The sequence below is a fragment of the Zingiber officinale genome, chromosome 5B (genome assembly GCF_018446385.1).
Source record: "Zingiber officinale cultivar Zhangliang chromosome 5B, Zo_v1.1, whole genome shotgun sequence".
Taxonomy (NCBI): domain Eukaryota; kingdom Viridiplantae; phylum Streptophyta; class Magnoliopsida; order Zingiberales; family Zingiberaceae; genus Zingiber; species Zingiber officinale.
In genome coordinates, this window is record NC_055995.1 from 89,712,653 (window position 1) to 89,781,513 (window position 68,861).

General features: G+C 41.0%; 8 protein-coding genes across 14 annotated transcripts; 5 read left to right on the forward strand and 3 right to left on the reverse strand.

Annotated features, from left to right (window-relative positions):
- Positions 1–1,501: 1,501 nt before the first annotated feature.
- LOC121984910 (probable RNA-dependent RNA polymerase SHL2) lies at positions 1,502–6,242 on the reverse strand. The gene is made up of 2 exons (XM_042538084.1): positions 3,291–6,242; positions 1,502–2,617 (listed from the first exon to the last, which is right to left on the reverse strand). The coding sequence occupies exons 1-2, from the start codon at positions 6,009–6,011 to the stop codon at positions 1,742–1,744; spliced, it is 3,597 nt and encodes a 1,198-aa protein (XP_042394018.1). The 5' UTR covers positions 6,012–6,242; the 3' UTR covers positions 1,502–1,741.
- A 3,557-nt stretch (positions 6,243–9,799) lies between these two features.
- Positions 9,800–12,538, forward strand: LOC121984913 (L-aminoadipate-semialdehyde dehydrogenase-phosphopantetheinyl transferase-like). Of its 2 annotated transcripts, XM_042538090.1 has the most exons (6): positions 9,800–9,914; positions 10,021–10,169; positions 10,812–10,944; positions 11,112–11,353; positions 11,835–12,006; positions 12,280–12,538. In XM_042538090.1, exons 2-6 carry the CDS (start codon positions 10,054–10,056, stop codon positions 12,421–12,423), a joined length of 807 nt encoding a protein of 268 aa, XP_042394024.1. In that variant the 5' UTR covers positions 9,800–9,914; positions 10,021–10,053; the 3' UTR covers positions 12,424–12,538. The 2 variants fall into 2 exon arrangements, with proteins under 2 accessions (XP_042394024.1, XP_042394023.1); XM_042538089.1 differs by having other exon boundaries at positions 9,835–10,555.
- Positions 12,531–19,190, forward strand: LOC121984911 (UV radiation resistance-associated gene protein-like). 3 transcript variants are annotated; one of them, XR_006113023.1, is made up of 8 exons: positions 12,688–13,140; positions 13,637–13,843; positions 15,009–15,189; positions 16,701–16,861; positions 17,019–17,249; positions 17,682–17,816; positions 18,407–18,531; positions 19,149–19,190. XR_006113023.1 is itself a non-coding variant. In XM_042538086.1 (6 exons), exons 1-6 carry the CDS (start codon positions 12,916–12,918, stop codon positions 17,796–17,798), a joined length of 1,122 nt encoding a protein of 373 aa, XP_042394020.1. In that variant the 5' UTR covers positions 12,531–12,915; the 3' UTR covers positions 17,799–17,916. The 3 variants fall into 3 exon arrangements, 2 of the variants coding, with proteins under 2 accessions (XP_042394020.1, XP_042394021.1); XM_042538086.1 differs by lacking the exons at positions 18,407–18,531; positions 19,149–19,190 and having other exon boundaries at positions 12,531–13,140; positions 17,682–17,916; XM_042538087.1 differs by lacking the exons at positions 18,407–18,531; positions 19,149–19,190 and having other exon boundaries at positions 15,009–15,177; positions 17,682–17,916.
- A 766-nt stretch (positions 19,191–19,956) lies between these two features.
- LOC121984912 (probable sugar phosphate/phosphate translocator At4g32390) lies at positions 19,957–21,469 on the forward strand. The gene has a single exon (XM_042538088.1). The coding sequence runs from the start codon at positions 20,117–20,119 to the stop codon at positions 21,197–21,199; it is 1,083 nt and encodes a 360-aa protein (XP_042394022.1). The 5' UTR covers positions 19,957–20,116; the 3' UTR covers positions 21,200–21,469.
- Positions 21,470–34,278: 12,809 nt separating this feature from the next.
- LOC121984914 lies at positions 34,279–36,970 on the reverse strand. 2 transcript variants are annotated; one of them, XM_042538091.1, is made up of 3 exons: positions 36,848–36,970; positions 36,572–36,772; positions 34,279–36,475 (listed from the first exon to the last, which is right to left on the reverse strand). In XM_042538091.1, the coding sequence occupies exon 3, from the start codon at positions 36,472–36,474 to the stop codon at positions 34,426–34,428; it is 2,049 nt and encodes a 682-aa protein (XP_042394025.1). In that variant the 5' UTR covers position 36,475; positions 36,572–36,772; positions 36,848–36,970; the 3' UTR covers positions 34,279–34,425. The 2 variants fall into 2 exon arrangements, with proteins under 2 accessions (XP_042394025.1, XP_042394026.1); XM_042538092.1 differs by lacking the exon at positions 36,848–36,970 and having other exon boundaries at positions 36,572–36,784.
- LOC121984915 (DNA-(apurinic or apyrimidinic site) endonuclease, chloroplastic-like) lies at positions 36,970–43,819 on the reverse strand. 3 transcript variants are annotated; one of them, XM_042538095.1, is made up of 12 exons: positions 43,675–43,819; positions 43,094–43,298; positions 42,919–43,016; positions 42,755–42,834; positions 42,506–42,667; positions 42,135–42,418; positions 41,829–41,939; positions 40,524–40,661; positions 40,382–40,429; positions 38,908–38,988; positions 37,953–38,112; positions 36,970–37,339 (listed from the first exon to the last, which is right to left on the reverse strand). In XM_042538095.1, the coding sequence occupies exons 1-12, from the start codon at positions 43,707–43,709 to the stop codon at positions 37,218–37,220; spliced, it is 1,524 nt and encodes a 507-aa protein (XP_042394029.1). In that variant the 5' UTR covers positions 43,710–43,819; the 3' UTR covers positions 36,970–37,217. The 3 variants fall into 3 exon arrangements, with proteins under 3 accessions (XP_042394029.1, XP_042394028.1, XP_042394030.1); XM_042538094.1 differs by having other exon boundaries at positions 42,506–42,682; XM_042538096.1 differs by having other exon boundaries at positions 42,506–42,682; positions 43,094–43,184; positions 43,675–43,816.
- A 51-nt stretch (positions 43,820–43,870) lies between these two features.
- LOC121984917 (peroxiredoxin-2F, mitochondrial-like) lies at positions 43,871–45,833 on the forward strand. Its single transcript, XM_042538098.1, has 5 exons — positions 43,871–44,153; positions 44,262–44,291; positions 44,615–44,773; positions 45,192–45,286; positions 45,595–45,833. The coding sequence occupies exons 1-5, from the start codon at positions 43,938–43,940 to the stop codon at positions 45,698–45,700; spliced, it is 606 nt and encodes a 201-aa protein (XP_042394032.1). The 5' UTR covers positions 43,871–43,937; the 3' UTR covers positions 45,701–45,833.
- Positions 45,834–45,940: 107 nt separating this feature from the next.
- On the forward strand, positions 45,941–47,765 carry LOC121984916 (microtubule-binding protein TANGLED1-like). Its single transcript, XM_042538097.1, has 3 exons — positions 45,941–46,357; positions 46,446–46,650; positions 46,730–47,765. The coding sequence occupies exons 1-3, from the start codon at positions 46,262–46,264 to the stop codon at positions 47,581–47,583; spliced, it is 1,155 nt and encodes a 384-aa protein (XP_042394031.1). The 5' UTR covers positions 45,941–46,261; the 3' UTR covers positions 47,584–47,765.
- Positions 47,766–68,861: the final 21,096 nt, after the last annotated feature.

Sequence of the window (68,861 nt, forward strand, 5' to 3'; positions counted from 1 at the left end):
TGTTGGGTAGTAAGCTTTATATTCTATCATGTTAGTTAGCTAACTTAAGACAATCTATTGTAGTAAAAAGGTGGAATCCATCATCCCAGCGACCCCATACGGTCGGCCCCATGATCATCTGTGAGGAGGTAAATCGGGAAGTTGTAGTTGGCTAGTGCGAAGAGGACTTTTTTTTCGACTTTACCGAGATTCGAACCCTTGCCCTATTATAATAACTCTACCAGCACTAGCTAACTTAACCTTGCCCTAGGAGCAACTTAAGACAATCTAAAAATGATTAACCAGGCTGGGTAACGTCGAGCCTGGGGTGATCGGCCCGGCCCCACGGAAATTTCCCACAGGCCACCAGGATAAATCGAGAAACGCTTGCAACGTGCAACCCAGAAGTCCAGTATCCTTTAGTTGCGTACCTTATTTGGACGAAAAATTCTTATAAATTCACTATAATTAAGTTTGAATAATATCTAGATGACAACCTAGATATCTGCCGTTGCACAATCTAGAGTTTATGGCAAGATGCCTGTGAACTTCTACATTTACAATCTAGAGTTTATGGCAAGATGTCTGTGAACTTCTACATTTACATTATTTAAATAACTTTATCATCTCTCCTACTTCCATGCTGATCAAGGCTGAGTTTCTGAATATATATTACATTTGTTCTAATTATATTTTGTTTCTGAATATTTCCTTGCACTGGTAGATGCTAGGCCAGATGTAGAAGTTTTAGAGGTTTTCATGTATTAGAAAGCAAGTTTTTTATTTGATGTTTTTTTAAAAAAAAAAAAAATCTATTTTCAACTTAGAAGAAGCTACTCTACAGATCTTATGATTTTTTTTTATCAATTTTGTGACATTGTAAATATACTATAGTGAATATTTATCATTCCAAATTTTTTATTTTGTACAAATTATTTAAAAAAACTAAATGTTGCATAGTTCTTGTTAAAGGTTGTTTAACAAAATAAATCTAGTTGAAGGATTATGTATAACATAGTTTCACCAAGAAACTTCAAGGGGAAGGTCCATAGTAATGTAGACGAAGATGAGAGCCGTACGACGGCGGTGGCCACTGGACGAGGGTGCCAAGAACCGCTGGTGCCGCTCTGCCACCGCAACAAAATATCATCAGGAGGCCGAGGTGGCAGGTCACAGCATCTGCGGCGCCACTGGCTGGGAGCTGGAACCTACGCCCAGAAGAAAGAAATACCACTGGTGGCGCCGGTGGTGCACGGCTGCTGCCGTGCCACACTGCCAACCAAAGGACTGGCATCCAGCCACCTGCGCTCGGCGCTGTAGGATTAAACCGGAAGGCTCCGGCCTATTTTTCAGCCAGCCGGTTCACACGATAACCCAAGAATTGACTCTCCTTGCACAAAAAACTGTTGTAAAACCTTAATATTTGGAACTCAACTCTAATTTTCCAGAAGGATTTAGAATAAAAGAGAAAAGAGTTCAGCCAACTTTGGAACAAAAAAAAAATATCAACGATTAAAAACCATTGAAACACAGTATAGAGGTCTGGTTCCCAATTCAAGTAGACAGAATCTTAAGAAGTAGCTAATCGCATCGTTTCTGATCAAGTTTCTTGTTCTTCATGCAACTCTACACAAACATTAATCGAAGAGATCGAGGTAACATATAGGACCTCAAGAAAGAATATAATACCATCAAAAGTTGTTTTCACCAGCAGCACGACCAAGGCATTGCCCAAAAGCACCTGATAAATCGATGGAACAAATCAATCTATTCTTTCAGAAAGATAGCTCGCAAGGGAATCGATCGGCCTTTGACTATTTAGTTTTCTCCTCTCATCGCCACATCTTATCTTGATCCTGACAAGGTAGTCCGCTGCTATCCATGCAAAACTAAGTCGTGCGGGCACCAAATCCAAATCAGGCTCATTTAGTTCGAGCGACTTCTTAACCAACTGAGGATGATAAGTCACTTGGTACCATGCTGAAGCCTTCCGTTCGTAAAGCACTCCTTTTTCTGCGTCTGTTAGTTGAAGAAAATCAGGGGCCATGGTGTCGAAAGCATGTCGGTGCTCCTTGTGAAGAGAAGAATATGCATTCTTCAGGCGCTCCTTCAACTCACCCTGCTTCCTGCTATTGAATTTAGGCAATGACCATATGTGACCTGTAACAACCTCCCCTTCTGAGCTAACTCTATACTGAGCCAACAATGCATTCAGACGACGCTCGTATACATCCTTGTTCTGCATTGCATCAGCAAGATAATCTGAAGATCCAACAACCTCAAGATCCACATCATAGGGTAAGTCCTCGACCATGCAAGCAGTTTCAGATGAGTCAATATCATCTGTGACATCTTTAATCTTGCGATATAACTTTCCTAATACCTTTTCTGACTTGTAGGATATGTAACCATCCTTGCCCATGAAGTCAGGATAGCACTTAGGTTTAAGGGTAGGAGGCAGAGTAACCATTTTTCCTGTCTTCGGGAAATCTACGGCTATAGCAGCGAGCTCAGCCAGCTTAAGGCAATTCTCATCGAATGCTCCATATTCACTACGGTCAGCATGTACCACATGAGCATTGCAAATAACACCGAGATTCTCATTTATCATATTCTTCAAGTAAAAGTCAATAATGTCCTGTAGGAAAAATGTTTGAAAGAACATTGGTCAAATTCTACATAAAACTACTATTGGAATATCAACAATTTGCAATAGGAAATAATTCAAATTATATATATATATTAGAGAACTTTTCCTCAAGTAGTGAAATTGTAGAGATTTAGCTATCTTTTCCTCTTATGTTCACTGATATATATATATATATATATATATTATATAAAACTTCTTATCTCATGCTAAGCACATTAGATGGGACAGATATTTTCGATGCTCTACTTGTTATAGAAAACCAGAAAGGCACAGGACGAAGATGACAAAGACACAATAATAGTGTAGCAATTTAATAGCTTGACAATGTGATGTTTGGGTTAATTTTCGATATAGTTTACTGAACTAAAATTAATGACAATAAGAGACATATTAAAAGATATAATTGGTAATGATCTTCTAGTGAGACTACCTATAAAAGACAAAGTTGGTGACAAACTACAAAGGATTTGTATAATCTTGTATTCTCATCCATCTTAATTACTCTCCCAATTCTTTTCTTATTATTAAAACTGTATTACAACAACAAATTAAAGATGAAAAAACTTCACTCTGAGTTTCAGAAAGCAGCAGCTTTGAATATTTAAAGTGCATAGTATATTCAACGTACATTGAGGTTAAAATCATATAGCTTAATACTTACTTGAGGAAAGATTTGTCGTGGTAAATTTCTGACTTCAGCAGGGGTGTAATCCATAGCAATCGAGCTCTTTTTGCTTGGGGGTATAAGATCTTGATCCCATGTAACAAAATAGAGATCGCCATCCAAGTCACTTCCAGATGCTTCATTGGTGTGAGGCCTGTCCCCTTTTTGAGGGAATACTAAACAATCAGAAAGATGATGCAATGAAGGCACATCAACAGCCTCAAGGATCCTAATATCTCCAGGATGAAGACATGGATTCTTGGCCATGGCCACGGTACCCACAATGACTTGCCTATTCTTCTGTGGAGCTGAAAATCTTGAACCATGCTTTGAAAAACAATTTTCAAGTGAAAGGCTTGAGGTCTGAATAAAGCATTGCCCTTGTTCAAGGACCCCAAGTTCATCAAGGCAGCCCATCAACCACCTGGCTTTCGAGACAAAGATTCTTGTTTTTGCTAAAAGATCACCTAGCTGAGATGATCTAACGCATGAGATCATAGCCTTTAAGTGAGGTTCAGTTTGAGGTCTAAAACCAGCGCTCAACATCATTGCTGCAGTGCTACTTTGCTCGGTGCATGATGTTGTAAGAACCTCATATGCAACATCAGCATCCACAAGCATCTGGTTCAGTTTATGAATCATAGTTTCTTGCATTCTTTCAAAAACACTGTCCGGCACCTGTTGAGATGAAAGCAACGTGATAATCTGCCGGTTAAGAAAACCTGGCTGGATCTTAGTCCACGATACAACCTCCAACATTGTATGGTTAGACTCGAACTTATTCATGCTTGGTCTCAGTGACAGCCTGATCCCATCACCATTTCCTAGCCAAACAGCCACAACCCCTTTGCAGCCAGCATACCTAATCTGATAGGCAGAAGGTGGGTTATCAGTCAGTTGCAGTTTTTCAGCTACTTCAAGTGCGAGATCTGGTGTAATCTTCCCAATTCCATCCGAAAAGACATATTCATTCCGCACAATATCTTCAAGGTCAGGGTTTACTTCATTGGGAGGAACATTGATTGTCGCATATGTAGACGAAAAACATTGCCCCATTCTAGCAGTGCACTTAGCAACATTTCTATTAGAAAATTTTCCCATCCAATTCCTAATATTTGACACAGTTATGGTGTTGACAACCTCTGCAAAGAACCATGCTGATCGATCCCTTAGCTGGTTTGATGAAAATGCTAAAAAGGAATATTTTCGACCACATAGTTGAAACCCATTAGTTAGAATCTGATTTACCCTCCTGAACGCAGTAGTCTTCTGAGGAAATGAGCTAAAAGTTATGTCTCTGACAATAGGTGCCACATTGTAGTTTAAAACATTATTATTCAACTGTTGCATTCCTTCATCCATAAAAGTCACCCTCAAGAATCTATCGGCAACCTCTTTATACTTCCTAAGAACCCTATTTGAGAGTTCTACCTCAGCAGGAAGACAGTATGCCTTTGTAGGAGTAATAGCAAGCCTCCTCACTTCAACAGTTTCATTAGAAGGCTGCCTGAGAAGTTTACGGTCCTTCAACAGGCAGTCCTGAACGACCTTCAGCCTTCTTGGCGCATCAAAAATGGAGCGTTTGTATGACCAGATATCCAGTAGAGCAGATTCATTTATTATGTCACTCTGTTGCCTAAGTAAGGAAAAGAACTCCTCAGTAAGTTGATGCTGATTAACAATGCCTTTGTGCACAAGTGCATTCACTAAAAACATAGTCGAAAATTTGATTCCTTCCTTGTATTGAATACAGAAGAAAGGATCGACCGGGAGCACTCCATAATTGGGCTCATCCCTTATGATTTGTCGGTGCTTCGGTCGGACATCATCTATCCTCCTGTCTCTCAGATAGGCCAGGGATCTCTGCATCTTAACCCCAAAGCGAGGGGAGAACAAAATTCTGTATGAGTTACACCGACCAACAGCATTGCTAGGAGTAAAATCTGTTGTCCTGATCCATGGATCCTCGTCGTCTAGCAGATTATATGGAACAGACTCGTAGATGTCATCATCAGCGGTGCGGTAATACACTGACGGTGCTGAGATGAGTTGGAACTGCATTACAAAGGGGGCATTATCTTGATAGACTCTCACCTCATTGATGTCTCTCACCAAGAACTCCAGCTTGAAATTGCATTTGATCAAAGCCAAGTCCCGTGTCCCCTTGAATGAGAAAGCTGTATCCTTTGAGAAAAGGATCTTGCAGCGTCCATCAAAGGGATCAATCAAAAAATCGACTACTGCATCCGGTCCCTTCCAAGCCACCAAAAAGTCGTCCCTGCTGACTTGATTCCCAATCTCGACGCGCACATTGGAGAACTTGAAGGGATCACTGGTTCTCCTCCTGTTGACGAGCAATGAACTCTCGGTTCCCATGTTCACCCTAAGAACACGACCATTCAACACAAGCGCGTTCCTTCCGGCCGCATCCATAGCTTTCTTACCGGTTTCCGGCCGCGCAAAGTGAACGAACGCGTGCGGCACCACGCGTTCGTAATCCTCCTTCCACGAGGCTCCCCCGCCTACGGGAACATGGTAGACGGGGAACGAGTCCGGCGGCGTCCAGGAGCTCTTCACCCTGCACCGCCATATGATCCCGACCTCGTCCTCCAGGAAATCCGCGAGCTGCTTCGCCGTGACATTCGCGTCGAACCCACCGAAACCGACCTGGCTAACCGTCAGATTATCCTGCTCCTTGTGCGTCGGCGGAAGATCCATAGCGTCCAAAATGCCTCCTTCTGCCCCTAAAATGAGACGACACAATCACAGAATCTGAAACGACGCACAATGGTTTCTGGCCTGAGCAAACCGATGCTATGCCGCTTTGCCAACTCCAGCGGCGATCAATCGATTGGCGGACGGATCTCCGGCGAGGCGAGGCGAGGCGACGGCTGAAGGGTTCTAAGTAGACGAGATCGGCGTGCGGCATCTGATCTAACCACACGCAACTCTATCGAATTTACTTTTCCAGAGTGGAACTGTGTACGGAATTAAGTCAGTGGATCCACTTTTTTTTAAATATTAATAATAAATCGAATATATGAATTTCAACGACTGTCAAACCACTAACGCTTCAGATATTAATTGATAATTCCATTCTTTAATTTCAAATTCTGATTTTTTTTTATTTAAATAAAAAATAATTTAAACGTACTTGATTTGTTGAATTTTCCTAATTATAATTTTCAGTATTACCATCTCTTTTCTGCTTAAATTTTCACTCTGTCCATTTAAAAGTTTAATATTTTTTAATTAAAAGAGTATTATAAATTGATTGGTATCATTATTTTATAATAAATTTATGAAAATTTTTTATAAATTTAAAAATTCATTACTCATAATTCGGTAATTTACAAAAAAGCATACACTATTTTGGCATTTATCAAAGAACGCACATTTTTAAGTGCATTTCTTATTTTATTCTTCTGATAATTCTGATTTTTTTCTTTTCACTGTCGTTTCTCACTCTCTCTTCTATTTACTTTCTCCTATGCATGCAACCAATCTAATTTTTCCTCTCTACTCTTCTCTTTCCTCTCTTTTTTTTTCCATGCGTACATGCATAACATAGGCCTAATATATAAATCATATCAGACCCACAATGTTTAGAATTTAGTTGATTTTTTGATAACATTAGAATACATTTGGAGAAGTCGAAATAATCAATAGATGACATATTTGAATTCTTTGCAGCCCTGTAAATTAACAGAGACCGATCCATTATTTATTTCAACTTCTACGGATGTGTAAAATTGTAATAATGATAAATTGACAAAAATCCTTAGGCCTGATATGAATCATATCAAGCCCAACGTATGTGGATTATTTTACTGTTTATTTTTTATTATATTTTAACATCTTTTAGAAGTTGAAATAAATAATAGATAGTATATTTGAACTCCTTGCAACATCAAAAATTTACAAGAATTGAAATTAGTGCAATCGGAGCTCTCTAGATTCATAAGTGGGTTTTGACCGAAATCCACTAAGACCTCATATTACAGTCATTTCAGGTCCTGTGGATTTCTAAAATTATAAAAAGTCCAAATATGCTCTCCATTGTTATTTTTGACAATCCTAGTGGTGGACTAGAGGTTTTGAAAAACTTAAATCTTTCTTTTTTTTCTGTTGTTAGGCCTGATATGGGGAGATATCATGCCCACATTGGGTCTGATATGAAGAGGTATCAGGGTCACGTTGGCCCTGATATCTCTTCATATCAGGCCAATAAAAAATAAAAAAAAAAAGGAAAATAAAGAAAGAAAGAGAGATTTAGGTTTTAAAACCTTTGGTTCGTCACTAGGAATGTCGAAAATAACAATGGAGAGCATATTTGGACTCCTTGCAATTTTAGAAATCTACATGGCCTGAAATAACTGCAATCTGAGATCTCTAGGTCTATTAGTGGGTTTCGGTCAAAATCTACTGATGGACCTAGAGAGTTCCGATTGTACTCATTTTAGTTCATGTGGATTTCTGATGCTGCAAGGAGTTCAAATATGCCCTCCATTGTTATTTTTGGCATTCCTAGTAGTGGATCAAAGGTTTTGAAAAATCTAAAACGTTTGGGGATTGTTTTATTGATTCTTTGTTATTATATTTTAACATCTTTTAGAAGTTGAAATAAATAATAAATAGCATATTTAAACTCCTTGCAACATCAAAAATCTACAGAAACTGAAATTGGCACAATCAGAACTCTCTAAATCCATCAGTGGATTTTGACCGAAACCTACTAATCAACCTAGAGACCTCAGAGTACAATCATTTCAGGTTCTGTGGATTTTTAAAATTGCAAGGGGCTTAAATATGCTCTTCATTGTTATTTTTCGCATTCCTAGTGGTAGACCAAAAGTTTTAAAAAACTTAAATCTCTCTCTTTTTTTTCTGTTGTTAGGCCTTAGGCCTGATATGGGGAGATATCAAGCCTCATAACAAAAAAAAAATTAGATTTTTCAAAACCTCTAGTCCACCATTAGAAATGTCAAAAATAACAATGGAGAGCATATTTGAACTCCTTGCAATTTTAGAAATCTACAGGACCTGAAATGGCTGCAATCTGAGGTCTCTAGGTCAATCAGTGGATTTTGATCAAAACCCACTGATGGACCTAGAGATCTCAGATTGCATTCATTTCAGTTCGTGTGGATTTCTAAAATTGCAAGGAGTCTAAATATGCTCTCCATTGTTATTTTCGACATTCTTAGTGGTGGACTAAAGGTTTTGAAAAACCTAAATCTCTCTTTTTTTTTTTTTTTTTTTTTTTTTTTTTCCTGTTGTTAGACTTGATATCTCCTCATATTAGGCCCACATGGGGCCTGATATTGAGAGATATCAGGCCAAACGCGGATCTGATCTCCTATAACAGGTTTGAGAAAAAAATTGAAAAAAAAAGAAGATAAGAAAGAGGATGAGAAAGAGAAGATACGTTGTATGCATAGAAAAAGAAGAGAGGGAAATGACAAAGAAAAGAAAAAGAAAATCAGTTAAATTTGTCAGAAGTATAGAATAGGAAGACCACTGTAAATAGGCGTGCCTTTTGGTAAATACTAAAATAGTATGCACCTTTTGGTAAATTCAAAAACCTAAGTATGCATTTTGATAAATTGTCGCTCATAATTTACATTTTGAATTCATATACGAGGGTATGTATATATTGAGAAGGTTTATACAAATATAATAATTTTGATTTAAAATAAAAATAGGAGCCGAATTCGAGAGAATTGAACTATAAATACCTAAGAGACACCCCCTTATCGATGCATCATATAACCACGAGTAGGGGTGTAAATGAACTAAGTCGTTCATGAGTTATTCGAAACTCGATCCGATAAAAGCTCGTTTGAGCTCGTTTAATGAGGTTTGTTAAGATAAACAACCAAACTCAAGCTTCACAATATTCGGCTCGTTAGCTCGTGAACATATTCGTTAACTTCATGAATCAACTTTTAAATAAAAAATATAATAATTTTGATATTGAATTTATAGATTTTACACTCTACTTATAAAACATATAGACAAATATATTAAATTTATTTATTTTAATAAAAATATAAATTTTAATAAAAATATTATATATTTTTTTAAATATATAATTTAGTTTTTAATGAATATTTAAATTTATAATTTATATTTATTAATCTCGTTTTGGTTCGATAAAAGTTTGAATAAGTTCGTGAATCATGAATATATTCATTAAATAAAGTTCGAGTTCGACTCAATTAAAAACGAGCCAAACTCAAATATTAAAAAATTCGACTCGATTCAATTATACTTCTAATCATGAGAGTCGATCATGTGAGACTGCTGGAATGTTAAATTCCATCTTATTTTTACTATAATATAACCACAAGGGCGGCTCAAATTTTTAAATGAATAGAGAAGGATTATAATAGAAATATAATACATGCTTTTAAAATTATGAAAATTGAATATTAAAACATCCTAATTTTTATTTTTTAAATATAAAAAAATATTTGTTTAGTGTTTCTTTTCTCATGACAAAAATCGAATTTGTGAACCGGCCGGTATAAACGCGGCCCGGGTCTCATCGGACCACGTTTACTGCCGGCCATATATTCCTAGCTGCCCAAAACTGGCGCCGGCGATCTCATCGCCCTCGTAATCCAGCGAAGGACTACTTTTTCTTCTGTCTTCCCTTTCAGCAAATCCCTAGATTTCCTCAAAGCCCTAGATTTCGATTCTGATCGTGTGCCCCTTTCCGCAGCCAATCGGGTGACCGCGATCAGGGGGTTTCGAAATGGAAAGTGGAGTGAGGCGATGGCTGGTCAACGTCTCCCTTTGGAACCCTTCCGTGGACCAGTTTGCTTCGGTTGTTTCTCTTCTTCCGGAAGATGAGCAGAGAACCATCACCAAGTCACTATTGTTTCAGACTTCGTTATTGCTACTTTTTCTTCAGTTCTAGTTATTCTTTAGGGCACAATTTTCTTCCAAGTAGATTACTTTTTCTTACTATGGATCAAGAAAACTCCAAAACCTGTTCTTTTCTTTTAATCTATTCTTTCAGTGGATTAATCCTGTGATAGTTTTTGCCTGTTAGCCTTTGTGTTTTTATACAACAACAGCAGCAACAAGAAGAAGCTGCAAATATTATGCTGCACAGTTGACCACATATAGCTTTAACTGATGACAAAGTATTGCATTTTCATCATGATTATGTACTACTTTGATACTCGATATCGGTTCCAACCTTTCAAACTTGTTAAAGCTTCATGCCTTCTCATGGAGGTCCTAACAGAAAGGTGTAAATTATGTTTTGGAGGAATTTTTTCCCCTACTCATGTGGCCTTTTCAATAGTCATTGATTTGTTTATGTATCTCTGATGATGACATTGAGCATTTGCATCAACTTAGATTTTTTGTGCTTCTATTGTATAGTTCTTCATTCATAAATAAAGAATTTGGTCAAACATGAATTGCATATGTTCTAATGGAATCAGCATGCTCAATTGTGTAGGACATTGAGTGAAGCATCTTACAAGTTTTGCTGTTTGATAGGTACATGAAGTTTGATGATAGAAAACGAGCTCTTGTAAGTCGACTACTTCAATACTCAATTGTGCATGAAGTTTTAGGTATACCTTATGACAAGATAATTATACATCGGACACTTGAGGGCAAACCGTATCTGGTATGATTGTCATTCTCTTTGCTGAGTTTTTCTTCTATTTTTCTAGGTCACTTTCTGCATGATGAAGAAAATGTTGGCTCAATAACGTGCAGAAGATATCATTCTGTCCGCATTTTGATTTTGGCTTGCAATGTTGTCTAATTTGTATTTCCATATAACCATTGCAGATTAATGGCATAGGTTCTCCATTTTCAAATTTCAACTTCAATGTGTCACATCATGGAGATTACGTGGGCATAGCATCTGATCCTCTCTGTCTTGTTGGTCTGGATATCGTTTCCATTATGATACCAGAACAAACAACAGAACATGAGTTCATGAGTAATTTTTCATCATATTTAACTGCATTAGAGTGGAAGAACATTGCAAAGACTGGTACTTCAGAAGTAAAGTTGCGTGAGTTCTACAGGTATGTGAATCTGAACATTGTTATGCTTCTGTCAAAATTACTCAACAAGAAAGGAATTTGTACACTAACAAGCCACTTTTAATAGACACTTTCATATGGTTTCAAGGCTGTGGCTGCACGGGACCTTCCATCTAGTGTTCTATTCACCTATGAAATTTACTTTGAGAAAGTTCAAATGCGTATTATTACCCTGATATTATGTTTCGTTGATTAGTTATGATCAATTTCATTAATTCATATTTCATATACAGTATCCTTGATGTAAATGATCACTTATGTTCCTCTGTTTGTGATCATTGTGACTTTTTGCATTATGGAGAAAGAGTTCACCGACTATTATCTGCTGTTATGCATACTGAAATTCTCACTCCAAGTTTAGCTGACTCTTTTGTTCTTAACAAGCCCGCATGCAGACGCCAGTTTCTCACTAATCCATTATGCTTCATCTCTATAGGCTGAACTGTCTTCGATTGTTTTGTAGATACTGGTGTCTAAAGGAGGCATTCGTCAAAGCTACTGGTGCTGGCTTGGGCTTTGGTTTTCACAGGCTGGAATTTCACCACAAAAACTGGACTGATATATCAGTTTATATTGATGGAATTGAATCAAGGGAATGGAAGTTTTCACTTTACAAGATTGACGAACGGCACTGGGTTTGTTTATATGCTCATTCATCTTTTTTACTTATCAATGAAATCTTTCGCTTTCATTGTCTTTGGCATTGTAAAATGAAGTCGCTAATAAACATAGATATACACTTTTGTATTAGCTTCCCTATCCCTCTTCAATGCAAGTAAACCTCGCCTAAATTTTCATCTGGTCGATCGTATTGCACCTTTAGATCACAATGCATACACTTTCTTGAGTTCTTCCCTGCAATGTTCCTCTCGTTGCTTGGGCTTTGACTTGTGAGTTTGATTCTGCAGGCATCCATTGCCAGAGGACTTGCTAACGGAGCCGACGAACAATTTGATGCTAGTTTACCTGTCACGGAGGTTGGGTTCATTCAAAGAACAGTCGACCAACTCATTCAGAGTCGTAGCCATGGAGCTCAACAAAATAGTTGCTAAATGACGTAACGGTAAAATTATTGTAACCTTGTGATCACAAATTTGAGTCATGCAAATAACCTCTTGTAATATATAATAACACTATATATAACAGAGCAACCCTTCAAACTCTTCATTGGGAGCTTCTTGCAACTTTTTGTTTTTATGTAAAGTGAAAAAAAAATGAGGATTAATTATTTAATTGTATTTGTTTAACTGAAACAAAATAGTTTGTTTAATTTAAATTTATTTATTTTCCCCAAAATGAAAACAAAATAGGGTTTGTTTAATTGCTTCAGACAAATTGTTTTGAATGGTTGGTTTGAAAACAAAATAGAATATATTCGTTTGAAATGAGATCCCATCATTTTCCTCTCTTTTTTTTCTACCGAAATATCTTTTTCCCCAATACGCGCGCCGCAACTCCTCCCTTTTCTCGTTCGCCATGATCCGCGGATGAGCTCCACCGCCGCCGTTGCTGGAGAACGATGAAGATCGCCGCGATCGCTGCCGATGGAATCCGATCGTCCAAGGGAGCCTGATCTCGCTACGGGGACCGAATTGTCGGAGTGGGCTGTCTGTGACGCGCAGGAGATCGAAGGCGGAGACGACCCCAAGATTGTCGATTGGGAGGACCTGCAGCAGGAGCTCGCTCGACTCTGGAGCCTCTCTTCGGCGCTCAAGAAGGCTAAGGAGAGGAAGGAGTCGCTTTCCCAACGTCTGGAATCGTTCATCGAGGTAGGCCTTTTTCTCGTTTGTTTGGCCAGCGTTTGTCTAGGGGACCTTGCTCTCTATCTATCTCGATTCTAATAGAGAAGTCAGGCTGGGTGTTCGATTGTTTGACTATCTGAGTTTGCGCTTAATATCATAGGTTCCCCTTGCCTCACTTTGTTTTCCCAACTATAAAGTAGTTGCTGTAACACCTGCAAGTCTTATATCAATAGCTTGAATCAGTTCTTTGCCATGTTTTGAAGAGTTTTAATTGGAGCAACGTTATATCAATAGCTGAAATGTAACTTAATTGGTCGACACGATTCACACATCAACAGCTTAGTTACGACATCCCTGTTTGTAGATTCCTTGAATTATATCTTTGTTTTGCTTTTTTATTAGTTATTAGTTGATACTTGATTTGCTTTCCCTTATTGTTTTTGGGGAAGAGCTATCTCATAGCTGGTAGTTCATTAAGTAACCTTAGCTAACTTTGGCTGATCACTTTTCTGCATGTGAACAGGCAAGGAAAGGATCATTACGGCAAACAAATGAGTTAGAGGAGATGAAGGATAAACTGGAATCTAAGAGACTTGCCTTGGAAAACTTGTCCATGCACATTAAGCAGACTTCAGAGAATTCACAAAAAGAAAGAGATAAACTTTGCCACAGTACCAGAGTGTTGTTGGTAGCTGGAAAGAGATTAACTGCGTCCCACCAGCAGTTGCAGGTAGTGAGATTGATGCATCAGGCGTGCTTGCAGAAAGCATTTATCTTTAATTGTTTGCAAAGATTTGAGTGGTCTCTTGTTTCTTTTTCCAAAATTTAATTATCCGATTAAAATTCTCAAACCTAGAAAGTGAATGACGTGAACTGCATATAAGAGAAAAGGATAAAAAGAATGGACTCCTTTCAGTGTATGATCACCAAATCCAATGCTTTTTTGGTGGAATTTCAGTAAAGAGATGTGTAATTATCTGGTCTTAAAATGTAGACATGAAGCAACTACAATAATCTTAAACATTTTATTGGAATGGAATTTTTTGTGTACCCAAATGAAAAGGTTTGGTGTTCCCTGAAAAATTTAAGAGAGCTAACTGGGCCAGTTTAAAAAGGTCAGGAGGCAAAAATCCTTCTACTTCTAACTATGGTTATATTGAGATCTGTAGAACACTATTTTATTTTCTTAAATTTGATTCTTGTGTGACATATGAAACAAGCTCCCAGGTGAAAAGCAATTGAACGCATAAGATACCAAGTTGGAGCCAATAATGAAACTATAGTTGCAAAAACTGAGAATTGTACTAAACAGCTGTCTCGAACTTCTTTTCCAATTGTGATGCTAGAGAGGAGGTAAAAATAGAGAGAGAGAAAAAAAATGGAAAAGTTTGGCTCAAGGAACATTAGTAATGAAAATGATAGTCCTTAATGAGCCATTATAAGATAATGGTTGGTGATTGTTTCCTAATACTTATCCTCTGCCAGCCATTGCCTGTTGGATCCCTCACAGAGCTTCAACTTTGATTCTGAATTTCTGAGACAAGTTGGAATAGCAAGAATTATGCAACACCAGGCTAGTGTCCAAGAGATTGATGAGCTGGGGCGTATTGACTAGGAAATGTTTGAAGCAGCATACACAGAGACAAGGAAAGCATAGGAGGGCTTGCCCTAGTCTGATGAGCACAGGCAGTTTGGGACTGTTCAATATAACAGTGTAGGAGTTGACAAATGAATTATGAAAAATAATCATCTCGCACACTAAAAGAAACTGGCATTCCTTATCGCAGCTTGCCATTATTGGTTAATTGCTATGGCTTTATACATTATTGAACTTCAGAAATGCTGTATTGATTTTCATCTCTGGTTACCTGATCTACCCACTTGTTTTGTGCTAGGAAGCTAGTAAATTGCTATCTGGAGAAAGGGGATATGATAATCTGAAAAAGCTGCAAAAGTTGCTTAGGCTGAGGCAAGGTGATATGGTAACTCAAATATCAACACTTTACTCAATCAAGAGTGCAAGTGAACAACCATTTACGGAGGCCACTGATCCGCATACTATTGGTACGAGTTCAAGTATGATTTCCTTTCTCTTCCTATTGATGGAGGGTGACTTTTTGTGAATATATCATATAGATTTTAATGATATCATGCATGCTTATGGACCTGTTAGTTATGCAAATACAATATCATGCGTTTAGTATATGTCTGGATAGTTTGGAAGCTCAAGTACACTTGCTTCAATTTCAATATTTGATTTTATAATTTTTGGAATAAATTGGCTAGAGAATTTAGGTTGCACTTTTATATCATCATCCATATTAAAATTTTGCAGCATGGAAGAATAAACCCTTCTATAATTTTGGGTGTTTAATTGTGTTATGTGAATTAATGTACTATTTTCCAGAAGTTAATTCTCAATGTTTGTCATTATTTGTTCCTGAAAGTAAATATGGTGACCACTTGTTATATGGGCATATATGTTTTGGGTCATATGGCAGGTTGATTGCCACGTGAGGTCTTGGGGTCGAATCTCGGGGCTAGCGGGGCGTAAATCCCTACAACCTGTGTAAACTTACCCCACTTGCCACTTGCCTTCTCAGTCGCCGCAATTTACCTCCTCCGTGTTGGTTCTGGTGCGGGCTGGCGGGGGTGTTGGGGGCGAGCGTCTTCGCCTTTGCCACTTGCCACATATATGTTATGGGTCATGAAGTCCCAAACTTCATATTGTCTCTCCTTTACCTTTCTTTGACAGTCTCTATTATCCAATGTCTTAGAAGCACTATTATCCTCAGCTTGGGTTCTACTTGCACAAACAGTGTTAAGATTCCAATGAACCTTAAACTTCTGGGGAACCTTGAAAAACAAATGTGTTTTTGTTGGTTTTCTTGTGGAGACTGGAATTTCTATCTCCATATCAGTCATAGTGTGGATTTGGTACCTAAGAGGTAAAACAAGTAGGTATAGAATAAATCTTGGCCAAAACATGGAAAGTACAGTGGCCATATTCTAAAAATGGTACCTATGTAAAAGAAGTGGTTTCGTTAGATGATGTTGCAGTTGGTTGGAATTCTGACCAATTACTTCTGGGTATCGTCTTCGTTGAGTCATTCTAAAATTTGATTCATTATTGGATTGATCATCATGATGATTATGACTACAACTGTTTTAAATTTTTGGGATTGCTTCGCTATAACACTAGAATAAAAGTGATGTGATTATACTACTCCTTTATGAAATTTCTGCCAAATTATTGCACTCAGGTGGTGATCAAGATTCAGGTTCTTTTAAGGCATACTTTTTTTTGTAGCCTAATCTGAATATATCAGCATTTTTAATGAATAAGCATATCTAATGTCCTCGTGGAGCCACATAGATCTAGTTTTGAAAACTCTTAATTATCCTCTGTGAATAGCAAGGTTATTAGCATTACAGGACTATAGGTGATAGGTCTCTGTATTGAATCTGTCAACTGATATGGATTAATGAACGGGTATAATTGGTTAATGTTGCAGATTTATTTGTTCTTGTGAAATAATTTGTTGGCATGATTTTTTACTTTATTGACATTATTGAGTTCTTCTCAGGAGGTTCTACTAGTCCATCCTCACCTTCTAAACCCCTGCACTTGTCATCTTTGACAATATTAGGTCTTCAACTAACTATGCTTCCTATAAAAACGATGGGCTACTTTAGTGACAAGAAGGAGGTTCAGATGTTTGCAAGTGCCTTGGGTTATGTTGCACATGTAAGATGTCATTTTGCTGGCAAGATAATAATTTTTTAATTATACTATTTGTTTTGAAAATATTTAAGTGCATCTAAGTTGCTTTCTTGAATGTCTTGTCATATGCCATGGATGGTTGACTGTGTGTTCATACTTATTTGTTAATTTGTCTTTTCAGGCAGTCTCACTTATTTCATCATACCTATATGTGCCTCTCCGCTATCCTTTGCACTTCAAAGGCTCGCGCTCATATATTTATGATCATACATCTACAGTTGATAATGCTGCATCTGATTTGATGGGAAACTCGGCATCATTAAGCACAAGCTCTAAGCCGATTGACTTTCCACTTTTTCTAGATGGTCAAGATACTACAAGAGCAGCCTATGCAATATTCTTATTGAATAAGGTTTGTCTGTGCTTCCATTTCTGCTCTGATGCATCTTAGTTTAGACCTCATATTGACTGATCTCCTATCTTATTTGATGACCTAGATTCATAAAAAAAAAAAAATCAATGAAGGGAATAGGATAAAAAACTGGTAATAGTGATGTCAGTTTAAAAATTTTTGCTTCTGTTTCGTACCCATCCACTCAGAATAGGTTTTTTCCTGCACATTGTTACTTCCCCATGTCACGATATTTAATGAAGGGATTATTTTCCCTTCAAAGTAGTTTTATTTAAATTCCTGCACATTGTTATTGCTCCATATCAAAGACTTTGCGTGAGGTCAATATAATCTCCGCATAAAGTATAATAAACCTCCATCAATCTTTTCAGTATACATAATTCCTGGATTTGCTTTGAATTTTTATATATGGTTCTCACTTTTTGCTTGCAGAATTTGGAGCAACTTCTGAATTACATCGGCGCAGAAAGTTTGGGCCCACGCCATATATTACCTAATTTAAAGGAGCTCATGCAGATTATCCTGTCAAAAGAATACCTTAACATGTGATTTCATTTACTCCATAAGGTTTTGAAGACACGTAAATCTTACCAATTCCTTGGCAGCCAATTTGTATATTCCTTCCACCTTGGTGGATGTTTTATTTAAAGCGCCATTGGCCACGATAGATTCTTCTGTGGTTGTCAATCACACTTTTTTTTATGCTTTAAAATGTTATTTTGCACGACAGAAGACAGTATCATTCACATCTCCTGCTGCGGATGCATGCATTCGTTTATCCAACCTTTTTATTTGGATATGTCATATGTGCCAATATACCGTAAGCCCTAAATCCAATTCTTTTTTACCTCATCAGTGTCGACAGTAGATTTTGTATTGTATCTATCAATATTATATAATATCCAGAATTAGGCGAAGAGTTGGTAATCTCTTTCAGTGACTTTGATCTATTTAGCCCGTATCAATAACCTGGACAGCATTAGATTGAATCTTTCTTTGGCTTCTCATTTTAAAGACAATCCTTTTTTTCTGAGTTCGGCTCTATATCACTGGAATTTTTCCAATTGTTTTGCTTATTCGGCACACGAAATTTATTATTTCCCTTCAACAAAGTCAACTGATTTGGTTGATTGCACAGCGTGACCTTCGTGCTGCAGGTTGCCTAATTTCATCGCCAAGTGATGTTGATTGCAGACCATACTGACGTCTACCTGGTGACTGCATAACTTTGACTTGAGCAGCATTCAAGACCAATCGACTCCAGCAGCATGAACGGAATTTGGTATTTTTCCTCTACTTAAAACCTCACCATTGATCATATTTTTATCTCATTGATAAACAATGGAACAAGATGACATTGTTAAAGCAACACATTTAAGAAAAACACAATAAGAATTGTGATTTCTGCAATAACAATGCCATCTTACATTTTATATGCTAAATATCATTTCTAGATGACTTGTGCAAAACATAGGACATACAACAAGAATAGAAAAATGATTAGGGTTTGAACTAGTGTGTTTAGTAGCTACGAACTGCTCCTACCTACATCCTTTTTCAGTCAGATTGGGTAGGTTGGTTAAGAAATCAGACTATCTTCCTATCTGCATCTATCAGTGTTCAGATTGAACCCAGTAATATGTAGCGAACTAGAGTGATCGGAAATGCAATTATCATTACAAAAAAAAAAAAAACACTTGAAGAATCAAACTCACATTTTTAAGCAAAACACACATGAGGCAAAAGGAGAGAAGGAACTGGTGCACATATGGCTGCCACCTATTTAGCACATTCCTTTAGGCTGATGCTACTTGTGGATTAACAATAATCTTGTAGTAATATTTCTTATCATCTATCGGTAATTTTCCTGATTATTATTTTTCGTTTGTGATTTGCTAGACTTGCATGATTGTGATATGCAAGAGAACTCAGCAGGGCCTGTAACAAACCTGACAGACATTAACAAACCAGTAAACAAGAACAAAGGTCTATTCACTCTTACAAACATTTTTCGTAAAGACACTTGATGCAACTTGTACTCACCAAGACTGAACATGACCATCAAAAGTCCTGCATCAGACAGCAATGACATTGACCTTCTTGCAGTCATTTCGGTTTTGAAGTTCAACTATCTGAAGAAGACAAGCGACAGATGATACCGATGAGACTCAAATACGTGTTCCAGTTTCTGATCAGGGCCGGGTTAGCAGGCGTGATCAATATGAGCCTGCTTTGCGAGGCTCTGCCTGTCTGTGCCTGTTCGGCTGTTCCTCAAGCTGAAGTCGTCGTTACATACACATCGTAAGGCATCATAGTTGACAAAGTTCACAAAATTTAAACTACAAGTGAACAAGGAAGACTTGCTTGCAGCCACACAAACTAAGGTGTTGAGATATGAAGCTAAGCTTTGTCCCTTTAGATTCTTTCCAAAAGTCAAAAAAAGAGGCCAACAAAAGTTGGATTCTCTCCCTGTCAAAAGTCGACATTCTTATGCCTCCATGCCTTAGAAAATTAAATCCAAATAATTATTTAATATTATTATAATATCTAAAAAAGCATGATTGAATGTGTATTAAATTGCCGCGTCTGTCTAAAATCGTGAATTTATTTTTTTAATTCTAAAATTGGAAAGGGTGCAGTAGCAATTTTGATAAACTTCAGGGGGGGGAGCAACTGGAATTTTCTCTCAATTAAATATTTCCGCGCACCCAGATCTACACCGTCGCCCACTTCCATTTCTTCTTCTCGAAGACCAGGTCTCGTTCCTTCTCTCTCGCCTCAGATCCGGTCATCCTCCCACCTTCTCTTCCCTTTCGCGATCGCCTTCGCCATTTCCGCCGGGTAAGAGCGGAGGAGCAGCAGCAGGCATGGGAGTCAAAGAGGGCAACGGCGGTGCCGGCGGCGGGGTAGGGATCATGGCGGCGGAGGGGGTGGTGCGCAAGGTGCTCCTCGCCTACGCCTACGTCGCGATCTGGATCTTCCTCAGCTTCACCGTGATCGTGTACAATAAGTACATCTTGGATCCTAAGATGTACAACTGGCCCTTTCCGATCAGCCTCACCATGATCCATATGGCCTTCTGCTCCTCCATCGCCTTCCTCCTCATCCGCGTCCTCCGCCTCGTGGAGCCGCCGTCTTCGCCGTCGATGACCCGCGACCTGTATGTCGCGTCCGTCGTCCCCATCGGCGCCCTCTACTCCCTCTCCCTCTGGTTTTCCAACTCCGCCTACATCTACCTCTCCGTCTCCTTCATCCAGATGCTCAAAGCCCTAATGCCGGTCGCCGTCTACTCCATCGGCGTCCTCCTCAACAAGGAGTCCTACAAGAGCTCCTCCATGCTCAACATGCTCTCCATCTCCTTCGGCGTCGCCATCGCCGCCTATGGCGAGGCCCGATTCGACGCCTGGGGCGTCACACTCCAGCTCGGCGCCGTCGCGTTCGAGGCCACTCGCCTCGTTCTCATCCAGATCTTGCTCACCTCCAAAGGGATCTCCCTCAACCCGATCACCTCCCTCTACTACGTCGCCCCTTGCTGTTTTGTCTTCCTCCTCCTTCCCTGGTCCTTCATCGAGTTGCCCCTCCTCCGCGGTCAGGCCGCCTTCCGCCCCGATCTTCTCGTCTTCGGCACCAACTCCCTCTGCGCCTTCGCCCTCAACCTCGCCGTCTTCCTGCTTGTCGGGAAGACCTCTGCGCTCACCATGAACGTCGCCGGCGTCGTCAAGGACTGGCTCCTCATTGCCTTCTCCTGGTCCGTCATCCGCGACAGAGTTACCCCCATCAACCTCTTCGGCTACGGCGTCGCCTTCCTCGGCGTTGCCTACTACAACCACGCCAAGCTGCAGGCTCTCAAGGCCAAGGAGACGCAGAAGAAAGCTCAACAGGCCGATGAGGAAGCCGGGAAACTCCTCGGGGAGATGAAAGGTGATCGTAACAGCAACTCTGGGTCTTGATCGATGCCATGTGATCGCCTATCTATCTACTTTTTATTAGCTTTCTTTGCCGTATGCTTCTCATTTCAGATTGATAAGCTCTTATTTAGATACGCAGACGCAGGCCAATACTTCATGCATTAATAATGCAATTCTACTCTTTTTTTTAGTCACTTTTTTAAAAAAAAAATTAATTATGGTTGCAAATTTAGGACACATCCTTAAGTTTAATCGACTCTTGTACTAGATCCAACTACTTTCAAGTAATGGTGATAAAAGTTTATTTCTTCACTTGTTTGAGCCATGACAACTTGTTAACTTCTGTTAATCCATCAGTTTTCTTATGATCATATCTTATTTTGAGTATATGCATGAGTTCTGTGATTCATTTGTTTAATTATTCCATGTGTGGCCATGATTGGAAACAAAGAAAAGGCAAGAGTATGAAACATGTCCTAATATTTGTTGATGAATGAGGAGTCGAGTATGAAAATCCATGTTAATTCTATCATCCTTTTGCTCAAATTAGAGTAGAGTGTTGAGTCTTTGCACAATTTTTTGGTAAGCAATACGTTGTACAAAGTTAGATTCAAGGTCGGATTTGAGTTGCATTGATTCTGATGATAATTTTGAATCTTAACCAATTAATCCTTTCCAAATTCAAGTTCTTCAGATCCACTCGGATTTTATTTTCATTCATATAAAATTAAATTTTCTTTTTCCATTCATTCATGGTAGTGTTATTGTCTCGACAGATTAATTTACTGTCTAATGTACATTTTCAATTTTTATTTTTGCCCTATATGTATTAGTATGACATCGTATTATATATGAAATATAATATACCTTATAAATTCTTTTTTAGATTTAAAGTCTTAAGTAAGATATTGATGCACTACATTACATCCTAATTAATCAACTAGAGAAGACTCTTTCTCGCTCGAAAATTGGAGTCAACTAGCAAGCCCCATAAAAGGTCATTTGCTTTCAAAATTATCAAACAAAAAAAAAACAAAAATTATTCTTGCCTTACTAAATTTAAAGAGGCATTCATCATCGTCGACTGAAACGTGGCGCTAAGATGGAACTATTAATAAATAAATAAATCATATTGTTTTTATATGATCCTCTCCAAAAACTAAGTCAGATGAACAATAAAATAAAATAATTGAAATATTAATCGAATTATGATATTCCATAGGAGGATATATTGAGATGACTTTTATGTTAATCAAGTCATCAGAAGTCATTTGATCAACGTTGTCTGCAGTCAGCGACTGAATTGTCCCGGTATCTGGTACCCCGATACTCCAGGCAGATCCAACGAATATATAAGAAACAGGTTAAGGTGTATAATAATGAAATGCGTATAGAATAAGAATGGGGAACGTACCCTGGCCTAAGGAGGCGCCCTCCGGTGGATCGATGAGCTGGTCGAGATGCTGCTCGTGTTGCCCTGACTTGGAAGGATAGATGACTCTGAACAGGCTGGAGAGCTGGATCTGACGACGCGGAGCCGAACTCAATGGCACGAAACCGGATGCGACATTGATACGCAGATCGGGATAAGACATACAAACTGGATCGGGTTGGAACACAATACACATGCCTGATCGGCGTGGAGGCCGGAACACCACGGAAGCGGAAAGATCGGCGACCTACGACAATCGTGAGTACTAAGGGCGACGACCGCCTCCGGAGATGGCATGTGAAGATGGCTACTATAGCAAGGCTGTGCCGACGATGGCCAACTGTGAACGAAGGGGCTGGCATGGTAGCTTACTGCGATAGCGGCAGCCGACGAAGGCAACGAGAGGGAAACAACTACGGTGTACGTCGCGAAGCGATGGGGACTGCGTCGCCCTCATGAAGCTACTGCTTGCGCGAGGTGAGGCGACATCTGATCTATCCTGTAATGATGGTTGCATAAAGAGGAGGAGAAGAAGAAGAGGAGACGACCAGAATGCCCCCTCATCTCTACTTGCCACATCACAAGCCTCCCCTTCAAATCTAATCGAATGATGCGCAAGTCCGACTGACTAGACCAAGTCGTATAACGTAAAGTGCAATCCCTCCTGAATGTAGAGTCATATCGCTAGTCTTGTCGTATAATGTTGAACGAGTAGTTATGGCGATGTCGAGTTGAACAGGGAATAGAAAGCCGAGCAGGCGACTGAGCAAATGTTGAAGGGACGATTGATCGAATAAAGGTGTGCTAAGCTGAGCGACGTAAAGAATGTCGAGCTGAGCGACGTAAGAAATAATGTCAAGTGTATGCCAAGTAAGCGATCGGTCGAATGCCAAGGGAGACCGAGTGATATCGAGAAGACTGTCGAACGATGCTGAGCAGAGCGATCAGATGATTATACAAATGCCAAGTAAGAAGTAAAAAATAGGTGTCATCCGAGCAACGAATGCGGAGCAAAGCTATAAGTGAGGCATGAGCGGTGAGTGTCGGGCAAAGCGACAAGTGAGACATGAGCGGTGAGTGTCGGGCAAAGCGACAAGCGAGACATGAACGGTGAGTGTCAGGCAGAGCAGTACGTGAAACACGCACGGTGAGTGTAAGATAGAACAACTGTTAAGATAGGTACCTATCATGGGATTTATCCCAATCGGGGAAACAATGGGTCGTATGAGCAATGCATGCTTATAACTCGCTTTTAGGCGGGAGTCTGGGAACCCGACCAAGAGAGTACCGAATGGGCGGTCGAATGGAATCGAGCAGCTGCAAAGAGGATGGGAGCAAAGCCTAGCGAACGACCAAGAAAATACTGGTCGAGCAATAGGGAGAATGTCGAGCGGGTGGAAAGTCAATGAACAAGCGGTGCCGAGCGCGACACTGAGAAAATGATGATCGGGCAATCAGGAGAGCACCGAGTGGGTGGAAAGACGATGAACTGGCACGCGACTGAGAAAATGTCGACCGGGCAATCGGGAGAACACCGAGCGGTTGGAAAGATGATGAACAAGCGATATCGAGCGCATGACTAAGAAAATGTCGACCAGGCAATCGGGAGAATATCGAGCAGGTGGAAAGACGATGGGCGAGCAAAGTCGAGCGCGCGACTGATAAAATATCGATCGAGCAATCAGGAGAATACCGAGTAGGTGGAAAGACGATGGGCGAGCAGTGCTAAGTGCGCAACTGAGAAAATACCGACTGAGCAATCAGGAGAACACCAAGCAGGTGAAAAGATGATAGGTGAGCGGTGTCGAGCGTGCAATCGAGAGAATACCGACCGGACAATCGGGAGAATGTCAAGCGGATGGAAAGACGATGGGCGAGCAGCGTCGAGCGTGCGACCGAGAAAATGTCAACCGAGCAATCGGGAGAACACCGAGCAGGTGGAAAGATGATGGGCGAGCAGTGCCGAGCACGCGACCGAAAAAATGCCGATCGAACAATTGGTAGAACACCGAGCAAGTGGAAAGATGATGGGTGAGATGTGTCTAGCGTGTGACCGAGAGAATACTGACCGGGCAATCGGGAGAATACCAAGCAGATGGAAAGATGATGGGCGAGCGGTGTCGAGCGTGCAACCGAGAAAATGTCGACCGAACAATCGAGAGAACACTGAGTAGGTGGAAAGACGATGGGCGAGCAGTGTCAAGCGTGCGATCAAGAGAATATCGACCGGACAATCGGGAGAATGTTGAGCAAATGGAAAGACGATGGGCGAACAGTGTCAAGTGAGCGACCGAGAAAATGTCGATGGAGCGACAATAAATTACGATCGAGTGATCGAAAAATGACGACTGGACGACCATAAAATGCGACCAAATGACCACAAGGATGTCGAGTAGGCGCAAAGCCTGTGTGCTCGGCGAGCTGAGTCAAGAGCAGATCCCGAGGGATCAAAAGGCACAACGTCGCTACACCAAATGGGCGTGAAGTCCATGAGATCGAAGACGAATGCAAGAGGGGGCAAAGCCGAGGAGCCGAGTGGGCGCAAACTCCGTGAGCCTAGCGGCGAGTGGGGCGAGTGCTAACTGAGCGACAAGTGTCAAGCAGAGGAGCGAGTGAAACATGAACGGTGAGTGCCAGGTAAAGGAGCAAAACTTGACCAACTAGTCGTTGCGCCCGACCGAAAGGTCGTTGGTCGCAAGAGCATGCTCGCTTATAACTAGAGCTAGGGCGAGAGTCTAGAAAGTCAACCGAGATGTCGTTGGTCGCGAGAGCATGCTCGCTTATAACTCGCACTGGGGTGAGAGTCTGGAAAGTTGACCGAGAGGTTGTTGGTCGCGAGAGCATGCTTGCTTATAAATCGCATTAGGACGAGAGTTTGGAAAGCCAACCGGGAGGTCGTTGGCGATACTTCGGTTCGAGACCTGTGGGGATACTCTGGTTCGAGACCAGTGGCGATAGCTCGACCCCAAATGGGGAAGATTGAGCCCTGAAGAGGACGTATCGATAGAGGTACTCCGATCAAAGATCGATGGCAATACACTGGTGCGAGATATGTGGCGATAGCTCGACCTCTAACGAGGGAGGGTAAGCCTTGAAGTCTATAGAAGCGGAGCCTGTAGCAAGTGATGTCGATCGACTGAGGATCTGACTTAATCCCACGACTCTCAAATGCCCGTGAAGTCAGGGAGAGAAATAGTGTCGATCCCCTGACTCCCAAATGCCCGCGAAGTCAGGGAGAGAATAATCTGAGTCCTGACCGTCAAAAAGAGTGAAGCCCATAACAATATAAGGGAGTAGAGCCCGTAACAATAGAAGGAAGCAAAGTGCTGTGGATGGAGGGTGCAGAGCCTGTAGACGTAATAGGATGCAAAACCTCATAGGTGGAGGATGTAGAGAATATAGTAGTAATAGAGTGCAGAGCCCCATGGATGGAGAGTGCAGAGTCTGTAGCAGTAAGAGGATGCAGAGCCCCATGGTGAAGGGAGCATAACCTATAACACGCCTAATCGGGGAGCTGGGCCCCTAGTCCTTGATAGGGGAGTAAGGCCCCTAGCCTATAATCAATGAGCGAGGGCCCTCGATCCTAATCAGGAAGCTGTACTGTGAGTTTTGATCGAGGAGTTGTGTCCCTATTATCTGATCGAGGAGTTGTGCCCCTAATGTTTGATCGGGGAGCTGTACCTCTAGTGTTCGATCAAAGATCTAGGGCCCTAATTTTTTATCAAGGGACTAGGATCTTATTCTCTTATCAGACTGTAAAAAGGGAGCAAAGCCCGTAACGTACCTGATCGATGAGTCGTACCAACCAGCTGAGGATATGTCTCAGTCCCTCGACTTTTGAATATTCATGGAGTCGGGGAAAATTATAATGGAAAAACTAACTTGTCGGCCAGCTGAAGCTCCAAGTCAATTCCCCAACTCCCTAATACCCTTGGAGTGAGGGGATAAGATAATATGTGTTGGAGCAATCTGGGTACCCCAAGTTTTGATATTTGGGCAAAGGTTTAAGTTAGGTTTATTGTTGTATTTGATATGCATTGTGAGTGTGCAGGATATAGGTACAATAAGGAAAGTCCAAGTGTGATCTTGACAAAGGAGAAAAGTCCAAGGATGAGTCTTGGCGGTGTAAGTCCAAGCATGTAGTCTTGGCAACGTAAGTCCAAGTGTGACTTGGCAATGGATGAAGTCCCGGAGGCGCAACCTCTTGGCAAAGGAAGACCCGATAGCAATGACAAGGCCGATGGAAGCTCTAGAAGGCAAGACGTGAAGGATGGGGAGACATCCGAGGGACGTAAGGTTGATGGAGGAGGCTAGAAGGCTAGGTCTAGGTTGGTCGGGTGAGGACGAGTGCTGAGTGAATGTACTCGGGGGCTAAATCCTAGGATTAGGGTTTACTGTAGCAGCACTATAGCATTACTGTAGCAGTACTGTTGCGTTACTATAGCAGTCGACTGATGGTTTCATCAATCGATTGGTGCAGTCGACTGGGAGCGAATAGAGGGCTGGTATCGAGCCGTTGGACTGCAACGGTTGAATTTCCACAGAGGGTAGTCGGCTGATGGTTTTGGCAATCGATTGGTAGGCTAGATTTTCCAACCCGTCGCTTATATAACCAAGACTTGGGAGCTTGGTTGAGGTTGACGAAATAGATGTGGTTAACCCCAATTAGTAGTCTACCTGTGCCCTAGCGTCTCAAGTGTTCTTGTGAGAGTTGTGGTGAGGTTTCTCCACCCACAAGGAGCTACATGAGCTAGTCAGAGTTTGTCGGGGAATCATCCACCGACGGATCGGGATCACCCACCTTACGGACAGCCGTGGAGTAGGAGCCCTAATCTCCAAACCACTTTACATAAACGTGTTAGAGGTTTGATTGTCTTGGATATTGCCTCTAGGTTTAGCTTTCTATTTGTTAGATTTGTTTTGTATTTTCGCTGTGCACTAACAAGCGTAGGAAGCGACGATTTGGGTGAGACGCTATTCACCCCCTCTAGCGGACGTCAAGATCCCAACAAGTGATATCAGAGCGAGGTTAGCTCTTGTTGGACTAATCGCCAAGAGAGCGGCTAGAGGAAGAAGATGGAGTCGGAGGGACCTCTCGGATGGGACATCCGAATCCCACCTCCATACGAGCAAGAGGACTTCGACTATTGGAGAAAACGCATGGAGATGTGGTTCCAAATGAATTGGAACCAATGGATTGCATTGGAGGAACTGTTTAAAGTTCTAACAGACAAGAAGGAAAAGCGTCTCTGACGTCGATATTGGACCGAGAAACAAAGGGAGCAATCGGAGACGGACAAGGAGGTAACTAGAATTTTGATTAATTTATTATCTCCTAATGCGATATTGAATGTAGGTGAATACGAGAACGCAAGTGACCTTTGGAAAAAGATAATTGCGCTTCATGAGAGTCCTACACAAATCCAAGAAGAGGAGGAGCACAAGGAGAATGGCTCATTGGTCCAAGAGGAGAAGAACCAATCGGATGTTAACATGTGTTCAACATCCGAGGAGGAGAAGGAAGATGAGGAGATATCATCCACATCTTCAAGCGAGGAAGAAGTGGAACCGTCCACATCTTCAAGTGAAGAGGAAGAAGAGCAATCCAAGGAAGAGGAGATCTTGGAAGCTCAACCCTCCACCTCAACTACCAAGAAGAGCACAAAGGACCACATCAAATGCTTTGAGTGTGGTAAGATGGGACACTACAAGAGTAGGTGTCCAATGCTCCAAAAGGTAAGGAAGGTAAAGCCAAAACTCAACAAGGTTGATTTAACTAATGTGAGTTGTAGAAAGGAGAAGAAGCACATTAGGTGTTTCACGTGTGGTAAGTGGGGACATTATCATACAAAGTGCCCGAGGAGAGCTCAAGAAATTGGCGTACTTGAAGAAGTGGGAGAAAAAGAGAGCTTCAAGGGTAAGGGAGGTAAACCCTAATTTGAATTCATGTTCAAATTTAAATTCTTCCATGCATTATAGAAATAATTTTTATTATTTACCCAAGCATAATCATGGATTTATATATAATGATAGGAATATGGTTAATGTAGGAGATAACCCTAGGAGACCTATTCATGCTAAATCTAGTAAGAGTAGACCTAATAAGACCCAAACCACTTTGCCAAAGGGAAGGAAAGTAGGTGAAAACCTAAGCATTAATCCCAAGAAAGGAAGACATATGCCTAGGAAGGTAGGTAGGTCTAGGGATGTCCAAGGTGGACATGTTGACTTTAGGGTTAGAACCCTAGAATTGGAAAATCAAGCCTTGAAGGCAAAGCTTGAGGATATGAAGAAAGTCCTAGAGAGGTTCATTATTGGACCTAAAGGACTTGACATGTATTTGGGTGGTCAAAGATCCAAAAATGTCAAATTGGATCCTTCCAAGACCAAAAGAAGGTCAAGTGCTAAGATGACACATGACATGGTAAGGGAGGAGTGACCAAAGATAAGGGAAAGTCATCCAAGGCCAATAAGAAGGAATATGCTAGGGTGACATATAATTATGGCAAAGATGAGGTGTCCAAGGTGAAGGACAAGAAGAAACCAACCGAAGACAAGGTGTCTAAGGTTAAGAAGGTGAGTTTTGTAGGCCAAGTGTCACCCGATGTGCACCGAAGTGGCCTAGCCATAGTAAATGAGTCACCTAGGGAGGTGGCTAAGATTAAGAGTTCAAGGGGGAGCTCAAAGAGTCTTTGGGACATATGGTAAATGATCTCAAGTGAACCAAGATGTGCCAAAGGGATTAGAGATGGATTTGAGTCTCTATTGTAGTTGGTTGGCACAATTGGATTAAGTTTCATGCATGAAAATATGACATTGGGGTCATATTATATGAAAATTAGTTTTTGATGTATAGATGTCATATAAACCAATGTTAGGGATGCATTATGGTTTAGTATGGGCAGATACATCAAGAAGAAGCCAAAACTTGGACTTTAGGTCAAAGTTCAATTGAACCATTTAGCTAGTTTTGAATTTTGTGTCAATCTTGGGATCTATGATAAATATATTTTTATGTATATTTTTCCCAAGTATACATGGATAAAATAGACCTCTCCACAAAATTTGAGATTTTTTGGAGATCTGTGAAATTTTTGGTGCATTCCTGAAGTTAGATTAAAAAGGTTGATTTTTGCTAACATAATGTACCAGTCGACTGGTAACAATGGTTTTGAGTACAAAAGGTTTCTGTAAGCTCATTTTGACGAGACCAGTCGACTGATGGTTTTACCAGTCGACTGGTAGCACTGTTCATGAGCACAGAATGTCTCTGTAAACTCGTTTTGATGATGTCAATTGACTGGTACTTATGACAGTCGATTGATACAATCTAAGAATGTTTTATAGCATTAGAAAATGACCAAAAGAGTAGTAAAATATGTATGTAATCTTATGGGGGATTAATACCTGATGTTTATGGTCATTAGAGGTCAAAGAGTCCAATAATTGGGATATTGTTGGAGCTCTTTTTGATGTACGGCAAGGAGGAGAAGTTTAGGTTTAAGTGGGAAACCTACACACCTTTGAAAGAAATCCTAGCTCAAGGGGGACCTTAGGTGAAGGGGGAGCGATTGCTCACTTATTAGCAAAGGCGGAGAAGTTTACCTTTGCAAGAAATCCTAGCTCAAGAAGTTTACCTTAGCAAAGGGGGAGAAGTTTACCTTTGCAAGAAGTTTACCTTGGCGGCTAGGAGGTGTTAGTGTTGGTGCAGGCGGGTAGGCGACGAGGCAGCTAAGGCCTACCTGATGTGGTGGTGGCGCTCGAAACCAACCCCTCCTCCTCTATGCGTGAGGAGTCGAAGGAGGCATCGGCGGGCGTGGCTACAGTGGTCGCTGGGGTAAAGGAAGAAAGAGAGTAGAGGAGTAGGGGAGTGGTAAATCATCGGCGACAAGGGAGAAGGCGACACCATCAGTGGCGTCATCTGTCTTGGATCGCGGTGGCCTGGAGCAGTGAAGAGATGACGGCTTGGAGGCGATCACCACAGGCGGGCGTCGCTTGTCGGTGGCGGCGAGAGACGAAGAAGAAGCCCTCTCCCTCCCCTCTTTGTGGTGGTGGCGGCGTGAAAACGCAGAAGAAGAGAACGTCACACCCCTCTTCACCCGGACCTGATGAAAATAATTGGATCGCTTCTTATAGATTCACTGAGAATGATTCTAATCTAGTTCATGGCCTATTAGAACTAGAAGGCGCTCTATTAGGATCCCCACGGACAGAAAAAGATTACAGTCAGTTTGATAATAATCGAGTGATATTACTTTTTTGGTCCGAACCAAGGAATCAGTTAGATATGATTCAAAACTATGAAAAATACGAATCGAAGTTTGAAGAAGAGGAAGAGGACATCGATCCACAATAGGTGGAGGAGAATTTATTCGATCACATAGTTTGGGCTCCTAGAATATGATGCCCTTGGATCAATCTATTTGATTGTATTGAAAGATCCACTGAATTGGGATTTCCTTATCGGGCCGGATCATTTCAGGGAAAGCGGAGCATTTATCATGAAGAGGAGGAGTTCTTGCAGAGGAGAACCATGCAGTGTCAGACACTAGATAGATTTTGCAAAGAATAAGACTTTTTTCGAATAAGCCAGTTCATTTGAGACTTAGAGCGAAGCACCCGTGCAAGTAGGTGTGGACGAAGCGGAAGCGAGAATGTCGGCTTGAGTAATGCCAACATTGGTGAGAATCCAATGCCCCGAAAACCTAAGGGTTCCTCCGCAAGGTTTGTCCACGGAGGGTGAATTAGAGCCTAAGATCAAGCCGAAAGACGTAGTCGATAGATAACAGGTGAATATTCCTGTACTACCCCTTGCTGGTCCCGAGGGATGGAGGAGGCTAAGTTAGCCGAAGGATGGTTATCGGTTCAAGGATGCAAGATGACTTTGCTTTTTCAGGGTAAGAAGGGGTAGAGGAAATGCCTCGAGCCAATGTCCGAGTACGAGGCACTACGACATGGAAGTAACCCATGCCATACTCCCAGGAAAAGTTCGAACGATCTTCAACAAAAGGGTACCTATACCCGAAATCGACACTGGTGGGTAGATAGAGAATACCTAAGGGCGTGAGACAACTCTCTCTAAGGAACTCGGTAAAATAACCCCATATCTTCGGAAGAAAGGGTGTCTCTTTACATAAACAATGTCCTAATAAAATGAACTCGCGTCAAACAACTAGAATACCCCCTCATCTCTACTTGCCACATCACTATACATATAAAAATATATAAAATAATATGAATTTATAATATTTTCAAAAAAATAAATAATTTTAGACAATTTAAAATTCTAAAACTAAATTAAACAATATAAAATTAAAAAAAATAAATCAGATTAAGTTGAATTTAGGATTAAATATTCTATAAGAGTGATTGACACGAATAAATTATTTTTTTCAAACTAATCCATCTATTTTTTTTTAATAAAAATGAAATAAATAAAATATCAATTAATTCAGTTAAAAATTAAATTAATTAAATTTTTTAAATAAGGATAGAATCCAAAAAATTAATCAAATCAAAATTGAATTTTTTTGTTTTGTTTTTTTTACTAACAAGATTTATCAATTCAATTTTTATATTTCAATTTAAATAAATAAGAATTTTTAAAATTAAAGTAACTGATTAAATTAATTTTATTTGAAAAAATAAAATACCAAAACAACCTAACTAAATTTTTAAATACAATAAATTTAATCAAATTTTTGTTCACCCTTTTGGTAGATTTTCACCATGCATATATTTGTAGCAGTAAAAGACAAGATATATTTTTCACACAACTCAGAGTTCAATTTTCACACGATGCATATCGTTATAGAACTACAAATAAAACTAAAATGCCATACAGTACTTCATGAAATTACTTGATGGATGAAAATAGGATCAGATCTAAATACCTAATATTAAAAAAAAAACAAAAAAAAAGTTCCACATGCTCGTCGATGAATGAAACAATATTAACACTAAAATCATCACCTACAACGCTAACAACCTGGCAAGAAAAATCATCACGTTCAGATTAGCACAAGTAAACAACCTTGAATGGGTAGCTGAACAACTACCTTAGCAGCCACAGGCACACAGTTATTGCAAATAGGTACACACCTGTTCACTCATTTACAACTTGATTCATTCATAAGGCAAGATCAAAGTCTTGGAGAAGAAAAATAAATAAACAAAACATTTACCAACTGCAACAAGGATAGCATCCAAATCTAGATACAACTTCATTCATTCTCTCACAAAGATTCTATATTCTAAACTATAGGACAAGAAAAATTACTACTAAATTTTACATCAAAGATTATTATCCTATGTCATGTTTGGCTCGAAAGGCGAGAAGAGTAATATGCATGCTTGCTGCTGCATTAGCTCATGCCAGGCTGAATGAACTCACAAGTGAATGGAAAAGATCTAGAGCCACCAAAACAATTTCATTTTAGAACAAGCAATATCATTTTGGCATTGGCTACCAGAAGATCTCCATCCCTTTTATCTGTCAATGAAATCTCAATCCATATATATAATAAGAGGATATGGTATCACAGCGAAACAATTGCCTCGCTTTCAGACCTTTCATCGGTGAAGAATACATTTGTTAGTAAGATTTCAGAAGATAAAAAGGAAATTGATTGAAAGGAAACTTTCAACTTTGAAGAATGGCCTCAATGTGTCAGGCTCCCTCTAGTTCAGTGGTTTTTTGAGAATCCAATTGGAAAAGGTTTTGATTCATAGAATATATTTAAGCCTAAAATTTACATCAACTAATATATGAGTTTTGGTTAAACTTCCATAATAAACTGCAGTGGCTGTGGTACCATGACAAATAAACTTCCATGATAGACTGAATTCTAGTGCCGACTATTTCTTTATTGAAAATATTCAGTTTAGGCGAAATATTGTCACTAACCAGCTATAGACAGAACTAGAACAATCATAAAGAAGGTACTAATATTAAATATAAATGAATAAACTGTGGCGAGTTATTTCCTATAGAGGCAACCATCAAGAACAAACTAAGTTTTTATATGTTCTTCAGTATTATATCTGCTTCATTTTAGCCGAAGCTTATTCATTTGGCACTGGATCCAACACGAACTTACTTTGAATTTAAGCAGGCATAAACAACTTGCATATTAATCATGCAGCTTGCATAGAATTCGACAATAAATAACAGAGTCAACAATTCAAGGTGGCTGTAAGGATTGTATCCATTCACAGACCGCTATAAGTTCCCAACAAACATCCAGACTAAGCAGCCCACATATGCAGGATCATAACTGAGGTGGTAAAAACACAGATGTAGTAAAAGAGAGGAAAAAGATATGAAATAATTCAAAGAAATAGATTGCCTAACTATAATGGAAATTATGGCACACAAAGGGATCAATCGTGAGATAAGATAGATTTCCTTCTGTTGTAGCACCGAGAACCATGTCACATGTGAACTAGTTGATAGGCATGAAGTCTATGAATCTAGGAGAGACCATTCAAGCGGGTAACAGGCGTTAGCACAAGTTTCTTTCCAGCCATAAACTCAGTGTATCAATAGCATATCAAACCTATTCCAGTTTATTGCAAATTGCTATGGCAACAATCATTAATGGCCATCACTTGGCAACATTATCATAGAATATTTTCCAGGAAAACAAATCTAAAAGCTTCTAAGTTCCATGTATGATTAGTCTCAAAATTTGGTGGTAGGAGAACTATAACGTTCATGATGAAAAGAACTAACAAGTATTCACGATGAAAATATTCTGATGACAATATTGGTATATACAAAAAGGATTCCAAGTGAAGTATGGACAAAAAAGTTGCGAATAGAGCATGAAATTGGTTACAAGTGCACCTCAGCTACTGGTTCTAATTCCATTGCTCTGGCCTCTATCACAGCAATTTCTTCCTTGAGCAGTTTAATCTGCATTTCAAGAGCAGATTCTTCAGCTTTCATCATGATACGCTTTTCTAGTTCTTGTTCCAGTTTCATCTTTGCTTCGTCCGAAACAGAATTCATTCCAGGTTGCAATGGGACTAGGTATTCGAAAACTGACCCAAAACTATTTCTTTGATTAAAATCTCCCATCATTGGCTTGTCCTCATTGATCGGTGCATCGACTACAGTAGCTTCAGATGTTCCAGATTTTACAGATTGAGAAATCTCAGAATTATGTCTAATTTTGTCAACACAATCGCTTGAAGGGTTGAGGCACACATGCTCCTTTTCTTTTGTCATAGACAAATGAAAGTTTTCAGATTCAGTAGCACTCGATTGAAGGTTCTCTGATTCTACACTATCATTCTCACCAGAAACTGAATTATTCCCATAAGCAAGACAATCAGAAAGCATGGCATCGTAGAACTCTTGCAATTTTCTCTTCTTTGTACTTGGAAAAGTTTGGAGTTTCTTCATCTTCTTTTCTGGAACAACTACTATTTGACTATCCTTCATATCCTCCATGCATGGTTGCAGTTGAATGTCGGTTTCGACTAACTTACTTCCTGAAGGAATGCATTGTTTCCACCAAATTGAGTACTGTAGTGTGATGCTAGACTTGCAAAATTGTGCAGGGATATAAAAAGCAACATTTCTGGAAGTGATATCGTAAGTCCCCCAAGCAATTTCCCATGTCGAATTATAACGAGGAAAGTGGCAAGGTAAATCCTGATCCAATCCAAACTGCATCGCCACGCGATGAGGCAGATACTGCTCGACACAGTCTACCCCAACAAGCTCAGCAACCTTTAAACACTGTGCAAATGTTCGAACCTCTTCGTTCTTTGCTTCTTCACCTCGAACCCACACACCATCATCTCTGTAGAAAGACGGCCTGGTCCAATTCTCCAGGCTAATGGTATATGGGCGCCAGAGAAAATTCGATGACTCCAAAACTTGAACAACAAGAGAGAAATCTGATTTCTTACCCACATCATGCCACCTTGCTATCCTAGGTTCGCCATTATCGATCAGGTTCTGCTTATCTGGCCTCAAAGCCAAGAAATGCTCCCACAACCAGACCTGGAGGTAATCTAAAGGCGCCCACAAAACCAAAGGGTCGGCCTTTTGGCTGGTTTGAAAGACAAGGTACTCATTGGCAAGCCTCAAGTCCCGGTAGAAGCTAGCTAGAACAGAAGGGCCTAGGGCAATCCTTATTCCCCGTGCCAAACGAACAGCAATGGGAAGCATGTGCTGCTTCACGGTTTTGATCGGAGGACCAGGAAACACGAACCGGGACAGCCACAGCGCCAAGAACGCGACGTGCTCCAGGTCACCGCCGTCCCCTTCGATGAAATGCCTCATCCACGCGCTTTGATCGGCTTTCTTGCTGGTGCTTCGATTGAACGTCCGGTGCTCCCTTATCATCCTCTGCTCTATCTCCGCGAGCTCCCCGGACAAGGATCCCCTGACGGGCTCTCCGAGCACGGGGAGCCCGCCGAGAACCATCATGTCTTCCAAGGTCACAGTGGCCTCCCCCCAGGGGAACACGAATGTGCTGGTCTCCCCGCACCAATAGGCGGCCACCCCCAAAATCGCCGCGTAGTCTCGCTTGATCTTGTAAGTAGAGACCACAACGGCATTCAGGATGCCGGCTCTCTCCCACAGATCGCCGTAACGGGGACGGAGCTTATCGACCCAGTCGCCCCACTTGCGCAAGGGGCTGCCCCAGCCCCGGAACAGCACCTTGGACTCGCGGAGATGATCCAAGGAGACATTTTTACACACGGAAGGAGCGAATGGGGGAGCGCTGACCTTTTCGCCGGGGTTGTGGCCGAGGAAGAAGGCGACCCTCTTGTCGATCGGATCGTCGGTGTGGTGGGGCGATTCTGGCACCATCTCCGCCTCGCGCTCCGCCACCAGCAGGATCTCATCGTCCCGCGGATCGTCCATCCTGCGATCGAATCCAAAAGGGAGAGGGGGAAAGGAAGGCGAAAGGGAGGGATTAGAAGGGTTTTCGGTGGATGCGTCGTCTGGGACCTGGCCTTACCAACTGGGGACGTGGGGGGAGAGCGCGGTGGTGCTGAAGCAGGTCGCCACTTGCCCTGCAGGGCAGTTTCGATCTCGACCGTGGCACAAATGGCGTGATAAGGGGCGATGCGTTGAACGCTTTTTCCCACTTCCCGAGATTGGCTCCCAATTTGCTTTAAATGGATGGGACGGTCCGACGGTGGCGTCAATAAATGATGCCCTAAACGGAAGCTTTTATTTCCAAATTTGCTAATCAAAAATATCATTAAGCTTTTAAATACCAAAATTCAATTACCATGAGCCTGAAGCCTTCTTCTTCCCCTCTCAACTTGCAAAATCTCAACTTATTTAGATAGGTTAGGGTTTAAAATTTAGGGTTCAATCTACGACAAAACTTTTACCCGAGCACACACAATAGAGCCATAATAGTTAAGTTTAATCCACAAAATAGTTTGATCCATAGACAAGCTACATGGGGGGGATACTTTTTAAACTAAACCCGTAGCTCAGTGGTCATAATCTTCTACCTTGTACACAAAATGACAATCAATTGAGGCTCGCTTCAAAAGGCATCATCGCGACCTCGAGTAGATGTCGTCAAACTGTAGTTTCAAAACTGTAGAGGCAGTGAAGTAAAACAGGATATTGTTCAGTGCGATTCGAACCTAGAGCTTCAATATCAAGCCTATAGGGCAATGGTCACTCCCTGGAACATCCGGGCATATGTACGAGTCGTAAGCCATGTCAGAAATGCTTTCTGAGACGAGGAAATAATCGAGCCGCCACCCTGGTATTCATAGCAGCCAAGACATGAAATGGAAAACTTAAGGGAACAGCGAAGAATAGACACAAAAGAAAGTAGCTTCCACACTATTAAATACCATATGAGCGAAAACCAGTAAACTGCACGATGCATGTGGCAAATGCACTTAATCAAATGAACAAATGTTTAAAGATCTCAAGTTGAGTCCATACGCAACCATTCTTTAGATGCATGGATAGATTTGAAATTCTACTGTAGAAGTTCTTTTGCAATTTTCTCTGAAACTATGCATAAGCTTAAGCGTAACGAACAAGAATGTACAGATCTAAAAGCTCGCACTCTATCAGTCTATCAAACAGACCAGTCTTAAGAAGTTGGTTTTCACAGCCTTAGCATTTATGGATCTAGGAGTAAAAAAGTAGAAAGTAAGAGGAACGAGAATGAGCATCTCGTCTCCGGCTTGCAATTCACATCCAAATGGAGAATAAAATCACAAAGAAAGTGTGTTTCTGCACACCATACACTACACCGGAGCTCCCAATTAGATGGCGGATACATTGCTTGGATGCTTGAATTTTGACCAAAAAATGAAAACGATAGATGGTCAAACTATCGGAAAAAAAATAAGTTGACATACCTTTGTTAGTCTTTCGTCCACCATGTCTATAGCCCCAATAAGTGTAGCCGACTGCATTTGGATGCTGTTTTCTAAAGGTATCGACAAATCCTCTAGATAAAAAGTTCATTTCAAATGAGTCTCTTTCCTCCTTTGTGAAACCAGCGCTTCTGCGATTACCCTGACATTAACATATGAATATACTACAATTCATCTCTAACGCAGACCATCAGAATTATTTTTGAAAGAAAAAAATTCCTCATTTGCAGGTTCTGATGTAGCAAGAGAGCATTTTCTAACTGTGCAATTGAATTATTTGTTTTTATTTGCAGAATAGAGAACTAATTAGTATTCCTATAATTATGTATTGACCACTACAAAAATCACCATCACTTAAATATCCCTATGCATATTCTAATAGTTCGAATACTACTTTGTTAAAATCCATCCAACAAATTGTCTAATTATTCTTAATGATTTTAATTAACAGTTTAAAATATTAAGTCAAAGAATTTTCTTGCTTTGAGGTATTAATAGCAACTCTACATTAGGCTAGATCATGTGTAATCCTGGTTATTGAATATTTCATTATTTGTAGTCATCATCATTGTTAAGTTCTGTTAGTTAACTCTATTTGCTATCTACAGCATCGATCTTAGTGCCATCAACGTAATTATATTTCCAAAATTTGCAGTACTATGCAGTATTCTCAAGAGTGAAGTTAATAAAATACAGCTGAAATGTCGTATGCTTTTATCTGTGTTCCATTGCATATAAATATTAGCATTCTTAGCCACGTAGACCAAGAGTAGAGATGCAAGTCCACCAACAAAAGATGAGCATTGGTTTATTGCAACTGAAGGTTTATAGTAAAGTTGTTTGATAGAAGTGGAACTAATTCTAACTAAACCATAACATGATATTCTTGTAATAATATTCCTATAAACTAAATAAATAGAAATGAGGCTTTTCTTACAGCAGGATCATAGATGTCCATCTCTTGATGTGCACAATTGAGGTCACCAGTCAAAATCACAGGTTTTGATTGTTCAAGTTCCTGCAAAAACAAAATGTAAGTACTAATTTAGAAAATAACAAAAGTATCCATATTGGAAATTGGCTATAAAACTAAAAGCAATGACCAGAACCAGAATGATTAACCGAAAGTAAGAATGCAAACAGAATTATTGAAGGAATAGTAAAGAATTATTGCTAACAGTTACATTCATGAAGCCAATATACGACCAAAGCACTCTTTAACTCTTGATACTCTAGTAACTAGCATCTTAGATGTCATAATAAGCTTCAGAAGATCTTAAACCATTATACAGTAATGCTCCATGACATAATCTTCAACCGGTGCTTCAGTGCCAAAAAAACACAAAAAGGATAAGACTGTTCGTTTACCAAATTTTCTTCCAGTCTCTTTACTACTGAACAGTGCAGTGTAGATAAAACTTCAAATTTAATCATGGCAAAAGAGATGTGCTATAAGTCCCACCAAATCCATCAATTGCTTTGAGGTGAAATCACATAAATATGGAACTCTCGTTTTCATTTCTTAAAAAGATGTCTTTAGGTTTTATCAGCAGTTAATGTCCTTTGTATTCTCAGAAAAAACAAATCATACAAGATTTGAGACTGGCCAACATACTATTTCATTGCACATATCCTCGTGAAAACTCCAAAACAATAATATATTTCACTAGTCAAAACTCCAGATAAATATTAAAGAATTCAATTTAACCAAAAAGTTGCACAGATTAATTAACAATCCAGGCAAAACATTGTCATTAAAGATCATGCATAAATATTCAACTAGAACTGAGACAAGCAATCATACCAGCCAACTAACTCATTTACATATGCAGGCTGGCAGATCAATCTGCTAGTTGTCTCACGAACTTCTAATAAAGTTTATGGTTAGAGTAAGGTGATATAGTATTATCCGTGAGACACACACTTTACATTGGATTAAAGGAACCACACAACAATATATTTTATAGGTCGAACTTGACTTTATTTGATGATGTGATCAAATCTCATGTTAATGGATTTACAAACCCATGACAGCTGAAATACGTAATGTTTGGCACTCTCAACTAGAGCAAAATCTAAGATCTAGCATGAGAATGAAACTGAATTCCCCAACTAGATTTAGCATACCAAAATCTAAGATCTACAAGAGCAAATATCAAGCCAGAGTGCTTAGTTGCTGTTTCTGTAAAATGAATAAACTAAAACATAATGGTTGCAATAATTATGTTTTTTTCCCTTATGATGCTTATCCCCAACAATGTTTCTCTGACAGTATGAAAAAAAAAAATGCATCTTGACTACATGCCAGCCAAAACATTCTGAAGTATGTAATAAACTGCCAGCTTAGATTTAAAAACCTACATAAACCTCATACAAAAGGAAGAAACAAACACATGTTAGTAGTAACTTACTTTCATGTGTTTGCTAAGAGATGGATCCCATTCCTCAATCCGATAGTTCTAATGAAACCAAAATATCAGATTTTGTCATTGTCACAAGAAGACGACTGGAGAATCAAAAAAGACAAATAAAATGAAATGGACTACTGCTTACAAGCCTCTTCAGACCATCACCAGAATTGGGCACATATGCACAGATCAAATAAAATGTATCAAACTCCACTGTCACTAGGCGCCCTTCACCATCATGATCTAGTATACCAAGTCCATACTTCACCGAGATTGGCTTGATCTATTTTGCAGTAATGTGGATAGAGTAAGGCGGATAAGTATTCTGATATATATGTAGTTTAGACAATCTCAAGAAGCTTAAAACAATTACTATAAAGACAATTAGAGCCTTTTTCATGAACAAGTTAGCTCAAGAGGGTAAGCTAAAACTATTCAAAGAGATAATTCAAGCCCCTTAGTAAAATTGAGTATTTCTGTGAACAGTAGCAAAAGAAAATGTGAACCATGTAAATTAGGACCTGAGATATATTGATAAACAATAAGATGCAGCTCCTTCACATCAGGCCATCATCAATTCCTCAGTCTAAGGAACCAATAAGGACAGAGCTGGGAAAAAACATTTAGCTAGAATTCTTTTGAACACATCATTGGACTACTGTAAGATGAAAGATAAAAAATATGATGTAGAATTCTTAAGTCTCAGAATTAACTCCTGATAGAAAGAGTGTTTACATAATCAATGTACTTTACTTTTGTCTATTTGATCACTTAGCCCCTAAAATTGTTTGTCAAGCTTAGACAATAAAGCTATTCAGAGATCTTATGTTTTTTGCTTTACATACTAGAAATCTATATGAGTGGAACAAGGTTGGGTTGAGCCGCTACTTTGGAGAGAAAAACAATCAACCTGGATTTATTATATGACAAAATCAGAAAAGGCTCACGTTCTAATAAAACAAAAACAAAACTTGAATCCTAGGACCACATGTTCCATCTTCTCAAACATTGGCTTGAGGATTTGGTTTGGAGTCATCAATTTTTACCCCTAGGAATCTAGAATATATTAATAGGCCTTGCGATGAAGTTCGGTGTCGAAGTCGAGTAGTGGAAGTGATGTGGACACACCTTCAAGATCTAGACTACTTAAGATCTGGACTTTGTCAGGATTTTGATTTTTTTTTTTCCTTTATTAAATTGAGCATAAAACTAGGAATTAACCAATCAGTGATGGCTCTCATGGTTCCCACCAAGACAAATTCTTATCATTGTAGTTATAAAATATCAGAGTTCAAAGCCTATATTGGCATAAGTTATAAGATTTTATCATTTTATGGTTTATAAACACAATTTCTCTAGAAGCCAGAAACATGATTAAAGATGCTAGACTGTTAGTAGAAGAAGAATAAGCAACCTCATGAAATATATGCTAACATCAGAATATACATACCCGTGAAATAATCGCAGTTCCAGAATAGCCAAGTTTTGAAACACTACAAGTCCAGAAGCTGTTGTTATAGCCTTCAACTAGACAATCCTTGATTTTCTCTACATCATTCTCCTATTCAGAAATTCAAAACTAAACTGATTCAGTAAAAGATGGAAGTCCAATAATGGAACCAAGAAAGGTAAGATGATACCAATTTAGTGAGTCAATATTGGTGTCAGTAACATACAATCAATGCTTATTTTTCACAGTTTTAGGGGAATTACAAATGTGCATTAATCAATTTAAATTAAATATGAACGTCCTTGCCTTCATTTTAGTCTCTTGCAAGCATAGAACATCAAAATCCTCTTTTTCTGCCAACTGAAGCACAGAACAGCCATCTGTTTTGAGTAGTGCTCTCAAGCCATTGACATTCCATGAAACCATCTTCACATATTTAATATCATTGGTAGGGTGTAGGGGTCTCATAATTTTGGGATTATAAGGGATCCACCCAGCCTGTGGCTTCTTGTGAGCAAGTTTTGCCCAAGGTTCGCTTGCATTCATTTCAATGTTTGTTTGATGCAAAATTCCTTTGTCATTTTGCATACCTAAAATGAACATGTAATGGCAGTGGTCAACTTTAAAACAGAGTCAGGCAGTTTGTTTAAAGAATATTCGCCATTACAAATTCTTACCACCAATTGATTGCTGTTCTCCCTTACTTCTCTTGTTTACTTCAGGGACCGTTGTCAAGTTAGCAGCATTATCTTCAGTTGATGAAACCTTTGGTTTTCTTTTAGATGTCATAGGATGCAGTTCCTCATTACCAATCAGAACTTTATCTGATGCTGTACTAGCTGCAAAATTCACCTCTAAGAAAAACTACCACTGAGTTATGTATTTATTAAGTAAAAGTCAAGAGACACCAAGATGCAAATCCACACCATTCTCCCCACTGGATGAGAGGGCCATTAGAGCTGACACTAGATCCTTCTTACTACCTCTTGATGGAATACCAGCGCTCCTTTAGTAGAAGCCCAAAAACATGAGAAAGCAATCACAATAGTGAGTTTAGAATAATGATTCAAATGAGATATGCAAAACTTACTTAGCGAGTGTTCTGAGTTTATTAATTGTCATAGCACTAAGGTTACTAGAACTGTTCCATGACATTCCAGGTTCGACATTGGTTTCATTAGCATCCACCTACAAACACAATGAGTCATACCCAGTCATGCATTTAGAAGGGCAAACTTGCCTGCAATTTTATCCAAATAATGCACCTCAACAATGGTCTTCTCAGATTGTGTCATGGAACTGGAAAGTGTCATCAGCTTCTTATTATTCCCACGGGTCGCCATGGCAGTGACAGTCCTGGAGAATAAGTTCATACAAGGCACATCAAAACTGATGTATTTCAACTCCAGGGTTGATGACCCTGAGCCCCATTTCCCAGGTACTAGCAATGCTCTGGCACCACATAATAATCTATAAAACAAGTGATCCGTCACTCGAGCAAAAACCAAAAAATTTCAGTGATCCCTAACCAGCATTAACCAAATAGCATATAAAAGACATAAAAACAACAACAACAACAAAAAATCAAGCACACTGAGCCAGTCATATAATGGAACTGCATCAACGAATGATTTTGTTTATTGGTCCAAAGTAGAAACGTATAAAAGATTGTAAAGTATATGCCCAGGGAAATCAATCAAATGCTTCCAAGAAGCGTGGAGAATAGGAGAAAATAGAATCTTCCGTCATCAAAATCTCAGCCCTATCTCTAGCCCTAGATAGAAGGAAGCGCGGTGCAAGCAGAATCGATAAGGTAGGGGAGGGGAAGAAGGTCCAGGAGTATTACTTCGAGGAAATGGATGTGGTGCGGATCGGCAGCATCGCCCTACGTTGGGCAAACCATGGCCGGCAACAAAAGCATCTACGACAGAAAGGGACTCGGAAGAGTTGGAACAGTGGAGCAGCCCACGGGCAGCATTTTAGATATTACGGATAAGTCGACGTAATTTATAAAACTCGAGGGGTTTGTTTGTAAAACTCATAACTTCCTGCGAACCGGGAGGCATAAGAAAACCCTAGCTGTGGTCTGGGGAGCTCGATCGGGCGAAGATGGCGTCGGCGCTGTTGAGGGCGAAGCGCGCCGCGGGTTTCTCGTCGGCGGTGACGGCGATGTCGACGGCGTCTATATGCAGGGCGTTCGCGTCTCTGTCCGTGGGTTCGGATATCATATCCGCCGCACCCAATGTGGCGCTTCAGAAGGCGCGCTCCTGGGACGAAGGCATCGCCTCCAAATTCTCGACAACGCCTCTGAAAGACATCTTTCAGGTTTTCATTTATTCCCTTTTCCTTTCAAATTCTTTTATTAGAACACTTCAACTTTTATCATTTTTTTGATCCTGATGTTCTCGAATTTACAATTGTTGTAAATTTCAGGGGAAGAAAGTTGTCATCTTTGGATTGCCGGTAAGTTGCAGTATTGCCTTTCTAGTTTAATCAGTGATTCCAGTTCTTCATTTTTATCTGCTATATTTTTCTGCTCAAAACCACTAATAAAGGAAGAGAAACATACAAATGGAATGCAAAAATGCATGAAAGCATAAGAACAAACAGATAGTTCTTGAAAAATTGAAAACAGTTAGACAGAAAACAGAAAAGTGCAGACAAAATCTTCAAAATTTCTGCAATTGTAGAACTAAAGAGATTTCTAACTCATTTTGTGTAAGTGGTGATCTCCATTAGTCTTTTGATTACTCACATTGCTAATTATGCACTACATTAACCTTCAGGGTGCTTACACTGGTGTTTGCTCAGCGCAACATGTTCCTAGCTACAGGAACAACATCGAAAAGTTCAAGTCTAAAGGCATTGATTCTGTGATCTGTGTTGCTGTCAATGATCCATATGTTATGAACGGATGGGCCGAAAAACTTCAGGCAAAGGAAGCAGTGAGTTTCCTGTTTGACTTGCTATGCCTGTAATTCTTGTCGGCATGAAATACAAGAAATGCCAAATTTTTATAGTCATTCCTGTAAATGGAACATTATCAATTAGATACATCACATATGGGATGATATCTTCATGCCCTATTGCTTAGTTAAACTGAGGGGATGTTAAAAATATTGTTAATTTTTATTAACAAGATACTTCAAGGAATTTCTCGGTATCATATTCATGCTGTTGAAAAGAAGGTGGTCTTTTGTCTGGCTGTATTAGTTAGAATTGCTATAAAAGAATAATTAGAAATTTTAAAGTTGGAATAGTCATTTGTTTCTCAGATATGAATTCTTCTTAAATTGTTTTTCCTGAGAATGTGATCATGGCCATTTCACCTTATCTTCATGCCTTTTGCTGCTTTGTTATCAGATCGAGTTTTACGGTGACTTCGATGGGAGCTTTCACAAAAGCTTGGAGTTGGATTTGGACCTCTCTGCCGCATTGCTTGGGCATAGGTCTCAAAGGTAAAACCAACTTTATGTTGAATCATGTTCTTCTGTTTGTTCTCATATATCGTAAATATTCTCTAATCATATTCTTCCTTATATTTTCTTCTCTAAATATTTCTCTAACTTTTAGTTGCGTACATTATCATATTATGACATTAAAAGATCAATTAAGTTGAGACAATGACTATAGTTATGAAACTAACAGTTAGATTGGCAATGCGCATTAAGACTTTCTGATTATGATGTTGATCAAGGATCCTGATAGTCGATACTAACTTGTTAAGTAGTGCCCTAACCTATATTCTCGTGTTCATCTTCTCTAGGTGGTCGGCTTATGTTATTGACGGGAAAATAAAGGTGCTTAACATCGAGAAAGTTCCTTCCGAATTCAAAGTCTCCGGTGGCGAGGTGATCTTGGACCAGATTTGATCGGTTCGCATATCTGTTTTGATGAACTATTCGAGCCGAGAACTATGTTGCTCTAAATAAATGAATCCAAAAACAATCCATTGAGATTTTGTTTTGCCTTTTGGTGAAAGTATTTCATCATATTGTTTGTATATTTCCGTGGCCATTGTTGTTGAAAATATTTGATCGAGTGTGCCGGTTGATAGATTTTAATAGCATTAGGGAAAGTCCTAAAATCAAAAATCCAAATCCCCTTAGAACGATGGAACTTCTTCGATGAAGAAACCAAGCTCTATCTTAAAAGTTGTTCCTGTGAAGTTTCAAGGATTATATTGTGTGGGCATCTGGGTCGTATATAAGTTTTTCCGCCAATCATCACTGCACACGTCAGCTACTTGAGTCAACAGCGAGCGTTTCCAACACTAAAAAAAAAAAACACAGCAAGTAGCCGTTGCAGTCCACTAGATCCAGACGACCGTTACAAGCCTTCCACTTCAAACTCTCCCTCCGCTTCATTTTCGTCTTTAGATCGCTTCTCCTCTGCTACCACAGATCGAGCTTGAAATCCCCAATCCCACCACGATGGTGGCCAAGACTCCGATCAAGTACCGAGGATTCGTCGCCGCGACCTCCGGCGCCGGCCTCGACTCCGATCTCGTCCGCCAAACCCTAAACAAGGTACGTGTCAGTTCGCTCGCGTTGTTCGTTCTGTTCATACGTGGAATTTGGGATCCATTGAGGGATTGACCTCCTTGCTCCGGCGAAGGTGGACAGGTGCGTGGCTCGACTGCAGGAGCTCCAGTACACGGTGGTGGGTGGCGCCAAGGTGGTCGCCGGCGTCACCCTGAGCCCACGCAGCACCCGGGGCTACCTCCGCACCAGCGTCCGGTGCAAGCAGGAATCCCTGAGGACGTGGAGTAATACCTCGTCCCGGCGATCTCCCGCCGGCAAGTTCCAAGGCGGCACGAACGGTATTAGATCTCCCGGGTAAAAAGGATCAATTTTGGTCGTTTCGGGCCACCGTTCCTAAAGGGATCTGTTTTGAAACAGGGGAGTGGCGGCGGATGTCTCTGCCGGCGATGCTGCTGAACGAGACCGTGGCGGAGATTCTCCAGGCAAGCCGTGTTGCAAAGAAATCATCTTCTAAAACCACCGCTAATGTGTCCCTCTCTGACCCCGCCACCGCCGATCCCAAAACCCCCGTGGCAATTCGGAGTAGAACCGCCAACAAGCCCGCGGCGATCCCGAGCGAGAACGTCGCGCTCTATGCGCGGCGGTCGAAGGAGAAGCAGCCAGGGAGATTCCAGGTGATCCGTTCCGAGTCATCACCGGCTACAGCCGCTAGGGCGCGATCTCGCATCCGGTTCAAGTCCACTTCTCCCCTCGCCGCCGCCACGAGAAGAGAAGAGGAGGCGGAGGAGGGTGTTAAGCCCGGCAAGCTTTCGGTGGCGGCCCATCGTGTGTCGCCGCGAAACCGGCCGTGGGCCAAGAAGACGGTGCTATTCCCGAATGTACTGTTCAACTCTTCCTCTTCCTCACCGCCGCCCGCGTCGGCTTGCCGCGGGCAAAGGTTCTACAAGACCAAATCACCCATCATCGGCCGGTCGCGTCCGCCTCAGACACCGCCGCCACACAAGTTCCTGATCAAGTCGCCGACGGCATCGCTGGGGTCTCAGCTGGCGACCAGGAAGCCGGGCGTCGCGGTGGTGCGGGTGCTCAAGGCGTCGCCGGAGAAGGTGGTGGTTCTCAAGACCCGGCGGCGCTCCTTCTCTCCTTCCAAGTTCGTTAACCGGATGGTGTCGCCTCTCAGGACGCGGATCGCGCTTCCAAAAACCGGCATTGGGCTGAAGCAGCGGCCAGAGCTCGGCACGCCAGCGAGAATCCCCGCCATGAAAAGGACATAAAATCAGAAATATGGGGTAAATAAAAAAAAATTAAAATTCTATTGGCAAAAAATCAACTTGTGGATTTGTAAAATTAAGAACGAAATTGTTCTTATGAGGTTATGAGAGCTGTAAGGGCAAATCATATAGCATGATTTCAGTGTAAAGATGGTTGATGTTATACAAATAATTGTATTCATTTATTTGCGGCAAAAATGATAATGTCCTTGAAGCCCACCTAAGTATATTGAAGAGAGTAACCGGTCTGATAGATTCTCGTCATTCAATAAGTATTTACAGTTTGAAATTGAACTGCGACGCATTATATAGAATTTTCTTCTTAATGAATAGCAAATCCAAGAACGTTGGCTCTCAGAATGAGTCTTCATGTATATTTTTTGATTTATCATGGTCGGTGAAAATTTTTCATGAGACTGGGACGATTACCTCCAAGATTAATCGAACCCAAGGCTTGGATACTTGGTACCAATTAAAAAAAAAATGAGTAAGCTTTGTCCCTGCAGGATGCTCAGTTGACTTGAGGGTGGTCGACTTGTTACAAAAGAGAGTAAGCCCCTAAGACTATGGTGTAGCGGAAGGACGCTAAGTTGTCATCCATGTACTTACGATTCAATCCCAACTACGGTGTATTTATAAAAAAAAATTCTCCAAATAGTGTGCACAACCATGGAATGTTAGGTTTCTAAGCCGCTCACCGTGAGTGTTTCCCGATTTACCCTAGCGACATATGCAAATTTTGTGGGGTCAGGTTAGCCACCCCAGGTTCAATACTACCGGGTAAAAAAACAAGTAAATCAAGGCATTAATTTTCAGTGAGTGCATGCCCTCAAGAAAAAACTCCTCTCACTCCTAGCTAACTTGGCGATCGAGTGTAAGTAAACTCCATGATTTATCTCCCTTCATATAATTTGGGAATGGATTGTAAAGGACGTTTGGGATAACATAATCACCGCTAAAAATATAAAAGTAAATCACGAGGTCATTTAGCCGATTGAGACTTATTGTGATAACCTCCCACATGAGTACTAACTAGACTGAGACAATTGTATTATGTTATTTGTAACATGAGAAGGAGACAATAAAAGCATCTAATGAAACAACTGTTAAATTTAATATCTCTTAAAGTCGACTTACATATGATTTAAGAAACTTGTAATACCAAAATCCGTTAAGTGATCTAACTTAAAATTATTGAATTTTGGATTATTGGATGCGGGTTAAATGTGTAGAATTCTTTAGCCTAATCTATTATTATCTATGTTATTAATAATGGATCTTCCAAGGATTTAGAATAATCTCGACCTAGTTTCTTATTCCCATTGACAAGAAATTTTTCGGTGTTGTCACCCCTAAGTCCTTTGAAAGATCTTCCCTGTTTACTTCTGCTTCTTGCTTTTTTTTCCGGATGCAATGATACTTCCGCTATAATCAAATTCTATGTCATTGCTTTACCGTCTTCATTCCTGTTATGCCAGGATTTGTAGAAACAAGATTCATGCTCTTCTTGTTGTATTCTCTATGCTCTTCTTGTTGTATTCTCTTTGAATTCTTATTCTATTTTTTAGAATCCATATGACATAAGGTTTTACAACACCTTTCAATTAGTAACATAGCCATGATTTTATTTTTTCAAATTTCATGATTAATCCCGTCTGGAAGCTGAGTCGGATGAAGGCGGGCCTTGATGTACTGGAAGTTGACGGAAAGTCGCCGCGGCGTCTGATCTACCTGGCACCCCTCAGAAAGGTTCGCACGGGCGGATGATAAAGGAAGATGACCGGGATGATGACACTGCGGCTCTGCGCACACTCAGACGAGCCCACAACTAGTTAGAGACCAGAAACCAGGGAAAAAGTCCCCGGGTCAGGCCCTCCAATACTCAAGTCAGGTACTTTTTCCCCAGAAACACAGAGAAAGGATGAAAAGTAAAGACGAGTAAGAAATGACGAGTGAGCGTACCTGCATAAGGGACAAAGCATCCCTTTTTATACTGCAATGAATGTTTCTCGGGCCTGGTGCGTGTTAGGGAATGTTGGCTGTAAGGCTTTGTCGGGTGGTGAGTGACACGCGGCGTCTCCTCTTAGGCCAACGGCAGAACCAAAGGGGTAATGAGCCCTGACTGTTAGCATATTCCCTGACACACTGATTATTCTATGACATTCTCTGACAGGCAGTTACGATTCTCTGGCTTGTTTGTCCTGTAGTGCCTGGACTCTAGGTCTGTACTCCGAGGTCTGTATTCCGACCTGTTTCTGTCTACTGTTATACATGGTTCGTATGTCCCGACCTGTACGCCAGATCTGTATCCCGACTTTCATCTATATACTATTATCCATGGCTTGTACATCCCGACCTGTACGCCAGGTCTGTATCTCGACCTGCATCTGTCTACTGTTATCCGTGGCTTGTACGACACGACCTGTATGTCAGGTCTGTATATCGACCTGCATCTGTCTACTGTTATCCATGGCTTGTACGTCTCAACCTGTCCGCCAGATCTGTATCCCGACTTGCATCTGTATACTGTTATCCATGGCTTGTACATCCCGACATGTACGCCAGGTCTGTATCACGACCTGTATCTGTCTACTATTATCCATGACTTGTACGTCCCGACCTGTACACCAGATCTGTATCCCGACTTGCATCTATATACTATTATTCATGGCTTGTACATCCTGACCTGTACGCCAGGTCTGTATCCCGACCTGCATCTATCTACTATTATCCATGGCTTGTACGTCCCAACCTGTACGTCAGGTCTGTATCTCGACCTGCATCTGTCTACTGTTATCCATGGCTTGTACGTCCCGACCTGTACGCCAGATCTGTATCCCGACTTGCATCTGTATATTATTATTCATGCCTTGTACATCCCGACCTGTACACCAGGTCTGTATCCCGACCTGCATCTGTCTACTATTATCCATGACTTGTACGTCCCGACCTGTACGCCATCCCAACTTGCATCTGCATATTGTTATCCATGGCTTGTACTGTTGGTGCGGGTAGCACTAACGGTCTAACCCAGGTTTTGATGAATGACAAATGGGTTAAGTTAGTTGTGTTGTTGTCTGACACTTTTATCAAGTGTGCAGGAAAAGTCCAGCTAGGTCGACGGGCTGACCGGATAGCTGGCGAGAAGTCCAAGCGGGTCGACGGGCTGACCGGACGCTTGGCGAGAAGTCCAGCTAGGTCGACGGGCTGACCGGATAGCTGGCGAGAAGTCCAAGCGGGTCGACGGGCTGACCGGACGCTTGGCAAGAAGTCCAGACGGGTCGACGGGCTGACCGGACGTCTGGCAGGTAAGTGAGGTAAGTCACTGGAGGGGAGTGACTGCGAGGACGCGTTCCCGGGAAGGGAACATTAGGCGTCGATCCGGCTTAGATCCATTTCGGATATCTAAGTCGAGATCGTGACTAGATTCCGGTCTCGGAAAGACGGAATCTAAGTCATACTCTTGATGCTAATTTTTACCTAGCGTATCTGTAAAAATGTGCTAACAAACTGTGCTGCAGGGTTTATTTGCCTCGGACTAACACTGTTTTGCAGGTAGGAAACAGTGGGGGTCCGAGCGCCCGGAATGGCTCCGGGCGCCCGGAAGGGATCCGGGCGCCCGGAGGCAAAGTTTATCCCCAGGACGACGTTGACACTTGGAGCATGCTGGTTGGGAGTGCTACGTCACATTCCAGGCGCTCGGAGGGGATCCAGGCGCCCGGAGTAGCATATAAAAGAAGCCCCAGGCAGGAGCTTCAAAACACAAGTCTTCTGAGAACTCTGAGTCCAATCACTCTGCTGCTCTGCGCTCCAACGACGTTGACAAAGCTCCGACGACTCACTCCGGCTCTCCTTTTTAATTCATTGTTTGTCGGTTAGTTTTGATCTCTTTCTTTTCATTAACAATATTTGTACGTAAATTGTAATTATCCGAATTGCTAGTGAATTGCCCAACGAAAGTACTCAAGGAGTACGGGCCTTCGAGTAGGAGTCGTCACAGGCTCCGAACGAAGTAAAAATCAACAGTGTTCATCTCTTTACTTCTTTACTTTTTCCGCTGCGTTTTAACTCGAGATTTTTGAATCGATATTCAACCCCCTCTCTCGAATCTACCTTACAAGTGGTATCGGAGCAGGTACCGCTCTGATTTGGTGCAACCACCAATCAGACAGGGGGTGAAATCATTTTTTTTAACAATTCCAAACTGATATTATTATCTTTTTGGAAGTTTTTTTTCGTTGCATTTAAATTCAAAATTGGTACAACACCAACTTAGAGTTTCTATTTCTCCCGCACTGCTAATCCAAGACGAAGTCTTGGGATTTTTTTCCAGTTAATTTAGTGTGTGCAGGATAAGATGTCTCAACAAGAAGGCTTCAGCACAGTACGTCCTCCCCTATTCAACGGGGATGACTTTTCGTACTGGAAGAGGAGAATGGAGGTCTACATGAAGACAGACTACGACCAATGGATGAGCGTCACAAAGGCTTACAAAATTCCAGTAGACAACTCCGGGAAAATAGTAGACCCTGAAGAATGGACAAATGATATAAAGAAAAAGGCATCAATTGAAAACAAAGCCATCAATACTCTACACTGCGGACTAACACGAGAAGAACTGAACCGGGTCGGACCACATGAAAACGCTAAGGAGCTTTGGGATAAACTGATCGAGCTGCACGAAGGAACAAGCGACGCGAAGGTAACAAAAAGAGATTTGCTGTTAAATAAAATTTTTAATATAAAAATGCAGGAAGGAGAAACGGCAAGTCAGCTCCACGCGAGGGTCAAAGATATCCTCAACGGTCTCCACGCGATAGGCCACCAAATGGAGAACCGAGACTTAATCAGGTACGCGTTAAATGCTTTTCCGCGAAACAATTTGTGGGCATCAATCGTAGATGCCTACAAAATTTCAAAAAATTTATCTAAATTAAAATTGGATGAACTCTTCTGTGAATTAGAACTTCATGAGCAAACTAACGCCGGGGTCGAGAAAGGTGTAGCTTTATTTGCAGGTTCCTCTAAAGAAAAGAAGAACAAACCCGAATCTGAAGAAGATTCCGATCAAGACTCTGAAGACGAAGAACACCTGGTGAACCTGGTAAGGAAAATGTTCACCAGGAAAAAGAAAAACTTCAGAAGATCAGTTCGCCAGCCGACTCAAGAAATGTCACATGTTTCGGATGTAACAAAAAGGGGCACTACAAGAACGAATGCCCAAGATTGAAACTTGACAAACCAAAGTCAACGAAGAAGAAAGCCCTCAAAGCAACATGGGACGATTCCTCCTCGGACGAATCGGAAGGAGAAAGGCAAAAGCACCAAAGTCACCTCGCGTTGATGGCTCGCGAAGCTGAAACGGAAGATGAATCAGAGGAATCGGAAGACGGGTCCGAACCCGAATCGAGCCACGAGTCCGCACTCGTTTCCGAAGGTTCCGAAGAGGTATACCTAAACTTAAATCGTAAATTCTTTAGAATTATCTCGTGTTTAAATAAAAAAGTAGTTAAATTGGAAAATGAAAATAAATCGCTTCTTGAGGAAAATCAAAACCTCAAGGAACAATTAAAAAATTCGAATCCAACTCAAGATGGAACACTTGAGGAGGAGAATTTATCATTAAAAAATAAAATTAATAAGTTAAAAGAATTGTTGGAAAAATTCACAACAAGATCTAAAAATTTAGATTTAATTCTAAATAACCAAAAGGCATGCTATAATAAAACCGGACTTGGATATAAGTCAAACTCAAACAAAACCTTTAAATCATTATTAACCCAACACAAAGCAACTAAACAAGCTTGGGTCCCGAAAGCGTGCTTAACCACGCAAGTAGGACTTAATCAATTCTATATACCTAAAGATAAAATACATTATATAAACTTAAATAAATCAGATCAAAAACTAAAATATAAATTTAACTTAAAATCAAAATTCAAAACTCAACAAAATTTAGATTATCACCAAGTTGATTATAACTATAAAAAATCGACACAAACCCAAAATCTAAATTAATGGCCAATAATTGAGGGGGAGGCTCCAGATAGTGGCACCTCCAAAACTAACATACCCGGCAGGGTAACCCAAAACAACCTAAGCCAAGGTAATTAGGATTAGTTAAAAAGAGACCAAGTTTAACTTGACTCATGGTACTGGTGAAGTTTTTGGATGATAGTACGTTAGGGAAGCTTGGGCATCGCATGTCTAGAAAGATATGGCTTCGATCTGGTGCATTTGGCCAAGTGGAACTGACCGAAGCTACCCTTAAACGAATCCTAACCAGTTAGACCAAGATTTAGTACTAAGTTCCGTGGATAGGACTATTCGAAAAACTTCGAAAGGTTGGTTACTTCTAATGATGTCCATGAGACTCACCAAGCTTAGAAGTTTATCCGAAGAATGTCAATTTGTGGAAATCAAAGCTAAGTCTGAATCTAACACTAGTTAAACCAAAACTCTATAATCAAACCAATTTCATCTCACAAAACCATAGGTTTCCCTGATTGATAATATAGATCGGGTGAGATGAATAAGACTTAAAAATTATTTAAATTTAATTTTAATCTTTAAATTAATTTCAAAATTTTAAATTTTAAAACTTAAATTAATTTCAAAATTTAATTTTAAACTTAAATTAATTTCAAAATTTAATTTTAAACTTAAATTAATTTCAAAATTTAATCTTTAAATTAATTTCAAATTTTTATTTTTAAACTTAAAAATTATTTTCAAAATTTTAACTTAAAAACTTTAATTTTAAACTTAAAAATTATCGATTCAAAATGCAAGTAAACTTTAATTTTAAACTTAAAAATTATTTTCAAAATTTTAACTTAAAAATTATTTTCAAAATCTTAACTTAAAATTTTTATTTTTAAACTTAAAAATTATTTTCAAAATTTTAAATTTTAAAACTTAAATTAATTTCAAAATTTAATTTTAAACTTAAATTAATTTCAAAACTTAATCTTTAAATTAATTTCAAATTTTTATTTTTAAACTTAAAAATTATTTTCAAAATTTTAACTTAAAATTTTAAACTTAAAAATTATTTTCAAAATTTTAACTTAAAAACTTTAATTTTAAACTTAAAAATTATTTTCAAAATTTTAACTTAAAATTTTAAACTTAAAAATTATTTTCAAAATGTTAACTTAAAAACTTTAATTTTAAACTTACAAATTATTTTCAAAATTTTAACTTAAAAATTAAATTCAAAATTTTAACTTAAAAATTATTTTCAAAATCTTAACTTAAAATTTTTATTTTTAAACTTAAAAATTATTTTCAAAATTTTAAATTTTAAAACTTAAATTAATTTCAAAATTTAATCTTTAAATTAATTTCAAAATTTTAAAATTAAGATAGTTACTTAATGTTTGATTAAAAATTAATAAACTAAGACTAACATAAAAATCCTACTTGTTGTAGGAAACCAAGTGGATTTTGGACAGTGGTTGCTCCAAACATATGACTGGAGATCACACCAAGTTCACTCAATTAACCTACAAAAGCCTAGGAACAGTTGCCTTTGGAAACAACGGTAAACTCAAGGTAATTGGTATAGGTAATATTGAATTAAAAATAGATTTCATAATTACAAATGTTCTACTTGTTGAAAATTTTAAATACAATCTTCTGAGCATAAGTCAATTATGTGACACTAGGTATAAGGTAAAATTTCTATCCACAGAATGTTTGATCAAACATCTAGATAATCCAACTATAAGCCTAAAAGGCTTTAGAAAAGACAATATCTATGTCATTAACTTAACCACTTCTTCAGTCAAGTGTTATTTAACACAAAAAGAAGAAACCTGGCTATGGCATCGAAGAATGTCACACACACATTTCAGAAACATAAGTAAATTAAATGGTCTAGTTAGAGGCTTACCAAAATTACCTAACTTAGATTTAACAATATGTAATGCTTGTCAACAAGGCAAACAAACAAAATCTACCCACAAACCAATTAATGAATCCCAAACCAACTCAGTCCTAGAACTTTTGCACTTAGACCTATTTGACTCCCATGGAGTTAAATCAATAAATGGAAGTCTATACTGTTTAGTTATAATAGATGACTATTCTAGGTTCACTTGGGTCAAATTCTTAAAAAATAAAGATGAAACCTTTGAAATTTTTTCAAATTTCTGCAAACAAATTGAAAATGAAAAAGGCATAAAAATTAAAAGAATCAGAAGTGATAATGGAGGAGAATTTAAAAATCATAATTTTGATAAACTTTGCCTTGAAAATGGCTACCATCATGAATTTTCCTGCCCTAAGACTCCCCAACAAAATGGAATTGTAGAAAGGAAAAATAGAACTTTACTTGAAGCATCTAGAACTATGCTAAATTAAGGGTGGCAATTTGGTTCGGGTTCGGGTTGACAGGTTCGGGTTGGCAGGTTGGCGGGTTGGAAAATCACAACCTGAACCCGACCTGATTATGAATTCGGGTCAAACTATTCAACCTGAACCTGATCTGTTTATTTTCACTTGACCCGAACCCGACCCGAACCCGACCCGTTTGACCCGTTTAACCTGTTTGACCCATTTAACCCGTTTGACCCGTTTGACCCGTTTGATCTGTTTGACCCGTTTAACCCGAACATGACCTGAATTTAATAAAGAAATTTTGTATATTAAATTAAAAATTAAAAATAACTTTTATCTACGTAAATTGAAAATCCATATCATAAATGATAAATAGAGGAACATTGCAATCAATAGCACATCTCTATATTTAGGGTTTTTAACTTTTTTAAATTTGTAATTTTAGTTTAAATTTATAATTATAAACGGGTTCGCGGGTTATAATTGGGTCATTTCAGGTTGACCCGAACCCGACCTGTTTATTAATTGGGTCAATCGGGTCGACCCGATTTCGACCCGAACCCGAAACTACCCAACCCTAACCCGATTTTTTCGTGTTTGGTTCGGGTCGTGTTTTCGTGTCGGGTCAAAAATTGTCACCCCTATGCTAAATGAATACAACTTACCTAAATATTTTTGGGCAGAAGCTGTTAGTACAGCCTGCTATGTACAAAACCGAACAACACTAAACAAAAACCACAATAAAACATTTTTTGAAATATTTTACAACTAACAACCTAATGTAAAACACTTTAAGGTATTTGGTTGCCCAGCCTTTATCCTAAATACTAGAGAACACTTAGGCAAATTCACTTCCAAAATAGAAAATGGAATTTTTCTAGGGTACTCTCTGAATAGCAGAGGCTATAGAATTTATAATAAAGTTACCTTAAGAATTGAGGAAACCACCAATGTAAAATTCAAAGAATCCAATCAAAACCAAGAACAAACCCAACCTCTACCAGTTGACCCTGTTCACGAACATATCAATTCTGAAGGAACAAACCAAACCCAAAATTATGAAGAAGAACAACAACTACAAGAAAGTCAACCTTCTAGAACCATAAGAGTCAACCCAAACCATCCTACTGATCCAATAATTGGTGACCCAGACCTTAGGGTCCAAACCAGGTCATCTTTCAGAAACCTAAGTCAAATCTCATTAATCTCAAATATTGAACCCAAAACTGTAGCTGAATCCCTACTTGAGATTGGGTCATAGCTATGCAAGAAGAATTAGCTCAATTTGAGCGCAATGAAGTTTGGGACCTAGTACCTCCACCTAACGATAAGAAAATAATAGAAACCAAATGGGTATTTAGAAACAAGTTAAGTGAAACTGGAGAAATTACTAGAAACAAGGCCAGGTTAGTTGCCAAAGGGTTCAGTCAAGTTGAAGGACTTGACTATGATGAAACTTATGCCCCGGTAGCTAGACTAGAGTCCATTAGAATGTTACTAAGCTATGCAGCCCATAAAGGATTCAAACTATACCAAATGGATGTCAAGTCTGCCTTTCTTAATGGATTAATAAAAGAAGAAGTTTATGTAGGTCAACCACCTGGTTTTGAAAGCCTAGAACACCCTGATTATGTCTACAAATTAAAAAAGGCATTATATGGACTTAAACAGGCACCTAGGGCATGGTATGAAAGACTAACCTCCTACTTAATCTCTAAAGGGTTCAACCAAGGTCAAGTTGACCCAACACTATTTGTGAAATCAATAAAAGAAGATATTTTTATAGCTCAAATTTATGTAGATGATATCATCTTTGGTTCAACAAACTCAGAGTTTTTAAACGAATTTACAAACCTAATGGAACACGAATTTGAAATGAGTCTGGTAGGAAAATTAACTTATTTTCTAGGATTACAAGTCAAACAAACAAATGAAGGAAATTATATCTATCAACAAAAATATACTAAGGAGTTACTTAGAAAATTTGGAATGGAAAATACTAAAGAAATAAAAACACCTATGGTCGTAAACACAATCCTAGATGATGATCCTAATGGGAAATCTGTAGACTTAAAACATTATCGGAGCGCAATAGGTAGTCTACTTTACTTAACTGCAAGCCGACCTGACATTTTATTTGCAGTTAGTATGTGTGCTCGATACCAAACCTGTGCTAAAGAATCTCATTTGACTCAAGTCAAAAGAATCTTTAGATACCTCAAGGGAACCACAAATGTAGGAATTTGGTATCCTAGGACCAACAACTTTGAATTAATAGGATATTCTGAATCAGATTATGCCGGATGCAAATTAGACCGCAAAAGCACAAGTGGTGGATGCCAACTACTTGGTCCATCCCTTGTCAGCTGGTTTAGTAGAAAGCAACACTGTGTTGCACTATCCACAACTGAGTCAGAATACATAGCTATAGGCGAATGTGTTGCACAATTATTATGGATGATGCATACTCTAAAAGATTTCAACTTAAATATCACAAATGTAAAAGTATTAATTGACAATATAAGTTCAATTAACTTAACCAAGAATCCTGTGCATCATTCAAGAACCAAACATATTGAAATTAGGCACCACTTTATCAGGGATCATGTTACTAAAGGTGATATTGAACTCAAGTACATTGAGTCTAAATTAAATTTAGCTGACATTTTTACAAAACCACTCCCTGAAAGTGAATTTAGCAACTTACGACGATAATTAGGGATGTGCTCAATAGTCTAGGAAATTTCAAAAAATACTTTCAAAAATGATTTTATCAAATTATAGGTTAAACTTGTTTGTTTTCAAAACTTTCCATTTTTATATTTTCAAAAACAGTTTTGGCCTTAGACTAGGTTTACATCCTTAGAAAGCATGTACCCATAGGACTAGTTTTTGAGCATCTCACCAACACCCTAGGGTTACCTTGCTTGTGTTTGACAAACATAGAAAGGGGTGAGATGCATAGGCCAACTGTCTAGACTTAAGATGCTTATTTCAGTGCATCAACATAAGTTTGGACGTTAAATACAATTCAGATATTAATCAGATTAAAGTTCATCAGTCAAGTCAAACACTGACTGATTATAATTTCCTTAATCTGACTAACCTAGTGAAAGCTACTATCTTCTGATAGTTAGTTAGTACCTAACTGGTTAGACAGCTGGTTAGAATTAAGTATCAATTTCAGGGGGAGAAATAAAACTACTTTAGTTTTCCAAATTGAATTTTAAACTTAATTTTGAAAATCAAAGTTTAAAAACAACTTGTTTAAAATTGTGAAATTCTTTTACCTCACAAACTTTTTATCCATTTTTCCTAGTTTTTGAAAACTGACCTTTTCAAGTATTTCCAACCATGGTTTTGAATCTAACACTTTAGAAAACAAATTTTACAAACACATTCTAAAAATATGATCTTACTTTTACCAAACTCCTCTGAAAACTGAAAGTAAAGATTTAAATTTAATTTAACTTTACCTTGAAAAATGGTACTGAATCTAGTCCTTAAAACTTGAGTTTGACAATTTAATTTCAAAGCTAAATTTTACAAACTAAGCTTCTCAAAATCATTTTCTTTGATTTTGAAAATTGAATCTTTTACAAACTTAGTGTTGAAAAATAAATCAGTTTTGAAAAATATATTTTCTCAAACTTGTTTTGGAAATTTGGTTTGAAACATTAGACCTTATACACTTATGAATGAAAATTAGACAATCTACACTTAGCAATTTTTCAAAAGCTAAAGAACAAATGCGTTAAACAAGTTTTTTTAAAAACTTCCCCAAAGTCAAATTGATTTTTCTTGGATTTAAAGAGTGTACTTTTATCCTTGAATTTTGAACCAAACTCAGTTATTTTTCATGATTAGGTAACTTAAACACTATGCTTATTTACCCTTGTTCTTTTTTGATGAATGCCAAAGGGGGAGGAGGGTTAGGTGGTTAAGTTAGCTAAACCAATTTGAAAACTCAAACTAACTTTAAAACCACACAAATACATGTTGTTTCGTACATATGCTTTCACTAACTTAACCAGGTTGTCATTCCATCAAAAAGGGGGAGATTGTTGGTGCGGGTAGCACTAACGGTCTAACCCAGGTTTTGATGAATGACAAATGGGTTAAGTTAGTTGTGTTGTTGTCTGACACTTTTATCAAGTGTGCAGGAAAAGTCCAGCTAGGTCGACGGGCTGACCGGATAGCTGGCGAGAAGTCCAAGCGGGTCGACGGGCTGACCGGACGTCTGGCAGGTAAGTGAGGTAAGTCACTGGAGGGGAGTGACTGCGAGGACGCGTTCCCGGGAAGGGAACATTAGGCGTCGATCCGGCTTAGATCCATTTCGGATATCTAAGTCGAGATCGTGACTAGATTCCGGTCTCGGAAAGACGGAATCTAAGTCATACTCGATGCTAATTTTGTTGAACTGTAAATGTGCTAACAAACTGTGCTGCAGGGTTTATTTGCCTCGGACTAACACTGTTTTGCAGGTAGGAAACAGTGGGGGTCCGGGCGCCCGGAGGCAAAGTTTATCCCCAGGACGACGTTGACACTTGGAGCATGCTGGTTGGGAGTGCTACGTCACATTCCAGGCGCCCGGAGGGGATCCAGGCGCCCGGAGCAGCATATAAAAGAAGCCCCAGGCAGGAGCTTCAAAACACAAGTCTTCTGAGAACTCTGAGTCCAATCACTCTGCTGCTCTGCGCTCCAATGACGTTGACAAAGCTCCGACGACTCACTCCGGCTCTCCTTTTTAATTCATTGTTTGTCGGTTAGCTTTGATCTCTTTCTTTTCATTAGCAATATTTGTACGTAAATTGTAATTATCCGAATTGCTAGTGAATTGCCCAACGAAAGTACTCAAGGAGTACGGGCCTTCGAGTAGGAGTCGTCACAGGCTCCGAACGAAGTAAAAATCAACAGTGTTCATCTCTTTACTTCTTTACTTTTTCCGCTGCGTTTTAACTCGAGATTTTCGAATCGATATTCACCCCCCCCCCTCTATCGAATCTAACGGTCTTACATGTACATCCTGACCTGTACGCCAGGTCTGTATCCCGACCTGCATCTATCTACTATTATCCATGGTTTGTACATCCCGACCTGTAAGCCAGGTCTGTATCCTGGCCTTCTATGCTTCGCCTAAGGTCTTTCCTTCTGCGCCCTTACCTGGCCTGTGGGCCTTCTCCTTAGCTGTACTTGGCCTGTGGATCCGGTCCTCAACTGTACCCGGCCTGTGAGTCTCGCTCTTGATTGCTATCGAGGCTAGATCCGGTCCGACTTGGAATCCTATCCTTTGACTGCCCGGTAGCTGGGACTCTGACCACAGCCACGCAAGCTTGACTTCTGACCTCCACATAGGCTAGACTTCTGACCTCCACTAAGCTTGACTTCTGACCATTCTGTGGTCTTGACTCCTAACCACATCATCTTACTGACCCCACAATCATGCACCGTATCACAAGCCTCCCCCTCAAGTCTAGTCGAAGGAGGCTCTAGTCTGACTGACTAGACCCAAGTCCCTTTGTTACCTGACTTGGTTCTTTCCTCCTCTGCCGACCTGTTTTTCATCTATCTTCTTTAGAATTTCTCGTCATCCTAGGAGATAAACTGGATGGTTCTGTGTGTATATTGATTCTTCAACTTCCGAGCCTACTCTTCTCCTATAAATGTTACACTATTTTCCAAGTGTCCCCTCAAGTTCCGAGGAAATCCCTTCACCTTCTTCTTCCTTATAAAAGGTCCGAGCATACCCTTCTCCTCTCTGCCTCAAGCTATCCTCTTGTTAATAAAGCATCAAGCCTCCATGGAACCTGCAACAGAATCCAACGAAATTGCTTCTGTGCTTCAGTAAATTGCCCATCTGACGGAGTTATTAGCTCAAAAAGAGGAAGTCTTACTGGAGATGACTGCGAGCAAAGACCTTCAAGCGTCCCTTACTCATGAAATGGAAAACCTCTGGCTGGCCGCCAAATCCAGAACCCAGGCCAAAGTTGCTCTCAAGCTGAAAGCTTAATCAGACTTCCAGAGCCAAGTTCACTATATTATCTATTTGAAGATGAAACATGAGGACGAGGTGACTATCCTGAAAGAGGAAGGACGGATCAAAGATGAGACTATTGGGCAATTGAAGTGCACAATTAATCTTTGCTCTCAAGCTGAAAGCTCAATCAGACTTCCAGAGCCAAGTTCACTATATTATCTATTTGAAGATGAAACATGAGGACGAGGTGGCTCTCCTGAAAGAGGAAGGACGGATCAAAGATGAGACTATTGGGCAACTGAAGCGCACCATTAATCTTATTAAGGAAGATCTAACTAGAGCTCAAGCTCATCTGGCTAGGAAGGATCAAGCCTCTGGATCTGGTAGTAATGTAAACCCTTAAAAAATGTACCCCTGTTAATGGAATAAAACCTGTTTCTTGAACTCCAATCATAGTGTAGCCTCACATCCTCTTACTCGGGTATCATTATGTTTCTATAAAACACCTGTGTTTCTCTAATATTTATAGCAAAAATAATTAGGATATATGCTTACCCCACCTTCCTCTTACCTCATAACCTATGATCCTCCGACCGAAACAACTGAGACACTTGAGAATGTGCCTACGAAATTTCATATTTAGCAGAAACCTTGGAAATATCGCTTACTGACCAGTCAGGCACAAGAGCTTGGCTTGTTGTATTTTGCTTCAGCGGATATAAGGAGTGTTGTCCGAGAGTAGAAGTCGTTGGGCGTGAGAGCTGAGCTCACTTATAACTAGCACTGGGGCGAGAATCTGGGACCCGACCTGGACGGTCGTTGGCCGTGAGAGCAGGCTCACTTATAACTCGCACTCGGGCGAGAGTATAGGACCCTACCTGGACGGTCGTTGGGCATGAGAGCATGCTCACTTATAACTCGCACTGGGACGAGAGTCTGGGACCCGACTTGGACGGTCGTTGGGCGTGAGAGCATGCTTACTTATAACTCGCACTGGGGCGAGAGTCTGGGACCCGACCTGGACGGTCGTTGGGCGTGAGAGCGGGCTCACTTATAACTCGCACTGGGATGAGAGTCTGGGACCCGACCTGGACGGTCGTTGGGCGTGAGAGCATGCTCACTTATAACTCGCACTGGGGTGAGAGTCTGGGACCCGACCTGGACGGTCGTTGTGCGTGAGAGCAGACTCACTTATAACTCGCATTGGGGCGAGAGTCTGGGACCCGACCTGGACGGTCGTTGTGCGTGAAAGCATGCTCACTTATAACTCGCACTAGGGAGAGAGTCTGGGACCCGACCTGGACGGTCGTTGGGCATGAGAGCATGCGCACTTATAACTCGCACTGGGGTGAGAGTTTGAGACCCGACCTGGACGGTCGTTGGGCGTGAGAGCATGGTCACTTAAAATTCGTACTAGGGCGAGAGTCTGGGACCCGACATGGACGGTCGTTAGGCGTGAGAGCATGCTCACTTATAAGTCGCATTGGGGTGAGAGTCTGGGACCCGACCTAGACGGTCGTTGGGTGTGAGAGCATGCGCACTTATAACTCGCACTGGGGCGAGAGTCTGGGACCCGACCTAGACGGTCGTTGGGCGTGAGAGAATGCTCACTTATAACTCGCACTGGGGCGAGAGTCTGGGACCCGACCTGGACGGTTGTTGGGCGTGAGAGCATTCTCACTTATAACTCGGGCAAGGGCGAGAGTCTGGACGGGTGAGAGGGCGTGAGCATGCTCACTTATAACTCACGGGGGCAAGGGACCCGACCGGTCGTTGGGCGTGAGCATGCTCACTTATAACTTCGTGGATCGGCATACCGACCGAGAGGTAGTTGGGCGTGAGCATGTTCACTTATAACTCGCCGTGAGGTGAGAGTCTGGACTGCCGGTCGTTGGCCGTGAGAGCATGCTCACTTATAACTCGCCGGGACGAGAGTGGGACCCGACCTGGGCGGTGCGTGAGCGAGACTCACTTATAACTCGCCGGGCGAGTGGGACCCGACCTGGACGGTCGTTGTGCGTGAAAGCATGCTCACTTATAACTCGCACTAGGGCGAGAGTCTGGGACCCGACCTGGACGGTCGTTGGGCATGAGAGCATGCACACTTATAACTCGCACTGGGGCGAGAGTTTGAGACCCGACCTGGACGGTCGTTGGGCGTGAGAGCATGCTCACTTATAACTCGTCGTTGGGCGTGAGAGCAGACTCACTTATAACTCGCATTGGGGCGAGAGTCTGGGACCCGACCTGGACGGTCGTTGGGCGTGAGAGCATGCTCACTTATAACTCTCACTGGGGCGAGAGTCTGGGACCCGACCTAGACGGTCGTTGGGCGTGAGAGCATGCTCACATATAACTCGCACTGGGGTGAGAGTCTGGGACCCGACCTGAATGGTCGTTGGGCGTGAGAGCATGCTCACTTATAACTCGCACTGGGGCGAGAGTCTGGGACCCGACCTAGACGGTCGTTGGGCGTGAGAGAATGCTCACTTATAACTCGCACTGGGGCGAGAGTCTGGGACCCGACCTGGACGGTCGTGCTCACTTATAACTCGCGCTGGGGCAAGAGTCTGGACCCGACCGAGAGGTCGTTGGGCGTGAGAGCATGCTCACTTATAACTCGCACTGGGCAAGAGTCTGGGACCCGACCGAGAGGTCGTTGGGCGTGAGAGCATGCTCACTTATAACTCGTGACCGGGCGAGAGTCTGGACCCGACCGAGAGGTCGTTGGGCGTGAGAGCATGCTCACTTATAACTCGTGCTGGGGCGAGAGCCTGGAGGCGTGAGAGCATGTTCACTTATAACTCACCTTATAACTCGCACTGGGCGAGAGTCTGGGACCCGACTTGGACGGTCGTTGGCCGTGAGAGCATGCTCACTTATAACTCGCACTGGGACGAGAGTCTGGGACCCGACCTAGACGGTCGTTGGGCTTGAGAGCGTGTTCACTTATAACTCGCACTAGGGCGAGAGTCTGGGACCCGACCTGGATGGTCGTTGGGCGTGAGAGCATGCTCACTTATAACTCGCACTGGGACGAGAGTCTGGGACCCGACCTGGACGGTCGTTGGGCGTGAGAGCATGCTCACTTATAACTCGCACTGGACGAGAGTCTGGGACCCGACTTGGACGGTCGTTGGGCGTGAGATCATGCTCACTTATAACTCGCACTGGGACGAGAGTCTGGGACCCGACTTGGACGGTCGTTGGGCGTGAGAGCATGCTCACTTATAACTCGTCGTTGGGCGTGAGAGCAGACTCACTTATAACTCGCATTGGGGCGAGAGTCTGGGACCCGACCTGGACGGTCGTTGGGCGTGAGAGCATGCTCACTTATAACTCTCACTGGGACGAGAGTCTGGGACCCGACCTAGACGGTCGTTGGGCGTGAGAGCATGCTCACATATAACTCGCACTGGGGTGAGAGTCTGGGACCCGACCTGAATGGTCGTTGGGTGTGAGAGCATGCTCACTTATAACTCGCACTAGGGCGAGAGTCTGGGACCCGACCTGGATGGCCCGAAGAAATTCTTCTTGGCTGACCCAGAAGGGGGATTGATAATGGCGGCCTGGTTTGGAGACTGTTCCGGAAATTTCCACCCGGGTGTTGCGTTGCAAGTAATCGACCAATCGCTTGCTACTTGCGTCCCTTCCTTCACATATTTCTAGCAAGTTTTAATTAAACCCCCATTTGCCTGCTAATTTTAAGAAAGCGCCAAATTCAAATTCTTGAGTCCATTAGTCCTCCTTCCTCTTTTCCCGAGGTAGTTCTATAATCATGACGCATGGTCTGCTTTTCCCAAGATAACTGCTTGGTTGCCTTTCTTGCTGACGTATACTCTTCGCGCGCCGAAATGAAGTCATACAAAAATCCCTTTTCATGATTTCCTTGTCACATCCATCATTAAGACCTTTTTAATGTCTTTCTAAGAGAGGTGACACGTGTCCCATGACCTTATACTCTCACTGTAGATGATCAGCGCTTTTTACCACGTTACCCTAGATCCGACGACTCAAGTTACTATGCCCTCTTTTCTCCTTTCACTATTTCTGAGGGGTTTCTCTTTATAAGCCCTAAAGGTTGTCCGCCATCATCTTCTCACCTTCCTCTGCTGTCTTTCTCCGGCTCTGTCGCTTACTGCTTCGTCTCTTCAGCTTTTCCTTGATTCTTACGTGCAAGCGCTTCTTCTTCCAATCTTCGTGTCCTTCCTTTTTCTGATTTCTGATGGCGGAAGGTAACATAAAACCTTGGTATACATATTTCATATCCGACATAGACAATAGCGACCTGGTTACGATTCAGACAAACCTGCGTCTCCCTAATGAGTATCGATTGTGTGCCCCCCGATCAACCGAGTCCCCTTCTTCCCCTCCCCAGGGCTTTGTCGCCTTCTTCAAGGACCAACTTTTAGGAGGCCTCCGCTTCCACCTTCATCCGACTCTACACAGGATGACCATGCCATAGATGGCACGGATGGCACCAAATTTGATCCCGTCCGAAAGCTGAGTCGGATGAAGGTGGGCCTTGATGTACTGGAAGTTGACGGAAAGTCGCCGCGACGTCTGATCTACTTGGCACCCCTTAGGAAGGTTCGCACGGGCGGATGACGAAGGAAGATGACCGGGATGATGACACTGCGGCTCTGCGCACACTCAGACGAGCCCACGAGTCGTTAGAGACCAGAAACCAGGAAAAAAGTCCCCGGGTCAGACCCTCCGACGCTCAAGTCAGGTACTTTTTCCCCAGAAATACAGAGAAAGGACGAAAAGTAAAGGCGAGTAAGAAATGACGAGTGAGTGTACCTACATAAGGGACAAAACATCATTTTTTATACTGCAACGGATGTTTATGGGGCCTGGTGCGTGTCAGGGAATGTCGGCTGTAAGGCTTTGTCGGCGCGGTGAGTTACACGTGACGTCTCCTCATAGGCCAGCGACAGAACCAAAGGGGTAATGAGCCCCGACTGTTAGCATATTCCCTGACACACTGATTATTTTCTAACATTCTCTGACAGGCAGTTACGATTCCCTAGCTTGTTTGTCATGTAGTGCCTGGACTCTAGGTCTGTACTCCGAGTCTGTATCTAACCTATTTCTGTCTACTGTTATCCATAGTTCGTATGTCCTGACCTGTACGCTAGATCTGTATCCTGACTTGCATCTATATACTGTTATCCATGGCTTGTACATCCCGACCTGTATGTCAGGTCTGTATCTCGACCTGCATCTGTCTACTGTTATCCGTGGCTTATACATCCCGACATGTACATCAGGTCTGTATCTCGACCTGCATCTGTCTATTGTTATCCATGGCTTGTACGTCTCGACCTGTACGCCAGATCTGTATCCCGACTTACATCTGTATACTGTTATCCATGGTTTGTACATCCCGACCTGTACGCCAGGTCTGTATCCCGACCTGCATCTTTCTACTATTATCCATGGCTTGTACGTCCCAACCTGTACACCAGATCTGTATCCCCACTTGCATTTGTATACTGTTATTCATGGCTTGTACATCCCGACCTGTACGCCAGGTCTATATCCCGACCTGCATCTATCTTCTATTATTCATGGCTTGTACGCCCCGACCTGTACGTCAGGTCTGTATCTCGACCTGCATCTATCTACTGTTATTCATGGCTTGTTCGTCCTGACCTGTACGCCAGATCTGTATCCCGACTTGCATCTGTATACTGTTATCCATGGCTTGTGCATCCCGACATGTACGCCAGGTCTGTATCTCGACCTGCATCTATCTACTATTATCCATGGCTTGTATGTCCCGACCTGTACGCCATATCTGTATCCCAACTTGCATATGTATATTGTTATCCATGGCTTGTACATCCCGACCTGTACGCCAGGTCTGTATCCCGACCTGCATCTATCTACTATTATCCATGGCTTGTACGTGTTGGTCCCCGTGGGTGTTTTGATGTGATCAACCAAGTTGGTTAGGTCCTGCTGTGTTTGATCCCTGTGTCTGAGTGTGCAGGAGCTTAGGAACACAGGAAGTCGAGCGGAAGACGCAACTAGCGAGAAGGACGACACGGGAAGGGAGGCGACGGGCTCGGTGCGTCCGAAGGACGAGAGAGCTGCGGAAGAGTACTCCGGTGGGCGTGAAGAGCATGTGCGGCGTTCGAGGGACGTTAAGCCGTGACGGAAGGCTGCTCAAGGAAGGCCGGAAATTGGGTTCGGGTGAGCCCTATTTCGGTTGGCCGAAATCACCCAAATAAACGGAGCTTCGGAAGACAAAGTGAAGAAGAAAAGGAGTCAAAGAGCCTTAAACACATTAAAGGCGCCTTAAACACATTGAAGGCGCCTTGAATGGATTGTTTAAGGCGCCTTGAGCAGGCCAGTTTGACCGTTTGCGCTGCGGATAAAGTTTTATCCGCAGATCGAGTTGGAGGCGCCTTGAACCCTGTTGTAGGCGCCTTGGACTCTCGGGATAAGATTTCCAGGGCCTATATAAAGGCCCCTGGAGCTAGGAATTCAACAACAACTCAAGCATTCAATCTGTAGTGTTTCCTAGCAATAGTTCTGAGCTCCTGAAAGTGTAAAAGACTTCTCCGCCTTCAGTAAAGGAGAGTTTCTTTTAGTGCGCTTCTCATTGCCCTGGATTAACAACCTCCTTGGTTGTAACCAGGTTAATTCTTCTGTGTCTTTCTTTTACTGTTATTATTTTACTATTGCTGCACTTATTTCTGAGTTGAAATCCGAGGAGGGTATTTTTATTTTTGTTTTCAGCAATTCACCCCCCTCTTGCCGGTCTCCGCTGCACCTACAATTGGTATCAGAGCCTGATCGCCTCAGAAGGACTAACCGCCAACTGAAGCACTACGATCAAGACGATGGCAGGAGCGAACATTCATCCCCTGAAGTTCGACGGAGACTTCGCCACATGGAAGCGCAAAATGGAGGTATTTTTTAAAACAGATTTTGATATTTTTATTACAAT

Bases quoted from the DNA above. Each gene is read 5' to 3' on its own strand.
- LOC121984913 (XM_042538090.1), top strand. From the start codon at position 10,054: ATGGAAAGTGGAGTGAGGCGATGGCTGGTCAACGTCTCCCTTTGGAAC. The intron at 10,170-10,811 runs GTCACTATTGTT...GCTGTTTGATAG, and splicing joins GAGCAGAGAACCATCACCAA to GTACATGAAGTTTGATGATA. The intron at 10,945-11,111 runs GTATGATTGTCA...TAACCATTGCAG, and splicing joins TTGAGGGCAAACCGTATCTG to ATTAATGGCATAGGTTCTCC.
- LOC121984910 (XM_042538084.1), bottom strand. From the start codon at position 6,011: ATGGATCTTCCGCCGACGCACAAGGAGCAGGATAATCTGACGGTTAGC. The intron at 2,618-3,290 runs GTAAGTATTAAG...TTTTTCCTACAG, and splicing joins CACGACAAATCTTTCCTCAA to GACATTATTGACTTTTACTT.
- LOC121984914 (XM_042538091.1), bottom strand. From the start codon at position 36,474: ATGGACGATCCGCGGGACGATGAGATCCTGCTGGTGGCGGAGCGCGAG.
- LOC121984917 (XM_042538098.1), top strand. From the start codon at position 43,938: ATGGCGTCGGCGCTGTTGAGGGCGAAGCGCGCCGCGGGTTTCTCGTCG. The intron at 44,292-44,614 runs GTAAGTTGCAGT...ATTAACCTTCAG, and splicing joins TTGTCATCTTTGGATTGCCG to GGTGCTTACACTGGTGTTTG. The intron at 44,774-45,191 runs GTGAGTTTCCTG...CTTTGTTATCAG, and splicing joins AACTTCAGGCAAAGGAAGCA to ATCGAGTTTTACGGTGACTT.
- LOC121984916 (XM_042538097.1), top strand. From the start codon at position 46,262: ATGGTGGCCAAGACTCCGATCAAGTACCGAGGATTCGTCGCCGCGACC. The intron at 46,358-46,445 runs GTACGTGTCAGT...GCTCCGGCGAAG, and splicing joins TCCGCCAAACCCTAAACAAG to GTGGACAGGTGCGTGGCTCG. The intron at 46,651-46,729 runs GTATTAGATCTC...GTTTTGAAACAG, and splicing joins GTTCCAAGGCGGCACGAACG to GGGAGTGGCGGCGGATGTCT.
- LOC121984912 (XM_042538088.1), top strand. From the start codon at position 20,117: ATGGGAGTCAAAGAGGGCAACGGCGGTGCCGGCGGCGGGGTAGGGATC.
- LOC121984915 (XM_042538094.1), bottom strand. From the start codon at position 43,709: ATGCTGCCGATCCGCACCACATCCATTTCCTCGAA. The intron at 41,940-42,134 runs GCAAGGACGTTC...ATTTCTGAATAG, and splicing joins TGCAAGAGACTAAAATGAAG to GAGAATGATGTAGAGAAAAT. The intron at 38,113-38,907 runs GTAAGAAAAGCC...TGTTAATGTCAG, and splicing joins TGGACATCTATGATCCTGCT to GGTAATCGCAGAAGCGCTGG.
- LOC121984911 (XM_042538086.1), top strand. From the start codon at position 12,916: ATGGAATCCGATCGTCCAAGGGAGCCTGATCTCGCTACGGGGACCGAA. The intron at 13,141-13,636 runs GTAGGCCTTTTT...GCATGTGAACAG, and splicing joins GTCTGGAATCGTTCATCGAG to GCAAGGAAAGGATCATTACG. The intron at 16,862-17,018 runs GTAAGATGTCAT...TTGTCTTTTCAG, and splicing joins CCTTGGGTTATGTTGCACAT to GCAGTCTCACTTATTTCATC.